The following is a 58,531-nucleotide window of genomic DNA, read 5'->3' as shown; positions in this document are numbered from 1 at the left end:
ATAAGTAAAGTAAGGAACCAATTAGCTAAGAAAGCCACCAAAAATTTGGAGCAAAAAGCTCTCTCCAAATGACCATGAATTAAAGCTTTCTTCGTAATAAAAATCCTCAGACAGAAAAATGTGCAGTTTTGTTCTATGCAGCATTGACCTTGGCAGTTGTTCCCAGCTCTTAAAAGGCTTCAAACTCCTCTATAACTCTCACATATGAAGATAGCACCTTGGTTGATGATGGCTAAGAAACCATCTGGCAGAGCCACACTGACAAGGAGTGGTCTGTTCTTGGAAAGAAGAGGAAGCTCTGTTCTTGGCTAAGGGCCAGTCCTCAGATACCATGATGATAAATGGAAAGCTTGTCAGTAAGCTTTGCCTGTGCCTTACATTTTTAAGCTGTTTGGTAAATTAGCTCCAAATTGGGAAATTAACTGGCAATCAGAGAATTAGAGCAGGAAAACCCATTACAGTTCTTCTACCTCTTTGAAAGAAAAGGTTATAGAGCAGGATTAGAATAACTGGTTTGGGAAAGGGAGGATCAGAAGAATTGACTCCTGGGTGGAAACATGCTATGCTAGAGGCTATTGTCTGGCTTGTGGGTGTAGGAGCCTCAAAAGGCACCTACCCACTTAGAACCTTTGTGTTATTTTTAATGATCTCTGCTCCCTAAATAGCCCCACTGCTCCCTAAACACCAGTGGGATAGCTCAATGGTGACACCCCATAGGTCCAAGAATAGAAACAACACAGTTCAGTTAACTAAGAAAAAAAAATGTCACTTACTATCTCGCTTAGATGCTGAAGAATATTCTCCCTTTCTCCAGCTTTCCCGTATTTCCTTAGGGCATCTCTTCTGTTACGTTAAATTGTCAACACACCTCACAGTCATTTTCACATATGCCGTCTCCCTGAACAACTTCCAGGTGCTGTGTGGCAGGAACCATGGCCTTGTATTTACTCCGCCACAGTGCCTAGCAGAATGTCTTGTACATAGTAGGTGTTCACTTACTGCTAATTGGATACACTCTAGGAAGCAGGCCAAGGGACTACAACTGTAGCTTAAGCCACACCTAAGAGTGTCCCATCTCTAGGACAAAGGATAGCCAATCTCCGGCCATTGCTTTTTTTTTTTTTTTTTAATTGGAGTATAGTTGATTTACAATGTTGTGTTAGTTTCAGGTGTACAGCAAAGTAAATCAGTTATACATATATCCACTGGGTTTTTTTTTTTTTTTTTTTTTTTTTCCGTATGCGGGCCTCTCACTGTTGTGGCCTCTCCCGTTGCGGAGCACAGGCTCCGGACGCGCAGGCTCAGCGGCCGTGGCTCATGGGCCTAACCACTCCGCGGCACGTGGGATCTTCCCAGACCGGGGCACGAACCCGTGTCCCCTGCATCGGCAGGCGGACTCTCAACCACTGCTCCACCAGAGAAGCCCCACTCTTTTTTTTTTTAAGATTCTTTTCCCGTATAGGCCATCATAGAGTATTGAGTAAAGTGCCCTGTGCTATACAGCAGGTTCTTATTAGTTATCTATTTTATATCTATATAGTAGTGTGTATATGTCAGTCCCAATCTCCCAATTTATCTCTCCCCCTGCTTATCACCTGGTGACCATAAGTTTGTTTTCTACATCCATGGCTCTACTTATGTTTTGTAAATAAGTTCATTATGTACCACCCCTTTTTTTTTAAGATTCCACATATAAGCAATATCATATTTGTCTTTCTGTGTCTTTCTTCACTCAGTATGACAATCTCTAGGTCCAACCATGTTGCTGCAAATGGCATTATGTTGTTCTTTTTATGTCTGTAATATTCCATTGTGCATATGTACAACATCTTTATCCATTCCTCTGTTGATGGACATTTAGTTTGCTTCCATGTCCTGGTTATTGTAAATAGTGCTGCAATGAACACTGGGGTGCATTTATCTTTTTGAATTATGGTTTTCTTCGGGTATATGCCCAGTAGTGGGATTGCTGGGTCATATGGTAGTTCTATTTTTAGTTTTTTAAGGAACCTCCATACTGTTCTCCATAGTCGCTGTACCAGTTTACATTCCCACCAACAGTGTAGGAGGGTTCCTTTTCTCCACACCTTCTCCAGCATTTATTGTTTGTAGATTTTTTGATGATGGCCATTCTAACTGGTGTGAGGTGATACCTCATTGTAGTTTTGATTTTCATTTCTCTAATAATTAGTGATGTTGAGCATCTTTTTATGTGCTTTTTGGAATCTCGGGCCATTCTGAAATAAGTGGTCATCCTCCTAAGTATCATTGATTTCAGCTGGCATTCTCAGTGAAGATGTAGGTGTTTTATTTATCTCTGGAAATTTCCTTTGAAAGAATATTCAAGTTTCCTCATGGATAAAGTTGTTTAAAAACATCAGGCCAAGGACTTCCCTGGCGGTCCAGTGGTTAAGATTCCGCCTTTCCAATTCAGGGAATGCGGGTTCGATCCCTGGAACTAAGATCCCACATGCCGTGTGGTAAGGCCGAAAAAGGAGGAAAAAAAAATCAGGCCAGAATGCATCATGTACTTAAAATGGTGATTTTTTTTTTTTTTTCCTGTTTCATTTTCACTGTAGTTGAAGCTATCACTGATTAATGTTGTTTTGAATATGGTTTTCCACAAGTCTTTATTTTGAATGAATGTTGCAATATAAATAGAGACTTACTGTTGTAAAGTTTTTAGAGAGGAATGTTCTTATCAAGCGTTTAGGGCTAAGCTTATCCTAGATCTGAAATCCTCACTTTCCAACCAAGTCCCCTTTCAAATTGGGCGTTTCTGAAAGCCGGTTTGAATTTATATTAATTGATCCTGACAGCTTCAGCTGACTTTGAGGTTCCAGGTTAATCTACTAGATCATATTTACAGACAACTTGGGGAACCCTTGTTAAACAGTGTGGAAATTCTAAATGGTTTCTGTGAAAAGGCTGTCCGAAAAGGGAAACTTGTTAATGAAAAGGAGAATGATATAGTCTGAGGGTCTCCTTACTGTAGAGCAAGGAAAAGGACAGGAACTGGAGTAAAATGAGGTCACAGCTGGCCATGAACAGATGTGGTGGCATAGCTATTGAGGCCAGGCTGTCCACAGAGATTTACTGAGAGCCAACTGTATGCCAGGCTCTGGGAATACAAAAGTGAATAGGATACCACTTGCATCAAAATATTCTTTTGCTTAAAAACTTTCATGGATTTCCCATTTCCCGCTTTATGTCTAGTTCCACCGTCTCATCCAAACATTTCCCACCTCTCCTAAGCCTTCCAGCCTTGCCAGCCTCCAAAGCTCTGTGTGCCAGGGCCTGGAATACCCTCTTTTCTCTCCTCTGAGTCTGTTCAGACTCTACTCAAGCCTCCCATCCTGGGGTTGGATATCCCTCCAGTGAATCTTCTCCTTTCATTCTGACTCCCAGTGAGGCAGCCCTGCTTGCGGAAGAGGCTCAGATGTTAAGCGACTTGCCCAGAGTTACCTGCTAGCAAGTGATGGATTAGGGACTAGATGTCACCCTCTAACCTCTCCTCAGATGACAGCTCCCCTTCTCTTATACATTCTGCAGGCGGCCTCCTGCCCCATCCACACAGCCTGGCCCTTCACTAGGCTATCCCTGTCCTCCTCCTCTTGCGTACTGATGGGCCCTGGAAGGTGGGGTTCCATCTTTACCTTTCATCTTACCCTGTGACCAGGGCTGGTCTCACCTTAGAGGAAAAGAGGAGGCACTCAACAGAGGCTTCAAAAATAATTCTTAGCCAAGATATAGAAGCAACCCAAGTGTCCATCAACAGACGAATGGATAAAGGAGATATGGGGTGTGTGTGTGTGTGTGTATATACACACAATGGAATATTACTCATCCATAAAATAGAATGAAATTCTGCCATTTGCAGCAACGTGGATGGACCTACAGAATATTATGTTTAGTGAAATAAGGCAGAGAGAAAGACAAATACTGTATGATATCACTTATATGTGGAATCTAAAAAATAATGCAAACGACTGTATGTAGCAAAACAGAAACAGATTCATGAAAACAAACTAGCGGTTACCAGAGGGGAGGGGAAAATTAAAGGTGTGGGATTAAGAGATACAAACTACTATGTAAAAAATAGATAAGCAACAAGGTTATACTGTATGGCACAGGGACTTATAGCCATTATCTTGTAATAACTTTTTTTTTTTTCCCAGCACGCGGGCCTCTCACTGTTGTGGCCTCTCCCGTTGCGGAGCACAGGCTCCGGATGTGCAGGCTCAGCGGCCATGGCTCACGGGCCCAGCCGCTCCGCGGCATGTGGGATCTTCCCAGACCGGGCACGAACCCGTGTCCCCTGCATCGGCAGGCCGACTCTCAACCACTGCGCCACCACGGAAGCCCTTGTAATAACTTTTAATGGGGTATAATCTGTAAAAATACTGAATCACTATGCTGTACACCTGAAACTAATATAAGATTGTAAATCAGCTATACTGTACTTCAATTTTTTAAAAAGGCAAAAAAAATTCTTCAGTTCTAATCACAAGAGAAAGCCAAGCCCAAATGCTCAATGAAGCAACGTGGAAACACGACCCCAAGTCGCCTCAACCTCCCGCCGCCCCCCCAGCGTCCACCCCATCACCCCACCACCCAGAAAAGACAAGGTCCTAGAGGGGGAGGGTGGTTTTAGACCTGCCAAAGGCCCCAGCCGTCTGCTTCCAGGGGCATCTAAACGTAACTCCCATACCTGCCCCCACCCCGCCCCACTTCTGCTGCAGGGAGCACCCTCTCCCCCCACTTGGGGGCTGGAGACTCCGAAGGAAGACGAGGAGAGAAGAGAATGGAGAATCAGACACCAGAAAAACTTTGGGGGATCCAGGGCGGGGAGGAGTGCGGAGAGAAGCGGGGACGAAGCAGGGGGTGGAGTGGGGCAGGGGCGGGAGAGCCTCTGCGGAGTGGCCACGCCCTCCCCGCCCCTCCAGTCTCGCTCCGGGCCCTCCCTCTCCGCCCCCTGTCCTCCCTCTCCTCGTCCTACAGCTTCTCCTCCCCGGGTGGATGGCGGCGGCCAGAGTCGGAGCCCCAGCCGCGCTGCCCGTGAGTGACCGCCCCCAGGGGACAGACGGGGAGGCGTGGGAGCCCCCTCTCCGGGGTGGGTTACCCCCGGTTTGCTGGGAAAGTTTGAGAAGGGGGGCCGCAGCCGACGTCGCGGGACGCAGGCATCTCCCGGGCAGGCTGGGTGCGCCGCGCGGTGCCCGTTCTCCCCCTCGCCGCCCTTGCAGCCCCCAGAGGGCAGCGCCCGCACGGGGTGAGCCCCACCCGGCTTCCCGTCTACACCACAGCTCTGGGGCTGCTGCTGTGACCTGGGTCCCGCTCTCAAGAGAAAGAAAACTCAAGCAGGAAAGAAAAGAATCTAGACTCAGCTCCAAGGGGGGGCGGGGGGCGGGGACTCGTTCCAGCCCGTGCGGCCCTGGCCTCCCGGCCCAGGGTCACCAGCCCCGGTCCTCCATCCCTCCCCCGGGAGGCTCAGCATCCCCCCACCCCCAGGACTCTCACTTTCCTTGTGTTTTCCTGGCTCCTGTTACTCATGCTGCTACCTTCTCCACCCCCGTCCCCCCCATCTTTCTCCGGGAGGCTCCTGTCCCACTGGCTGATATCTCCAGCTTGGTGCCCCCTCCAGCCCTAGAAGGCGATGACCCAGGCCAGGGAGCCATAGCCACAGGGGTCTTCACACTTGCCCAAAGATTTCCTGCAGGAAGGAATTTAAGTAGGAGTTGATGTTCGATCCCCTGGCCGCACAAATCATGCCTTGTGTGTCCAAGGGGAAATGAAAATATATTCCTCCTTGGGATTTTACTATTTCTGTTGGACATCTTTTTTTTTTTAACCTCTCTGTGCTTTCTTCCAATAATAATGATACGTCATTTAATTAGCCTTTCTAATTCTGAAAGAAACAGGAAAAAATAATAAAGAAAAAAATAGAGAAAAAGAGTGCTTGCTAAAATACTGTGCAGAACCTGATCTTTGGGAAGTAAAGACTTCATTCCATACTTAACTGTTTTAGTGGGAGATGAGAGTTCACTGTAGCTTATTTTCGGACTACCCCAAACAGATTATTGCAGCCTCTCCCAGGCTAGAAGTTTTCATTTGCCTGACATAAACCGCAGTGTTTGTTGGCATTCTCCAGCCTGGCTACTCACCCTGCATTTCTCTTCCCTCCTACTAGCCCTCCTCTCCATCCCTCTCCCAACTCCCCGACTCCCACTTTCTCATAAACAGGAGTTGTGAAAACAAGGCAGTGGAAGAGTCAAAACTGAGCAGGATCGCAAAGAAAAAAACAGCCTCACTTATTTTAATCCTGAGGCTGTTGCTTCAACTTGACTCCGTTTGGGTAGAGGAATGTTTAGTTCACTTGTGTGGTTTTTATGTCTGTTCTCATTAGGGTTGAATCAGTGTTTCCATGACAGCCTTAGTTCTCTGGGTGCTGAGAAGGAGCTTGTTAATTCTCAGATGGGTCTGCTCAAGCCTGGAATCTGGAGGTTTTTGGATTTTTTCTTTTAAGGGGTTGATCGGGCTTGATATTACAAACTTCTGCCCACTCACTCAGAACTGGAGCAGCCGGGGGCAGCCTGAACTGGGGTTTGCTTCCACGTGACCAAGGAGGAAAAAGCTTTCCTAAGGAGTGAGCTGTCTGAACAGGACTGTGGGGAGTGTTGAACTTTTATTGTTTTTAGGGAGAATGCCCTTCTCAAGAACGTAAGCCATTCCTGTTTCTATATAAACAATAAATGTTGTTGTCACATATGTCTTAGATCAGCTTCAGAAGAACCCGTCAAAACAGGTCAAGGTGTTGAACTATTCAGAAATAAAGATTTTTTAAAAAATGAATTTCATTGGAAAGAAACTTCTTTATTTTAAAAAGGATATAATTCATTTTTCTCTGCTGATTGAGTGGGGTAGTTCCCCATTAGTATGAATTAGTAAGGTTTTACTGTGGTTTCAAAATGTCATTGGTAAGAAAGTGTTGTGACTTCCATTCAAAAAGAAAGCCCTTAAAAGTTTTGAACTTGTTTGGCCCTGGTGCTTAGAAAAACAATGCACTCAGATAAAAATCTTCAGTCGCTTCCTCTTCCTGAGAATTTTAAATAGTGTATTTAATGTCCCAGAAGTCAGCCTCATACTATTTGCAAAGAAATTGCCTTTCTGCCGTGTTCAGCTTTTGTACCACCTCATGGAATCTTGTTAAACTGGGTGGTTTGCCATCATGCACGAGGGTTTGCTGTGCAGCCCCAAATGGCTGCTCTGGATTCTGGGGATGTAATGAAGGCTGGCTGATGGAGCAGGTGGTCTGGACGGTGAGATGAAGGCTGCATCCCCAGTTAGCCAATAGAAAGCAGCCAGCTATCATCTGACGGGTCAGATGAGTTGGAAACAGACGAACAGTGGAACCTGCAGAGGAGAAAGGAGGGAAGGGGTTATTTTTACTTCTTATTTGTTTTAAGAAGTAAACCTAAAGGAATATGATGTGGCCTTTTAAAATCATGTTGTACAAGGATACCAAATTATATAGACATGCTTAGGGTATTTTGTTAATTTTTTTTTTTTTTTTTTTTTTTTGCGGTACATGGGCCTCTCACTGTTGTGGCCTCTCCCGTTGCGGAGCACAGGCTCCGGACGCGCAGGCTCAGTGGCCATGGCTCACGGGCCCAGCCGCTCTGCGGCATGTGGGATCTTCCTGGACCGGGGCACGAACCCGTGTCCCCTGCATTGGCAGGCGGACTCTCAACCACTGCGCCACCAGGGAAGCCCTGTTTTGTTAAAATTTAAAAGCAGGTTATGAAATAGAAAGCATTGTATCTCACTCTTTGAAAATACACCCCCAAAATACTGGAATTGTATGCCTGAAAATGGATGGTGGGATTACAGGTACTTTTGATTTTCTCTGTGCTTGCCTGTATTTCTCAACATTTTTACAATAGTAATAGCTAACATTTATTGAGTATAAAGCACATACATATAGTATTTCATTTTAAAACTCTTTGAGGTAAGTACTAATATTATTCTCATGCTATAAGATTCAGAAACTAGAATCAGAGGGTTGCATAGCTACTATGTGCTAGAATCAAATCTTGAAATCAGGTCAGTGGCCAAAGTCTATTCATATCAATCACTGCTGTCTACCATCTCCATGCACATGTATTATTATTATTATTTTTTAAATTTAATTTATTAATTTATTTATTAATTTATTGGGTCTTGGTTGCTGTGCACGGGCTTTCTCTAGTTGCGGCGAGCGGGGGCTACTCTTTGTTGCGGTGCGTGGGTTTCTCATTGCGGTGGCTTCTCTTGTTGGGAGCACGGGCTCTAGGCGCGCGGGCTTCAGTAGTTGTGGCATGTGGGCTCAGTAGTTGTGGCTCATGGGCTCTAGAGTGCAAGCTTAATAGTTGTGGCACACGGGCTTAGTTGCTCTGCGGCATGTGGGATCTTCCCGGACCAGGGCTTGAACCCGTGGCCCTGCATTCGCAGGCAGATTCTTAACCACTGTGCCACCAGGGAAGTCCAACATGTATTATTATCGTTATTTTAATTATAAGAAAAAATAGAAAAGGAAGGGAAAGTAATTTGTGGTTCAGTAAGAACTGATATTTTGATTAATTGTAAAATACCTCTATCTCCCATCTTTTCCATCTCCCACTGTCACTTCTCTTTGGAAGTCCTTGGGAATTGCTCCAGACTTAGCCAGAGGTAGCTCACCTTCCCTTGGGAGCCAGCTATACCCATGAGAAATAATCCAGAATTCCTCAGACGCTTCCTGGACAGCCTGGAATTCCAGGAACCCCATGGGATTCTGGAACAGTCCTGGTAAAAGGCAGGATTTTTAAAGACCAGCAAATTATGTCTTCAGAGCCCTACCAGTATGGGTGTTCATTTTTCTTGGCATTGTCAGGGGAGTGAGATGGGTAGGAAGGCCCAGGGAAAGCTGCCAGGCTCCCATTTATCTTATCTACGTGTTATATGGAATGTCAGGATAGGTAGGTCAAGGATTTACCATGGAACAGGAAAGGAAGAGAAAAGTGTATTGCTTCTCGATGTTTATTACTGTGAAAACACAATAATAAACTATTTTTTGGAAGCCTGGCTATGTGGGTGATCCCACGCATTGGCAAGATGAACCAGAGATGGAGATGTTCTGGGGATAGCTCTGGGGAAGAAGCCCACATCCTGTACCACCATGTATCCTCACAGGCAACCAGGCCCCTAGAGGTCACCTTATCCATCCTCTTCCTGGAATATACCTAAAGATGGGCTTTTCTAAAACACTTGGTCATTCAAATAACACACCTTAAGTAGGAGGCTTTATCTCTTTTATTCTTCAAGGAAAAGTTTTCTGAAAGGCTGATGCTTCTAAACCACCTTCTTGTTGAAAAAAAATTGTTAAGAGTCAAGGATCTCTTTCCCACATTATCACACTTGGAACAAAATCCCAGATCTTGTATCTGTTTGACCATATGAGAAATGTCTTTGTGATCTCAGTGCCAGGAATAGTTCTTGTGAACAACTTGTCTGTTTTGTCTTGTGGGTGCTGTGAATCCTTTAATTGACGTTTCCCATTTCCTATTTGGCCAAAAGGAAGACAGGGCCAACTTAGTGGCCTACTTCTAGCATATGCATAGGACTTTATGGCCTGTACTTCGAATAACTAATAACATTATTATATACCTTCTATTTCCTATGTATACTTGGTTCCACCTTTCTCACCTACTTTACCTTGTTTTGTTTTATTTATCCAATGCATTTTGGAGGCTGCTACTTCTGATACCCCACTCCTTCCTTCTGAGTTCATATCAATGGAAATTTAGAAGTTCTTTCATAGAAGGAAGGCCTTTGGTAAACTTTAAAATATTTATATTGCTGAAAATGTCTTTATTTTGCTCTTATAAATGAGAGTTTGACTGAGTGTGGAATTCTGGACTCATAATTATTTTCCTTCAGTATTTGGAACATATTACATAATTGTCTTCTTTTCATCTATTGCTACTCGTAAGAATACCAAATAACCTTGGGCAAGTTTCCTAATTTCTCTTAGTCTCCTTGTCTATAAAATAGATAATAGTATCCACTTTAAGGATAATGTATGCAGAATGTTAGAATAGTGCCTGCCATATAAGGAAGCACACAATAATTGTTAGCTATTACAATTACTTTTATATTTTTTCAGAATTTCTTGGCTTTCTTGGATTTTACTAATTCATATAAATGTTAGTTTGTCTAGTTGCACACACAGGCAAAAAATCATGTTGGTATTTTTATTGATTTCATTCAATTTATATTCCAGAGAACCGACACCTTTACAATATCAGGTCTTCCCATCTTTTCCTTTTATTCAGGTGAAAGATGACTGGTGATTTCCTCCATAACTGTTTTACACAGCTCTTGCTATATTTATTTTGTATAGGTTTTGTTGATGTTATAAATGTCTTTTTTTCTTATTATAATTTCAAATTGATTATTTGCTGGCCCATAGAAACGTTCCTGATTTTTGAATTTTGATCTTGTATCAAGCATCCCAGTTGACTTCTCTTATTAGTTCTAAGAGTCTGTATGTAGATATTCTCGAAATCTCTAGGTAGACAATCACAAAATAATATTTGTCTTTTCTTTTTAATTCCTTATGACCATATCTTTTTCTTATCTTATTGCATTGGGTAGACCCTCAGTACAGTATTTAATAGTAACAGTGATGGCGAACATCCTTGTCTTCGTACTGTCTTGTAACAAGTGCTTTTAAAATTTCTCCATTAATCGTGAAGTTTGCTTAAGTTTCCAGTAGATATTCTTTATTAAATTAAGGATGTTCCCTCTATTAATATTTTTTAATAACTTAAACATTTTATCATGACTGAGTATTGATTTTATGTAATGCCTTAATGTTTTTATGTAAATTATATGAGGTGATATAATTTTCTTTCTTAATATTATAAAGTGATAATATGAGTATATGTAATTACTTTGAGTCATACTCACATATATATATATACACATATACAGATGTGTTCTTTTATTCTATGGGATATCATTTGCTAGTATTTTGTTTAGGATTTTTGCAAATGTTCATAAGTGAAACAATTGGTCTATAATTTTCTTTTTTTAAAAAATATTGTTTGGTATCAAGTTTATATTAGTTCCATGAAATAAGTTGGGAAACTTTTTCTCTTTCATATGTATTTTTCTTAAGCAGTTTGTGAGAGATAAAGACTATTTCTTAGAAGTTTGGTAAAATTCATTGTAAAATCCTCTGCACTGCTTAGTCAGGGTATGTGTGTCAAGTTTTTGACAATGCAATTTCATAAATGATTATTGATAGATTTGATCTATTTCTTTTTGATCCAGTTTTGATAATTTGTTTGTTTAGATGATCCATTTCATGTGTTCTCAAATTTATTAGCATAAATTTATTCATAATTTTCTTTTATGGTTTTTATAAATATTGACTATGTTTTAAGATATGTTCCCTTTTTAGTTCTTAATATATTTTTTTTTGTTGTTTTAATTTATTTATTTTATTTTTTGGCTGTGTTGGGTCTTCGTTGCTGCGTGTGGGCTTTCTCTAGTTGTGGCGAGTGGGGGGGGCTACTCTTTGTTGCGGTGCGTGGGCTTATCATTGCAGTGGCTTCTCTTGTTGCTGAGCATGGGTTCTAGGCGCACAACCTTCAGTAGTTGCAGCACGCGGGCTCAGTAGTGGTGGTGCACGGGCTTAGTTGCTCAGCGGCATGTGGGACCTTCCTGGACCAGGGCTCGAACCCGTGTCCCCTGCATTGGCAGGAGGATTCTTAACCATTGCGCCACCAGGGAAGCCCCTTAATATTGTTTATTTGTGCCATCTCTTTTTAAAAATTAATATAGAAGTCTACTTAGTCTTTTGATAGAAGCAGCTTCTTTCTTATCTATACTTTTTGCTTTTCATTTCTTTTTTTTCCTGTTATTTTTATTATTTTTTCTTTCCATTTCTAGCTACTTGAGTTAACTTCTAGCTCATTTATTTTTTGTTTTTCAATAAATGCAGTTTAGAGAATTCCCTGGCGGGCCAATGGTTAGGACTTGGCACTTTCACTGCCATGGCCCGGGTTCAATCCCTGGTCAGGGAACTAAGATCCCGCAAGATGTGTGGCACGGCCAAAAAAATAAATGCATTTTAAAGCTATAAAGTTAGCTCTACATGTTGCTTTAGCCACATCATACAAGTTTTGATATGTGTACTTTCATTACCACTTGGCTCTAGACTTTTTTTTTCTATTATAACTTTTTTTTTAATTGGGGTATAGTTGTTTTGCAATGTTATGTTAGTTTCTACTGTACAGTGAAGTGGAGTTCCCTGTGCTATACAGCAGGTTCTCATTAGTTATCTATTTTATACATATTAGCGTATGTATGTCAATCCCATTTTCATATTTCTTTTATTTTCTTTTTAACCCATGGATTTAATTTTCCATTTTCAACTTTTAAAAAAGCTTTTTCTTAACTTTATTTAAATTATTGTTGATTTCTAATTTAGTTGCATTATGAAAAGACAGCATGGTTTGTATAATAGCAATCCTCTGTGTCCGATTACATAAACAATTTTTCCAAATATTTCATGTGTGGTTTAAAAGAAAAATATATTCCCTGCTTGGTGGCTGTAGCATTCTATATCAATCTAACAGGTCAAACCTATTAACTGTGTTTTTCAAATTTCTCATGTTCTTTCTGATTTTCTTTTGCCTGCTTTCCGAGTTCTCTTCAGTTTCTTGAGAAAGGAATGTTAAAATCTTCCACTCTGTGGATTTGTCAATTTCTCCTTGTAATCCATCAATGTTTATGCAAGTTCACGATTGTTATTTCTCTGGGGTGAATTTATTATGTTATGTACTGTCCTCTGTTGATGCTTTTGGCATAAATTCTATTTTGCCTGAAATTAATGTTGGTATACCTACTTCCTCTTGGTTATTACTTTTTGTATGTCTTTTTATATCCTTTTATATTAACTTCTCTCTATAATTTTGCCTTAATTGTTAATCTTAGGAACAGTTTTTATGTGTAGCTTCATTTTCATTTTTATTATAACCTGAAAATGTGTCTTTTTAATAATTGAGTTTAAACTTTTACATTCTTTGTAATTTATATGCATTTGACCTCTTTCTGCCGTCTTAAGTTTTTGTTTTTCCTATTTAGCATTTTTTGTTTGCTTCTTTTATACTTCTTTGCATAGTTTTCTTTGGATTGATCATGTTTTATATATTCCTACTTCTGTCAACTGTTTTGAAAGACAAAATTCTATTTGTATTACCTTTTAGTATTCATAAATTTTTAACATGTGCATCCATTGAATCTAAAGTTAATCAATTTCTCTATTTCCTGTCAACAATGCAGTGGCCTTAGATGGCTTTAAACCTAACCTGCCTCTCTTCCGATCTTCCTGGTTATTGTGGTCTAGTGGTTTAATCCCACATTGTGTATAGTCCTCTCCCCACCCCTGCAACTAGTCATCATTGTTATTTCCACTTTTTTTTTTCTTTTTTACAGTCAAAATTTATTTAACTTTACCAATTTCTTATCTCAACATTGCCTCTTGCATACCATTCTATACTTCTGTGTTCATTTTCTTCATACTAATAATTTTTTCACTGAAGGTCTAGAGTTGTAATACTCCAATCTTGTGGGTAGTTTTGGTTTTGTTTTGAAATTGTCTTTATTCATGTCCCACTTGAGAGAGAATTTATCAAGGTATAGAATTCTAAGTCGATATTTTCCCCTCAGCGTTTTGTAAATTATTACTCCACTGTCTTTTCATCTCAGTTGTTCCTTATGGGAAATCTCTTTTCGGTCTGCCATTCCTTTGCAGGCAATTTATTTTCTCTCTTGGAGACTTTCAGTCTGATCTTTTTGTCTTTCATGTTGTGCCTTTTCATTATAATGTGTCCAGGGATAGTCTGTTTTTATATATCCTACTTGGAATTCAGTGTGCTCGTTAATCTGAAGACTCATCTCTGTTTTCATATCTAAAGGTTTCTCAGTTGTTTTCTCCACAAATCTATTTTAAAGTAATTATTGAGCACTTATTGTGTATCAGGAATGCTTCCAGGTGCTAGAGATATAGAAATGAGCATAAGAGACAAACGCCCCTACCCTGATATTGAGTCCCTCATACTCTGTGTTCTCTCCTTTTGAAATACCCATTAGGCAAATGTTGAACCTTCTCATTTTATCTTCTATGCCTTCTTCGTCTAAGATTTCTCTTTCATACTACAATGGACGCTTGAACAATGCACGAGTTAGGAGTGATGACCCTCTGTGCAACTGAAAATCTGTTTATAACTTATAGTTGGCCCTTCATATATGCAGTTCTTTTGTATCTGCAGTTCCTCCAAGTCCGTGGTTCCACATCTCCCAGATTCAACCGTGGACCGTGTAGTACTGTAGTATTTACTGTTGAAAAAAATCTGCGTATAAGTGGACCCTCATGGTTCAAACCCATATTGTTCAAGGGTCAACTATATATATCTCTTTATCTCTCAGCTGTATTCTGAGTGATTTTTTTAGTTCTATTTTCCAGTTTATTAATTTTTTTCAACTGCATTTGGTCTACTGTTCAACCCATCCATTGTTTTTTTTTTAATTTAATGTCTATATATTTTTATTTCTAGAATTTCTATTTGGTACTTGATATCTACCTGTTCTTTTTTTTTAATATTATCTCTTTGCCTTTTAATTTCTAGTCCTTTTTATGTCTTACAGTATTTTAAACATGTTGTAGTTTTAGATTTTTTGTTATTTCTGCTTTTGAATTTTTTAATTACGATTCATTTTCTCTTGTGTCTTGCATCTTCATTAGGAGTTGTGTTCCATAGAAATCCTATGTACCTCAGGATTGCTAGCATAGCACTATAAAGTGATTTCACATTTGTTCCTGCTGATCCTCTCTGGGTTTTACCCATTCCAAATTAGCCTTTTTGTTAATGTCTTGGCATACAGGCCCTGTATAACCTGAAAGTATGCATTTAAACCTTGTTCCTGCATTGTGCTGTAAGCCTGGATTTCAAATTTTTTTAGGTCACTCGTTTTCTACTCTTTGCCCAAGCAGATGACAAGCTTTTTTACGGTTTTCCTCAGATTGGCAAGTGATGTTCCTCTCGAACTCTTTCACTTATGAAGTAGGCCTTTATGACCTCCAGCCTTATGTAATTGCTTCACTGACAGCTCCTGGCATCAGGTGGCCATCAGGTGGACTCCCCCCACTGCATGCATGTCATTAAAGTCTCAGCCGCCAGCCATTTAGGCCTCTAACTGGTCTGGATGGTTCCATGAGGCCCTTAGCTTCAGCTTCCACTGACTGATCTGCTTTGACTTCCCTCCTTATTTCTGGTATCTGGAGATTTCTGTTTTATCTATGTTTTATGTGGTAATATTTGTTGTTACAGCTTTGTTCAGTGTTTTGAAGTGTTTGGATTGGAAGGCGTAATTTCTTATGTCAACTCAACCTGTCATATTGACTGAAGTTTTTAACTACTGATTTTAAAGTTTTTGTGTAAAGTAGAATACAAGTAAGTAAATGCATCTACGTTAGCCCCTGGATGTGAAATCCGCTGCTACTGAGTGAATGCAGCAGAGAAGAGGCCCTAACAGTACAGTGTGCTAACACCAGCATCACAGGGGGACTCTGCACTGTGGGATGGTGTCTCACTCAACATCTGGCCACATGTTCTTAGTCCAGAAGGGATCTGAATTTCCTCAGCACCGTTCCAGTCCCCAAATGCTGTCCTTTAGATTCTTTATAGTAGATTAAAACCTTCTCACAATCAACCAGCATCCTAACTCATACCGATGTTGAGAAGAAAAGCCTTTATGGAGAGGTTCCTGTTCCCTTTGGTCATGGAGATGATGTTCTCTCTCCCCTGACATGTGTGTTTACTTGTGTCTCTAACAGTGCAGAGAGGTTTACATTGAAAAATTGATTCTTTACTTGTGGCTGATAGCATCTCTGGGAATGTTGATCGAGATCAGCAGAGCTTGTTTATAATGTTTAAAGAAATCTATATAGACATATCTTTCCCATAGCTCCCAACAAATTCTGTTATTTTAAGGAAACCAAAGCAGCAGTCATCTTTGGCCTTCTTCTCTGGCCCTCACATCTATGTGGTAATGGAAAAGAAATGGACTTAGGAGTCAAGCAGATCTGGGGTTGAATCCAAGCTTTGCCACTAACTTAGATGTGTGGCTCACTGGGTTCAGGCTGCTATGACAAAATACCGCAGACCAGGTGGCTTATTAACAATAGAGATTTATTTCTCACAGTTCTAGAGACTAGAAGTCCAAGATCAGGGTGCTGGCATGGTTCTGGTGAGAACCCTCTTCCAGGCTGCAGATGGCCAACTTCTGTCTGTGTGACTGCATGGTAGGAGGGGTGAGCTAGCTCTCTGAGGCTTCATTTATAAGAATCCCCATCATGAGGGCTCCACTTCCATGACCTAACCACCTTCCAAAGGCCCCACCTCCTAATACCATCACCTTGGAGGTTAGGATTTTGACATGTGAATTTTGGGGAGACACAAACATTCAGACCATAGCAGTGGCTTTGGGCAAGTTACTTAACATCTCTGGGGCCAAGTTTCCTTTTCCATAAAACAGTGATAATAAAACCTACCTCAAAAGGTTGTTCTGAAGATTAAGTGAGATAACAGGGAATAACATGGGCCACGTGCTTGGCATATGTTAATGCTCACAAATGTTAGTTTCCTCCCATCATCTCCCTTCCCCTGCATTGGTTCTTCTGAACCAGGATTGTGCTTCAGAAGTTCTAATCAAAGAGACCTCTGGGGAGAGGCCATGGGTACGTCTCCCATATATTATATTTTCTTGGAAATCAGTTTAGATTTCTCTTGGACGAATTTCCACCATTTTTATTTTGCATCTGTACCACTTCTTCATAGCCCTCCCAGCCTATGGATCAACCTTTCTATAGAATAACTATGTTATTACTTAAGAACCATGCCTCTCTTAACCAGGAATATCTCTTTGCTTTATTTGTTGGTGCTTCTGTTCTTTAAGGAGATAAAAACCTTCCATTTCATTTTAGAATATAACCTTTTAAATGCAAAGACCTCAGAGAGCGTACATAAATAACAGAACTACTTCTGGGACTAGGTTTTCCCAAGAGACATCATGAAGGCCCTGAGTGATTGAGGGGTAGGTGGGGTTAGGGAATTGACAAAGAAGAGGCAGCCATAGTGGATAGAAGAACCGAAGGTATTTCTTAAGGATTTCACAAGATGTAAAATCGGCCTATTTTACAACAATCATTTATCCAGGCCTGTGGAATCTGTACTTGGCCCAGAGCTTTTTTATGTGTCTTATCAGAAATAATAATAATGATAGTTATGACTGTTCTTAAGTAGAGGAAAAGGACATCATGAAAACAGAACATAATTGGAATTATGGATATGCTTCCATATAAATGTCTGTGGCTCAGAGCACAAAAATAACTTTTCTTGCAGAGCTAAGCCAGGAGTTTCATGGAAGCGGCATTGAGAATCTAATTTAAAACAGCCGTGGCCCAGAACTTCAGAGTTGGGGCTGGCACATTGGCCTCTGTTCATCACTTTGAATGTTTTTTGGTTTTTTTTCCCCCTAGCTCATGATAACTCATATTCAGGCCAATTTGGAGGCCCTAGAAAATGGTAATTGATGCCATCAACCTTGCTTTTGTTGGCCTCAGTTTACCATTAATACAAACATAGAGAAATGTTTTAATCTCAGATTTTTACAACTGAGAACCCCGCCCCCCTCCTCCCGCTGTGCAGCTCCAGGCCTGTTGCTAGTTTGTGGCTTGAAGCAGAACCTTGTAAACTTTGTGAAAGTCCCTGGCCAGTCGTGACTGCAGTGGAAGGTGCCTAGTTGGGGTCATTCTAGGTAGCACACGGGTGGTCAGGTGTTCCTGATTCTCAGAAAAATTATCGTGGGAGAGGGTGGGGAATAGCAGTCAGGCTTTCCTAGGAACTGGGTGATAATCTGAGAGTCTTCCAATTCCAAGAAGGCTCAGACCTTCCTAGATGAACATTTTTCCCTCATAAGGAAGGAAATTATTTTAGGGTTTCCACCTCATCCTCCCTTCATTCGTCTTTGACTCCAAACTCCCAGTGAGGATGGCCCTGTACCGCACCTGATGGGGTACCCGGCTTGAGACAGCCCCCTGCTTGTTGAGATGTGCCTCATCCCCACCCACACGTTCCCCTCTCCAGCCAGATGCTCCTACTTACCCACTCACACGTGCCCATCCGCATGCTCACATAGGCTCTCACTGGCTCTGGGTGGAACCCGGCTGCAAAGTCCCCCACTTGTGGCATGCTTGCTGTTGGTCTGGCCGGAGGGGACGCCTTTCCCAGATCCTCACAAGGGCGCAGTGTGGGCCCCGCAACTGCATCGTGCCTACAGAGACCTGCAGAATCTCACCACCTGAGAGAGGTGCTGGCTCCTTCATTGGTTTCCTAGTCTGTCTGTGCTCTTCATCCTCTGTTCCTGTGGAGAACTGGATCCTTTAATCCCATCCCTCCTGGAACTTTTCTGTTTGTCCTATTTCTGACTTGCTGCCTTGCTCTGACCTGACTTTTTCATGCTTCTGGGACCCGACCTTACTTTGTTTAGGGCTTGTCCATCCCCATCCCCTTTTGGTAGATGTGGCTCGTGCAAGCAGCCATCACTTATGGAACAGCTGCTCTGTCTGAGGCTCCTGCACACCACGACTTGTGGTGACGCTACAGCCAACATCACTTTTCTGGTGCCACCACGTCACTGTGGAGAATGATGAAGGTGATGTGGTTCTGCACAGTTTTGCGGAAATTGCCCCAGGCCACGAGAGAGGTACGGGAGAACAATCTCTTCTCTTTTCTAATATTTCAGCCTTTAAAACTACGTGTGTGTAGGCAGGAACCATCAGGTTCAACCCTGGTTTCTTTCTTGGATTCCTGCCAGAGCTTCCTGTCTGGTTTCCCTGCCTCTGGCCTCACCCCTTGCACTCCATCCTCCACTGTCAGAACTTTCTAAAATTCTTATCTGATCCTGTTTATTCTTTCTCTAAATTCTTTCACTGAATCCTATTGCCTTTAGGATAAAATCAAACTACTCAGCATGCTACAGCAGGGCTTCTGCACCTTACTCACCTATCTGCCTCTTTTGCTGTGTCACCCTCACGAACTCCTGGCCTCAGCCACGCCCGTCTACCTGCAGCAGCAGCCCCTCCCTGGGTTTACACACACACTCGCCTCTCTCCACTCTGTTCTGCCTGATCAACTTATATCATCCTTCAGGATTCATCTCAGAAGCCCACTCTTCCTGAGGCCTTTTCAAACCACCAGAACCAGCAGCTTTATTCCTATCAAAATTATGGACATTACCACCATCTCTGGCACCAATCTTAATGAAGCATGTGGCTTAATTAAGTACTGCAATACCCTGCATTGGGCTTTATCACATTAACATAACATTTGAGAATTGTCCCTGCTAGACGGAGACTGCCCTGGGGTCACAGACTGTGACTTTTTCACTTGTACCAGTGCACAGCATAGTGCTCAGGGTGCTCAGTTATCATATTGTTGAGTGAATGTGAGCATGCATGAAAGAATTAACTAATTCACACACACACACACACTGCGTGTGCGCACACACACACACACTGCGTGTGCACACACACAGCAGGATGTAGATCTGTATGGAAACTTACTTCAACTCTTACTGGGATATTTACAAAGCACATAGTAGGTGCTCAGTGAATATCTGTTGAGTCAAAGAAAGAATGAATGCACATACACACAGACTATGGAAAATTTACCCCAAAATGTACCCTGAGCTGCAGTGTAGCCTCGCTTCCTCTAAATGCAGTAGAGAGAATGTGGGACTGGAAAACCAGAGATTAGAGTTCACGTTCATCTTCCTGACTACGTTAGCTGTGTGCCTCACTTTACCTAGTTGGACCTCTGTTTCCTCATCTGTCAAATGAGTTGTTAGAAAAGATATTTAATGCTTATTGAACATTCTAGATTCAATATTTATCAGAAGGCTTAAAGTCAAATGACCAGCTGCTTTCCATTAAGTGGCATGAATTTGGGCCTCATCACGGAGCATGTTCATGACAAGCCCTGGGAACCGAGCAGAACAGCAAAACCGAGCCCACGAGATGGACCAGAGTTTGCCCAAACTATGGCAGAAGGCCAAGACCTAGTTATAAAGCAAATGCAGAGCTAGGGCTTGTGGCCGGGATGGGATGCCCTGAGCACGGCAGGGGCAGCCGTCAGCGTCTGATGGCAGTCTGAGGTCAGAGGTGGCGGGAGATAACCAGGAAAGAAGCACTGACAGGGAATGGATAGCGTGCTTTCAGGGGTGTGCTGAAAATGTGCCCCTCGCTGGAGAGTCAGGAAAACCCAGTATAAGTCATCAAGACCAGCTGTCTTAAGTTGTCTGAAGAATGAGTAGGTGAAAAAGTGTTTAGGCTTAGTCTGTGTCCCTGCCAGAGCATGGATGGAAGCCAGGAGGAGGTTAATTGGGGGTTAATAGGAGGGAGAAAAGTTTAATTCTGTCCAAGTGGTAATGAGATGAACTCACTTATAAAGTAATGAGGTCTCCATCACTGCAAGAGTTTCCACAGCAGCTGCGTAATTCCTCAGCCGAGATGTGGTGGTGAAGATTCCCCGTTTGTGAAGATCGGACTGGAGGATGTTTAAAGTTTTTCTTTTTCTGATTCTAAGAGAGGCTTTGCTTCGCATGTCTTCCCCAAATCTTGTTTAGGGAAACACTTCCGGATTTCATAGCCCTTCCTTTTGTGACGTGATCCCAGCACACCCCACTGTGATCAGCTTGTGACCAGCCTTTTTTGGGAACTCTTTGGTGTTCGAATGTCCCCCTTAAAGTGGAGCACCCTGGACGGGACCTCCTGTTTCAGGACGTGGCTTGGTCAGGGCCTCTCCAGGGACATTCCACAATTATGACAGGTAGTGGACCTCTTAATTTCTCATCTACCTCCTCGCTCTGTGCTGAGCTGTAAGAGGGAACAGCAGTGAGCCTCGGCTTCTGGTGTGTCCTGCGCCACCTCAGGTGATGCACAGACTTCACTTCCTTCCACCTCAGAGGTGGATTTCAGATGTCTCTGTGGTAAATCTGCTCATCTGGACGCTGACTCTTAGGCTTGGGGGAAACTTTCTGTACTGGGATCTTCCATGGCGTTCCATTCCTACCTCCTCAAGAGCCTCACATCTCACCCCAAATGCTTTCTCTCTCTGGTGTTTTGTTTCTTTTCCCCTTTCTTTTTTCTTCTGCATTTCTTCTTTCCTGCTGAGTACTATGACATTTCCACTTGCGCAATGTTTTTCTTTTCAAATTCTTTGCCCTCCTTGTATCCTGGTGAATAAGAATGCGGGTGGCTTGTCCGCTCCATTGTGCATATGAAGAAAAATGCCCAGACAAGTTAAGTGATGTGCTTAATTTACTGGCAGAGCCAAAGAGGCTGGAACCGGGTTTCCTGACTTCCGTCCCAGCCGCTGTCCTGTCCCAGAGATCACACTGCATTTGCTAATAGCACTGTAGTCAGAAAGAGCATCAAGTATTTCTCTGTGTGTGTGCTCACTGTACCAAAAGAATTTACCCAGGGACCAATCCCAGGCTTTAGAGACTCAGTCTGTGAGCACACTGAAATAAACTAACAAGAATGACAAGAGCTAAAGAACTTACGGAGGGCTTCATATTTTTCAAAGAAACTTGCAGTGCTGTCACCTTATGTGATGCTCCCCAAAGCCCCTCGAGGTGGAAGACCCCAGGTGAGCCTCATTTGGCAGGCCAAGGTCACAGGTAGAGTCCAGGCGTGAGCTGTTGGGGAGGAGCACCTGAGCAGACACCCTGGCTCCTGGTCCACAAATCTTCCATGTGTTTGTGCTTCTGGAAAATCAGGGAAAGGGGAAGAGTTGTTTCCATCTGGTACCAAAGGCAGTGGAGACCCTGGGGGCAACCTAGGGTTCTAGGTTTGGCAGTTGGCCCAGGAAGTGGCCTCATGCTATGTTTGGAGGTGGGACCTGGGCCAGGGGGCTGGGGCGGGGGTAGGGGGTCCAGCTGTGGCCCTGGAGGTCAGGCCGACTCCATCCGAGTGGGTTGGGAGAATATAAGGCCAGGTGGGAGGAAGCGTGCAGGCTGGGGTGTCGGTAGTTAAGATGTGGGGAAAGGCGTGGCTTTCTAGGATCTGGTAGGTATGCTAGCTGGGGGTTCCAGAGTGTGAAGAGCGACCCGCTTGCACCCAATGTGGGTCTTGTTGCAATCTTGTGTTATTCGGCCACTTATTCAGCAGTGTCAGCAAGCACCTACTGAACGTAAGTAGATCTCTCACATAGTTACGGCTTTTCTCATGAAGACCTCATACATGTGTGCGTTTGTATCTGTATCTACCTATAGCTATCTACATATCTCTCTAGATCTCACATATATTTATTCTTATTAATGCACATAAACAAACCATGGGGATACGTAGTGTTTTCCTCCATTCATGGGTTAGGAAACTAAGGCCCAGACAGGGTAATTGGTTTGTCCAAATTCCCATAGTTACTTAGAAACTGAGCCAAGTCCCAAATCCATGTTTTCTGAGTTCTTTTGCTGGTACTTGTAACTGCTTTCCACATGGTAAGCAGTTCCTAACCTTCAAGGTGTAAGTATGCTTTGAAGAGAAATAGAGAAAAACACCTTCGTGGTTATTACCCAGGGTTTCACTTTATCTTTAGAGGCTGGAAAACCTAAATGCAGAGTTGGAATGCAATCTGAGCCCTTTTTACTAAACCCTCAAATGGGCATTTGTAGAGGTGGCATTCACTCTTTAAGTCAACCAGGTACAAGTCCTCTTCTTCGATTTGGAGTTAATGTCTGTGCTCTGGCGCCTCCTGACCTGTGTCGGGCTCCCTAGTTGAATGGCCAAATGGAGCAGTGCAGCAGGAAGAAAGGACTGGTTTCCTTGGTGAAGTGGTTACGGGTGAGAGGGCTGGGGTCATCGTGCCACCAGTCTGGGTCCTTCTGCAGTGAAGCAAGTTCCTTATCCCAAAGCTCCCAGGGCTGGAATATGCAACTCAGCTCACAGCTCAGGTCTCCTTCCCTACCGCCATGGCCTGCTCCATGACCATGGGCTGAGCCCCTCTAAGCCCTGCGCCTGCCCCTGTAAAGGGCACATGGAGTTCTACTGCCCTGAGCCCTGGGATTTGGTCCCAACAAACTGAGCAAGGCTGACTCCTGACGGTGAAGCCCCTGCGAAGGCTGCCTAGGTCAGGTGGGTGCTTCGCTGGAGACTGAGCTTCCTGGGAAGCCTGGGCCTGGCCATGAATTTTCTTTCTCCTGTCAGAATGTTCTTCTGCCCCACCTCCCCACCCCTTTTCCTTTCCAGCCAGAAGCAGCTGTTCTCCTGTGCTTTCATTGGCACAGTTCTTGCCCTACAGGTAGCCTGTAAGAAACTCTGGGATGAGTCGGAACCTGGCTGCAGCATCAGGTACCTTCTTCACTCGTTCACCACACATTGGGCCTGTCAGTCTGTGCCAGGGCAAGGCACCCAGCCCTGAATAAGATCCTGCCAGTCCCTGCCCTGGGGTTGCTCCAGCCTAGAATGGAGACCCCAGGAGATACCCAGCCCCCTGTGACAAGTGCTATTGCGAACTCCTGGCCAGTCACCTACTCTGGGGGGTTAGTGTCCTGGTGCTCTTGTTTCTGTCACACTCTCCGGACCCCGACATCTACCTTGGGAGCCTTGCTCTGCTGCCCTAGAGCCGCATCGTCCTTGCTCCAGTTGTCTGTAGCTGCAGAAAATCACTCCAAAGCGTAGAGGTTTTCATCGATGGATGAATGGATAAACAGAATTTGGAATACACATACAATGGAATGTCTTTCAGCCCGAAAAAGGAAGGAAGTTCTGGCACATGCTTCAACATGGATAAACCTTGAAGGCATAATGCTAAGTGAAATAAGCCTTTTGTGACAAGAGGACAAATGTTGTATGATTCCACTCATATGAGGTACTTAGAGTCATCAGATCCATAGAGGCAGAAAGTAGAATGGTGGTTGCCCGGGGCTGGGGTGGGGGGCATGGGAAGGCAGTGTTTAATGGGCACAGAGTTTCAGTTTGGGAAGATGAAAACGTTCTGGACATGGATGGTGGTTGCTCAACGATGTCAGTGTACTTAGTGTCACAGAACTGTACACTTAGAAATGGTTCAAAGGGTAAATTTTATGTTTATGTGTATTTTACCACAAGAAATGTAGAGGCTTAAAACCACAATTTAGTATTCTCTCTCCTGGTTTGTGGGTTCCCTGGGCTCAGCTGGGTGGTTTTTGGTTAGGGTCTGTCATGTTGTGGTCAGATGGTGATGGGGGCTGGAATCACTGAAAGCCCAAGGGGCTGGATGTCCAAGACGGCGCCTCAGCGTGGCTCCTGCATGGCCTGGGCTTCTCATGTGGTGGCTCAGGGCTCCAACAAGCAGGAAATGGCAGCTTCTGGGTCAGCTCAGGCCCAGAGTTGTCACAATGTCACTTTTGCCACATTGTATTGGTCAGAGGAGCAAAAGGCCCACCCAGATTCAAGGGGAGGGGAAAGAGAGCGCCCTCTCAGTGGGGGAGGGACAAGGTGACCTTTCAGAAGGGCATTAGATGGGCGATATTGCTGCGGCCATCTTTGGAAAACTTGCAGCCTGGGCATGGTTGCAGGAGTCCTAAGGTATTTAGGTAGGAAGGGGTCTTCAGGGAGGCACATACTTCTCTGCAGACTCCTTTTTAGGAGAATTCATCTTCATAACTTGTTAGAGTTTGAAGGGCCCTTGAAACCACTTGCTAGCAGGGACTTGTTTTAAATTACAGAGCAGAGGGAAGCAGAGCTGGAACCAAACCTCCCAAACTCTGGCCTCCTGGCTCCCAGGCTGGGCAAGCAGCTGTGGAGACTGTTAGCAGTAGTACAAAGATCTGGTGGAGAGATGGGTGTGGCGGGAGAGCAGAGCCCTGGGTGGTGTCCACTGGAGACCCAACATCTTAGAGGCTGGGTGAGCCCCTTGCTGTGCTGGCTGGTTCTCGCAGGAGCACATGGGCCTCGCTGGGCAGGGCTATGCAGAGGCACCTGGGGCGCTTGGTGAGGATGTTGGAAGTTACTCATTTACATGAAGACTCTGAGTCAGGATGAAGGATGTCACTCTGCTATAGGCTCAAGTGCCCAGGTTGAGACTTAGAGACCCCTAAGTTTCAATATAAGCCAACACCCATGGCTGAGAGTGTCATATGACAATTCCATTCATTCATATCCACTCACACATTTCTGATCAGACTTTGCTCTAAGTGCAAACTTCCTTGTAAAGCCTTTAATGGCCTTCGAAATGTGATAAAATTAACAAATATTTTGCACACGCTCCCTTTGGACTTAGAGACACAAGTATTAGTTTTGTGCATGATATCTGCATTTGAGACTCAGAGCCCAATAAATGTTGATCTATACTTGGTTTGTAAATAGGACCTTACTAAAGGATTTTTAAAGATCTTGCCCTATTCTTGGAATTGCTCAAGTTTTGCATATTTGTACACACGTACATTCACGGCATTCCTGACAGTGGTGAGAATCGAAACAAACGTGCTGTGCCCTCTGTACGTCAGTGCTTCCCGCCTCTGCATTCCCACTGATGTGGACATCGCCAGGTGAGCTTGGTGGTCAGCAGGAGCCTCGGACTAGCCACGGATAAACCAAAATGCATTTGATTTGGAGAACGCAAACAGCCCTGATCACCTCTGAGGTCATGTCCGTGGCTCGTGGCCCAGTTTGGGCAGCCGGAGAGGAGACCTGCCACAGCGATGTTCAGGGTGTGTGTGACTGGATTTTGTGTCTGCGTAGTGGAGTGAATGCAGTCAGTTGGGAGAAATTCCCTTATGCTGGTGTCAGCTGGCATGTGATGCAAATGCACAGACACATGGGCAGAGGGTATGATCACTGTTGCCTGATCTGCTGCCCCTTGTCTCTGCCCAAGCTGATGCCCCCTCCCCAGGAAGCCTCTTGCCCTTGAGCCGGGACTTTCCTCTCCAAACCTCCCAGTGCACATTAGTGCAGGAGAGTGGGCACATTCTGCCTGTCATTTGTGGCTTTCTCTGGTCTTTCCTTCCAGGTTGTAAGTACCTTAGTGTTGTTGAACACAGGTTCATGTGCCCAACACACAGTGAAGCCAAACAAAAGAAAACATTGGAGTTTGGAGGGGAGAAAGGTTTATTGCAAGGGCCATACAAGGAGGACGGGGCGTCTCATGCTCAGAAGACCTGAACTCCCCGACGGGTTTCAGGGAAACATTTTTAAAGGCGAGGTGAGGGAAGGGAGTCACAGGGTGTGTGATCAGCTCCTGCACAGTTCTCTCTTTGGTTGTTGGTGAAGTAACAGAACAGTGTCATAGGGGTTAACACTATCAATCCTCAAGCTCTAGTAGGTCTGGGGACCATGTGCTCATGGTCATTAAGTAGTTAACTTCTTCCATTTGGTGGGGGTTTTAGCAACTGTAAAACAACTCAGGAAATGTGCATTAGATACAGTTATCTAGGTACTTCAGGGAGGAACTAGAGATTCTGTGACTGCCATATGACTGACTTACTGTTTAAATTGTTACCAGTTCTTCTGGCCCAACTGCTACTTTTGTCACTACCTGTTCACATCCTTTCAATCATTAATTCTTGAACCAGGCTTCTGTGACCCTGGGGAGGCCTGGGAGACTACAGCTTTTATACAAACAAGAGGCAGGCAGAGGACATGGCAGGAGGGGTCGGTTGCAGGAAGGCCCCATAGGTTGCATTAGGAGCAGGAATCCATAGTAATAACAGCCTCTACTTAGGATCTCCCCCGCCACCTACCGTTTTATAGATGCACGTACTTAGTTTGTTCTGGCTGCCATAACAGGACACTACACTACACACTGGGTGGCTTCAACAACAGAAGTGTGTTTCTTACAGTTCTGGAGGCTGGAAGTCCAAGATCAAGGTGTCGGCAGGTTGGGTTTCCTCTGAGGCCTTTCTCCTTGGCTTGGGGACAGCTGCCTCTCTCTGTGTCCTCATATGGCTTTTTCTTTGTGTGTTCGAATCTCTGATGTCTGTGTGTCCAGATCACTTCCTGTAAGGACACCATTCAGATTGCCTCAGGGCTTACCCCAATGGCCTCACTTTAACTTAATTACCTCTGTAAAAACCGTTTCTCTAAATACAGTCACATTGGGAGGTACTGGGGGTTAGGAATGACTTTGGGGGGGGATATAGTTCAGCCCCAAACAAATCCTAAAAGTTAACAATTATCATCCCTGTTTCAAGGCTGGGGAAACTGAGACTCAGGGAATTAAAGTAACTTGCCCCAGGTCACACAGGTAGTCAGTGGCAGGACTGGGATTCACAGTCTAAACCCTTCTTTCCCCACCAGACGACCAGTGACTCAGGTCTTAATCTGTGGTCTGCAGTGTGCTCCACCCAGGATCCAACACTCAGAAGACATAGTAACTTATTCACTGAATGAATGAGCAGGGTATGTGGGACAAGAATTTGTACCAGAATGTTTGGCAGACGTTCCGCAAAGTCCAGCACCCAAGGGTCGAGATCCTGCATCTCTTTTGGCACATGATGGTCCTTAACTTCTCGTACAAGCTATTCCGATCTGAACGCAGTATGATTAGTGTGTCAGAAGGAATCACATTTTAAAGTGTTAATTAGCCTTTCTGGGCCATTTAGCTACTGCCTCCTCTCAAAATACCAAAAGCAATTACATGGTAATTAAGAAAAATGACCAATTTTCATAGCAAAGTGGTTGCCTTTGGTTTCCCCCCCACTAAATATTGAAGTCCAGAGAGAGACTCTCTTTATAGTTCTTTAAAATACCAGGACTTTCTGCTTATCTTCAGGAGGTCCCGTGGGCCTGGGGGGTGGGGGGGAAGAGAAAAAGGAGGAGATTTGCATATTTAAGATGTGTGATCTGAGCCAACACCCCTGCAGCTACAGCTAACTATATCCCACATCTTCTTCATGGATTCCTTTGAGAACTCAGAATCCAAATCCAGGAGCTGCCATCTAATAATAACCACAGGGCCCCCCACCCAGCCCTGCCCTGGGGGCCCCTATGGAGATAATGCCCTCGCTCCTGAGCAACCCGCGGGACATAAATACCAACAGGCAGTCCTGAAAGCCGGCCTTATTTGCGCAGGCCCTTGCCTGCACGCTGTCCCTGGCCCCGGGTGGGCTGGATTTTTCAGAGAGTGGGAGGCCCTGGGGCCCTTTTGTGCTCCAGAGACCAGGAGGTAGGTAAGGTATGAAGAGGCGGGCAGTTATAAGGCTGCCAGAAATCAGTCCACCCAGGAAACAACACAGCCCCAGAGCTGCAGAAACCCAGGAACTGGAGCGGCGGGGCAGGGGAGGTGGCCAAGATATAGCCCAGACTCTGCCCATGGACCCCCAGGACCCGTGCTCCCTTTGCTTCCAGACTGGCCTCACTCCCACCCCTGTCACCGTTGACCTAATCACCAAACCTGAAGGTCGTCTGTCCGTCTCTATTTTCCTGCCCCTTGCAGCTCTTCAAGGTCCCATGAAGACCCGCTTTCTGCCTTTTGGGTCCCTGCGCCTCCTGCTTTTACCTTGGCCTCTTGGGCGTGTCTTCCTTTCTCCTTTTCTTTTCCTCCTGTAAAGCCACCCAGTCCTCAGCTTTGGGCACCCTGTGGCCTCTCCCTTTCTCTCCTGCGTTCAACTCTCACTTACCCAAAAAAGACCCCCAATTCTACATGTACTGCCGCCTGTTTTCTCTCCAGGTACCATCCCGTGTTTCAGGCTCCTTGCTGGGTGTTTCCACTTGGATGTACTTCAGACTTGACCGACGTGTGTAAACGCGGCTCCTCTTCCTGCCTGTACTATGTCTCTCCTTTTCCAAGTGCCAGACTTCCCCTTTCCCATGTTTTCTAGATCACATTTGGTGTCCGAGTCCTGTCAAGTCTTCTTTTAAAATATCCCCCCCCCAAAAAATAAAATAAAATATTCCCTTATTGCCCTTTCTACTATTCTTTTTTTTTTTTTTTTGAGTTAGATCTGTATTTATCAAACTGGAGGGATATCCATAATATATTATTAAGCAGATATTTTAAAAAGCAAGCATCTGCCCCGGTCTGGGAAGATCCCACATGCCGTGGAGCGGCTGGGCCCGTGAGCCATGGCTGATGAGTCTGCGCGTCCGGAGCCTGTGCTCCGCAACGGGAGAGGCCACAACAGTGAGAGGCCCACGTACCGCAAAAAAAAAAAAAAAAAGCAAGCATCATGTATAGCATGATCCTAGAGCAAAACTTCCATATGTGTACATATATTTGTTTGTATTTATATGAACATGGAAACAGTGTGGAAAAATGCATACTGTGCTTTTAACAGAATTACCATAGTGGGATGAAAATAAATGGAAAAGGATTAACTTTTCTTTATGCATTTTTGGATTGTTTCATTTGTTGAAATGAAACAAATGTATAACTTCTGTTTATATTTTTTCTTTTCCATTATAGTTTATTACAAGGTATTGAATGCAGTTCCCTGTGCTATACAGTACAACCTTGTTGTTTATCTATTTTATAATAGTAGTTTGTATCTGCTAATCCCAAACTCCGAATTTATCCCTTTCCCTCTGCCCTCTCCCCTTTGGTAAACGTAAGTTTGTTTTCTATGCCTGTACATCTGTTTCTGTTTTGTAAATAAGTTCATTTGTATCATTTTTTTAGATTCCACATATAAGTGATAACATTGGATATTTGTCTGACTTACTTCACTTAGTATGATAATCTCTAGGTCCATCCATGTTGCTGCAAATGGCATTATTTCATTCGTTTTTATGGCTGAGTAGTATTCCACTGTGTATGTATACCACATCTTCTTTATCCATTCATCTGTTGATGGACACTTAGGTTGCTTCCATGTCTTGACAGTTGTGAATCCCTCTCTCTTATTCTGATTCCTGCTCTGGTAGACCATGTGATGTAGTGGAAAGAGCAGGAGATTTGCAGACCGACACAGGGTTCAATTCTGACCATTTTCTGGTTGTGCAACTTCAGGCAAATCGCCAAATTGAAGCTTCCTATTCACTGTCCACAAAGTAGACACATGCAGGGGGGTGGACACCCGCTCACCACACTCAGCTCACTGACCTCAGTATAGGGCAGGATTTCTCAGCCTTGGCACTACTGATACGTTGGGCTGGATAATTCTTTGCTGTGGGGCCATCCTGTGCCATATAGGATCCGTTCAGCAGCATCTACTCACTAGATGACAGTAGCCCCTGCCCACCGCTAGCTGTAATGACCCAAAATGTCTCCAGACTCTGCCACACGTACACTGGGAAATCAAATCACTTGAGAACCGCTCATATGGAGTGATGCTGAGTCTTGGGTTGTGGGTCCCAGGTGTTGAGGTTTTAAGTTTACAGCCACCAAGCCACATGGAGGAAGGGAACCAGCAAGGATAATATTGGAAGGCATGGATAGGTTTTGCTGTGGTTTAATATTTTACAAATGGTATTTCCTGTCACAGAGCTGAACTAAATGCCACATGTGTTTGTGATGAAATATTATGGGCTGCAGACGTATGTGTTAATAGTACATGCAGTACATGCAGTGGGCACCTCTCCTACGACTTAGGTTGAGAGTGTGCTCTGCAAGGGTTTTCCCTCCACTTAGGGTTTTGTGTTGTCTGTTTCAAACTTTCAGTTTCCCCTTTAAAGGGAAAAATTCTAGAGGAATATTTTAAACGCTTTCATTGCAAACCTTTAAGAAAATTCTTCATGGATGCATTTTGCACACTGGGCTATCCCTGACTTTGGCTTTGTTTCTGGGATATCTCAATATATCCCCGAATGCAAAGAGGGTACTACAGACTCCCAACCACACAAAATGAGGGGGAGGTTGTTTTTTTCAAATGCAGCTCCAGCCTGGTTCCACTATTGCAGTTGAGGAGTCAGGCATTGGGGAGAGTCAGAGAATTCCTTCTTTGAGGGGCAGTCAATGAAACCACACAGAAACTGACATGAAGACATTCTTTCTCTAGATTATGCAGCGTTGCTGTAGAGCAATAAAGTCACAGGCATAAAGGACTAAATTCAGCCCTCTGTAGAGGCGAGGGCGTTGCTCAGGGTCCAGATGTGTTCGTGGAGCTTGAGTAGGAGTCAGCCCGACAGTGACAGTTTGGGCGGGGCTGAGAGCAAGAAGCTGCTGCTAGGTATCGGTGGCGCCTCCCTGAGCGCTGCCGGATACCTCTTCAGCATCAGTCCTCCCCCAGCACCTGGCAGAGACAGAGAAGCAAGAGCCTAGAGATCATCCTAGAGGGTGGGGGTCTCCACAGATGACTCGCTGAAGTGGGGACAGAGTCTGCGGCTGCAGACCACCTGGAATGCTGATTTAACAACCAGATGCCTCTAATCTGATTTTGTTTGACGATCTACGGAGAAAGGTAGAACTTCATAGCTACACTTTATTTGCATGGTGTCTCCAGAGAAGCAAAGGAAAACTGCCAAGAACAGCAGAAGTAGACCCTGGAGAATAGAGGCGGGAGGGGGATGGTAGGGGAGGAGGGACGGTTGCAGGGAGTTACGCAGAGTTTGGGGACTTAGACAGTGCACCAAGATGGTCTCGAGAAGAGAGGGTGGACCTAAATGTGTGTGTTGGGCAGCAAGTCTGAATAATTGTTCATCACTAAGGGTGGGATGACCAGTTGATGCAGTCGAAAAGGGATGGGAAGTAGGGCAGGCTGAGATGTGAAAGCTACTCTCAGAATTGACCCAAATTGCTCCTGAGTTGTTCTTGAGAACAGCTGTCTCAGAGTTTGTCTTACCCACAGCCTGATGTCCCAAGGCAGACACTTGGTCTGGGCTTTGTGGAGAAACAGGCTCTTCTCAGGTGAGAACAGCATCCTTCAGTTTAGAGAGTTCCTGGCTCTAGGAAGTGGTGGTTCCTGCCCTGGAGCTTTCCCCTTAGTGAAAGGTGGCATGTGACACCGGCAAGTCCTTGGATCTGTCAGTACCTCTCGGGTGGTGGATGCTGTCAATCATAGACTTTGGGATCAGACAGACCAGGTCATAGTCCAGGTCTGCCTCTTACTGGCTGGGTGACTTTAGGCAAGTAGATAAACCTCTCTGAGCCTTATTTTCCTTTTCTAAAAAAATGATAACATATAATTTTATATTAGATCATATTATTATATCAACCCCTCATAGGGTTGTGAGGATTAAATGAGATTATGCACATACAGTCCTCAGCAGACCGTGAGCACCTGGTACTTGATACATGTTTGTTGTTGTGTTCGGTTAACACAACAATAAACTCTAAATTCAGTGATTCTTTGAACTGGGGAGGGCAGTATAGAGATTTACTTTATGGAAAACTGAAAAGACCGTTTAAAATTATTCAATCAAAAATTTATTGAGGTGCATATTTATGTCAGACATTTGCAGGCAATGTGGAAAATGCCCTAATGGATGAGACATGACCCCTCCTTCTGACTCTCAAAGAATATATGAATTTTTCCTACAATAACTTGAAAACTTGTATCCCAGAATCCTTTTTGGTGAGGTCATTTTTCCATACCAGTGCTCGTTATTCATAAGGCTTATTGTAAATAATTTGCAATATTATTAATAATATTTAAGGTATTTCTATTGGTGAAAGCTTTACTTTTTAAAATAATTTGAATAAATTTATGACAATCTCCATACTACTTTTATAAGAATTCCAGTATGATTTATTTTTTTAATTGAAGTATAGTTGATTTACAATATTGTGGTAGTTCCAGGTATATAGCAAAGTAATTCGTTTTTACATACATACGTATATATCTATATATATTTTGTCGACTCTTTTCCATTGTGGTTTATTACAAACTATTGAATATAGTTCCCTGTGCTATTCAGTAAATCCTTGTTGTTTATGTATTCTTATGTGTTAGTGTCCATCTGTTAATCCCATACTCCCAATTTATGCTTCCCCCACCCCTCCCCTTTGGTAACCATAAGTTTGTTTTCTTTGTCTGTGAGTCTGTGAGTCTGTTTTGCACATAAGTTCATTTGTACTACTTTTTTAGATATGTGGTATCATATAATATTTGTCTTTCTCCTGGTATGATTTCTTCAGTGGAAGAAGGGGGTCAGGTTCAGGAATTGTGTGTAAGTACAGCCTTTCTCACGTTTGTCGTGACCTGGGGCCCTCCTTTGCTGACCCAACACTTAGAATGGTGGTTGTAATTAATTATTTTAGGGCTTCCCTAAATATTTTGAGAGGTTGTTAAATGCTTCTGAATGCCACTGTCGCAGGTGTTGAGGTAAAAGGTTGAAAATCCACTGTCTACCTACAACCTTGTTATTCCCAGTGTAAGCATGTGCAATGACTTTTAATGCGTTCTTAAGTTTACTGGACCCTGATGCTGCTTTGAAAATAGGCAGCTGAAAAGAATGTCTAATAGTCTTAAGGGGAAGCAAACACGCTCCCCTAGAAACCTTCAAACCTCAGAGATTGACTTCTAGAAATTTCCACCATAATACATTTTACTTTTCTCTCTGTGCCTCATTTGGAGTCTTGGTGTCTTGCCCTGTCTGTGAAGTTTGTCTGGAATTGTCTTCTAGGAGTTTCAGGATAATCCAGATGGACTGAAAACAGACCTCTGAAAGGATTAGGGTATGTAAGATAGGATGGAATCCACAGCTGAGGAGAAAGCCAGGGAGCCGAACCAGGGGAATCTTTGCTTCAGAGGAAGGCAGCTGGGGACGTGGTCCCAGGAGTCCTGGGTTCCCAGCTCTCCACTAACCGGATCCTGACTTTGGAGACGGCATTCCAATGCTCTCGTCACCTCTGGATTGTTGTAAAGTTTCAATGACATGTTGCCTTGAAAGGGCTCTGGAATGGTAGAATTCAGGGCCCTCTGGGAGGCATAGATATAAATCCTATTCCATTTGCAACGCAGAAAAAAAAATACTGAGGTTAAATAGGTGTTATTGCTTGAATACTTTTGGATTCCAATGTCCTGAAGTAGATGGTGTGAAGTTGCAGATGATTAAAAGAAGACACATTCTAGATCCCTTGCCTCTGAGCTTTCTCATCCCTCCCCGAGACCCAGTGGGCCTTGGACAGACCAATGCTCTGGATAGGATGTGGCCCCCACTTTCCCTGCTTGGGGTGGGGATGGGTCAGGAGGGAAGGAAAGTGCTGGTTGGAATTGACTCTAGTTGTTGACTTCGGGAGAACTGCTTGGGGTTGGGGGTGCTTTGAGACTAAAATAGAAAGATGAGATCATATAGAGAGGGAAGGGGCAAAAGAGGTAAGAGAGAAATGGAAATACGTATATAAAGGATTGATAAGGGCACAAGAGGGGTACAGAGAGGAGAAAGAGGAGCACAGTGGGAAGCAAACCTGTCCCTGACCACAGAGCGCTGGAGTCTTAGCCGCTCACCTCAGAGCAACATCTAAGTGCTGCCTTTTCAACAAGGACAAAGGTTTGGGTTCCTACTGGGCACAATTCTGTTTGGTTGGATTAAACTCGCGTTATATTTGCTGAGTGCCTCCCTGTGGAAGAGTCTTACACAGGGCAAAGAGTGCGCTTTGCATAGATTTTGCCTTCAAGGTAGGAGACTTTTTTGCAAGGTGTGCTTTTAAAAAGTTCAAGGGTCACTTAAAATGTAGTGGGATTGATTTCTTTATTTGGCTTATGGAAGTCACTTTTTTTCTCATAATAAGCAAAAACTCTGAAGAAACCAGTATCACTTCCAAATTGTGAAGCTCCCAATGGAAAATGGATGAAGTGAAATGTTTGGTGTAGATCAGAACAGAGTTCAGTCTGAAGCTGAATTATTTCTTCTCTTGTTCTTTCTTTCTTATAAACCCAACTAAAGCAAATATTTACACAATCTCTCACCCTATATGAAGAATTATTTTGGCTGGATTCCTTCTGAAGATGGTGGGATGGGATGGATCAAGAAATATTGTTGCAGATTTCCTGCCTCTGAGCCTCCTGGCTGTGTCCCATGGAAACACTGCTCTTCCTGCTTCAAAGGGAAAGTGCTTTATGGCAACTCTAGCCCAAGGGCAGTGACAGTGAAATGCCCTCCAGAGAGAGCCAGCTGGCCTGGGCTGCTGCTCCACCGTGTGTTTTTGTGCCCTCAGGAATGTGTGGATTTAGCAAATGACAACACTGAGCGTGCCCGGTCCCCAGTGGAGCCCCAGGCCCTCTCTCTCTTTGTGTTGGCTCTTTTCCAAGCTTGAATGACTGCACTGGTTGAGCCTTCATTATCCACAAGGAGAGGTGAGCAAGCGGGTCAGAGGGAGAAAAACTTGCCTTTCTCATGGGCTTTATTCCAACAGAGTTTGAATTTTCACATCAGTAGATCTCATGGAGTTTTACTTTCTGTCAGTTTGGAAGTTTGGTTAAAAATCCCAGTGGTAACACAATTTCTGCTTTGGAAAAAAAATTCAGTTGGATGTCAACCACAATAGAATTATTTTAGAGTTGGAAATGACCTTAGAGATTATTCTACTCTAATCAGTGAATGTCCGGAGGGGCTTAGCACACAGCTTGTAAGTGGCAGAACAGTGACCAGCATTCGGGTATCCAGCCCCTAGGTCAGTGCTGGGGCCTGTACAGCTCATTGCCTCTGATATCATTAGAATACTTCCAATAATATACATTGTACTAGATCAGGATGAAGTGACCTGTGTTCAAAATCTGGTTCTTTCCTAGCTTAGGTATATACCCAAGAGAAATGATCACACTGAGACTTCTACACAAATGCTCATAGCAGGAGTATTCATAATGGCCCCAAATTAGAAGCACACCAAATGTCCCGCAACCGGTGAGTGGGTAAACAAAATGTGAGATACTCTCACGATGAAATGTTACTCAGCCACAAAGAGGAATGAAGTTCTGATACATGCCACAACATGGATGAACTTTGAAAACATCATGCGAAGTGAAGGAAGCCAGGCACAAAAGGCCATATGTTGTAGATTCTATTTAAATGAAATGTCCAGACTAGGCAAATTCACAGGAAAAGAAAGGAGATTGTCACGGCCTGGGGGAGGAGGAAAACCGGAAGTGACTGCTCATAGGTACAAAGTTTATTTTTAAATTGATAAGAATGTTCTGGAATTAGATAGTGATGGTTGCACAACTCTGAATATCACTGAATGAAACATCGGTGAATTGTCATTTTATATATGTGAATTTTTCAAATTATTTATTTATTTAGGCTGCACTGGGTCTTAGTTGCAGCATTCGGGATCTTCATTGTGGCATGCAGGATCTTTAGTTGCGGCATGCGAACTCTTAGTTGCGGCATGCATGCAGGATCTAGTTCCCCGACCAGGGATTGAACCCGAGGCCCCTGCATTGGGAGCGTGGAGTCTTACCCATTGGACCACTAGGGAAGTCCCTATATATGTGAATTGTATATCAATAAACCTATTATAAAAAAAAAATCCTAGTTCTGCCTCTTACCAGTTGGGTGACTTTAGGTAATGACTCTAAATCCAAGTCATCTCAGCCATGAAATGGAAATAATGATATATACCTCCCAGAGTTGTTTTGATAAGTGGGATCATGAACTTGAAAATGCTTCTAAACTGTAAACCTTTGGGGCTGTCAATGGGTTATAAGTTCATTATGAATTGGGTTTTTATCTTCTCCTGTATTTTCTATAGCACTAACAAGGTCTAACTACATAATAGTCATTCAAATAAAGACTTTTTGAATTGATTCAAAAGCACTGCAATTTAAAAAAAAATTTATAAATTGGGGTATAGTTGTTTTACAATGTCGCGTTAGTTTCTACTGTAGAGCGAAGTGGAGTTCCCTGTGCTATACAGCGAAGTGGAGTTCCCTGTGCTATACAGCAGGCTTTCATTAGTTATCTATTTTATACATATTAGTGTATATATATCAATCCCAATCTCCCAATTCATCCCACTCCTCCTTCCCTCCTTTGTGTCCCTACATTTGTTCTCTACATCTGTGTCTCAATTTCTGCCTTGCAAACCAGTTCATCTGTACCATTTTTCTAGGTTCCACATATATGCGTTAATATACGGTATTTGTTTTTCTCTTTCTGACTTACTTCACTCTGTATGACAGTCCCTAGATCCATCCATGTCTCTACAAATGACCCAATTTCGTTCCTTTTTATGTCTGAGTAATATTCCATTGTATATATGTACCACACCTTCTTTATCCATTCGTCTGACGATGGGCATTTTGGTTGCTTCCATGACTTGGCTATTGTAAATAGTGCTGCAATGAACATTGGGGTGCATGTGTCTTTTTGAATTATGGTTTTCTCTGGGTATATGCCCAGTAGTGGGATTGCTGGGTCATATGGTAATGCTATTTTTAGTTTTTTAAGGAACCTCCATATTGTTCTCCATAGTGGCTGTATCAATTTACATAACCACCAGCAGTGCAAGAGGGTTCCCTTTTCTCCACACCCTCTCCAGCATTTGTTTTTTGTAGATTTTCTGATGATGCCCGTTCTAACCGGTGTGAGGTGATACCTCACTGTAGTTTTGATTTGCATTTCTCTAATGATTAGTGATATTGAGCAGCTTTTCATGTGCTTCTTGGCTGTCTGTATGTCTTTTTTTTTTTTTTTTTTGCGGTACGCGGGCCTCTCACTGCTGTGGCCTCTCAGGCTCAGCGGCCATGGCTCACGGGCCCAGCCGCTCCACAGCATGTGGGATCTTCCCAGACCGGGGCACGAACCCGTGTCCCCTGCATCGGCAGGCCGACTCAACCGCTGCGCCACCAGGGAGAAATGTCTATTTAGGTCTTCTGCCCATTTTTTGATTGCATTGTTTTTGTAATATTGACTTGCATGAGCTGTTTATATATTTTGTAGAGTAATCCTTTGTCCATTGACTCGTTTGCAAACATTTTCTCCCATTCTGAGGGTTGTCTTTTTGTCTTGTTTATAGTTTCCTTTGATGTGCAAAAGCTTTGAAGTTTCATTAGGTCCCATTTGTTTATTCTTGTTTTTATTTCCATTACTCTAGGAGGTGGGTCATAAAAAGATCTTGCTGTGATTTATGTCAAAGAGTGTTCTTCCTATGTTTCCCTCTAAGAGTTTTATAGTGTCTGGTCTTACATTTAGGTCTCTAATCCATTTTGAGTTTATTTTTGTGTATGGTGTTCGGGAGTGTTCTAATTTCATTTTTTCTCATGTAGCTGTCCAGTTTTCCCAGCACCACTTATTGAAGAGACTGTCTTTTCTCCATTGTACATCCTTGCCTCCTTTGTCATAGATTAGTTGACCATAGGTGTGTGGATTGATCTCTGGGCTTTCTATCCTGTTCCATTGATCTCTATTTCTGTTTTTGTGCCAGTACCATATTGTCTTGATTACTGTAGCTTTTTAGTATAGTGTGACGTAAGGCAGTCTGATTCTTCCAGCTCCGTTCTTTTCCTTCAAGATTGCATTGGCTATTCAGGGTCTTTTGTGTTTCCATACAAATTTGGAAATTTTTTGTTCTAGTTCTGTGAAAAATGCCATTGGTAATTTGATAGGGATTGCATTGAATCTGTAGACTGCTTTAGGTAGTAGAGTCATTTTCACAATGTTGATTCTTCCAATCCAAGAACATGGATTGTTGGTATCTCTCCATCTGTTGGTATCATCTTTAATTTCTTTCAACAGTGTCTTATAGTTTTCTGCATACAGGTCTTTTGTCTCTCTAGGTAGGTTTATTCCTAGGTATTTTATTCTTTTTGTTGCAGTGGTAAATGGGAGTGTTTCCTTACTTTCTCTTTCAGATTTTTCATCACTAGTGTATAGGAATGCAAGAGATTTCTGTGCATTAATTTTGTATCCTGCTACTTTACCAAATTCATTGATTAGCTCTAGTAGTTTTCTGGTAGCATCTTTAGGTTTCTCGATGTGTAGTATCATGTCATCTGCAAACAGTGACAGTTTTACTTCTTCTTTTCCGATTTGGATTCTTTTTATTTATTTTTCTTCTCTGATTGCTGTGGCTAAAACTTGGAAAACTATGTTGAATAATAGTGGTGAGAGTGGGCAACCTTGTCTTGTTCCTGATCTTTGAGGAAATGGTTTCAGTTTTTCACCATTGAGAATGAGGTTTGCTTTGGGTTTGTCATATATGGGCTTTATTATGTTGAGGTAAGTTCCCTCTATGCCTACTTTCTGGAGGGTTTTTATCATAAATGGGTGTTGAACTTCCTCGAAAGCTTTTTCTGCATCTATTGAGATGATCATATGGTTTTTCTCCTTCAGTTTGTTAATATGGTGTATCACATTGATTGATTTGCGTATATTGAAGAATCCTTGCATTCCTGGGATAAACCCCACTTGATCATGGTGTATGATCCTTTTAATGTGCTGTTGGATTCTGTTTGCTAGTATTTTGTTGAGGATTTTTGCATCTATGTTCATCAGTGATATTGGCCTGTAGTTTTCTTTTTTTGTGACATCTGTGTCTGGTTTTGGTATCAGGGTGATGGTGGCCTCGTAGAATGACTTTGGGAGTGTTCCCCCATCTGCTATATTTTGGAAGACTTTGAGAAGGATAGGTGTTAGCTCTTCTCTAAATGTTTGGTAGAATTTGCCTGTGAAGCCATTTGGTTCTGGGCTTTTGTTTGTTGGAAGATTTTTAATCACAGTCTCAATTTCAGTTCTTGTGATTGGTCTGTTCATATTTTCTGTTTCTTCCTGGTTCAGTCTTGGAAGGTTATACCTTTCTAAGAATTTGTCCATTTCTTCCACGTTGTCCATTTGATTGGCATAGAGTTGCTTGTAGTAGTCTCTAAGGATGCTTTGTATTTCTGCGGTGTCTGTTTTAACTTCTCCTTTTTCATTTCTAATTTTTTGATTTGAGTCCTCTCCCTCTTTTTCTTGATGAGGCTAGCTAAAGGTTTATCAACTTTGTTTATCTACTCAAAGAACCTGCTTTTAGTTTTATTGATCTTTGCTACTGTTTTCTTTGTTTCTATTTCATTTATTTCTGCTCTGATCTTGATGATTTCTTTCCTTCTACTAACTTTGGGTTTTGTTTGTTCTTCTTTCTCTAGTTCCTTTAGGTGTAAGGTTAGATTGTTTATTTGAGATTTTTCTAGTGTCTTGAGGTAGGATTTATTGCTATAAACTTCCCTCTTAGAATTGCTTTTGCTGCATCCCATAGGTTTTGGATCATTCTGTTTTCATTGCCCTTTGTCTCTAGGTATTTTTTGATTTTCTCTTTGATTTCTTCAGTGATCTCTTGGTTATTTAGTAACGTATTGTTTAGCCTCCATATGTTTGTGTTTTTTTACGTTTTTTTCCCTGTAATTGATTTCTAATCTCATAGCATTGTGGTCAGAAAAGATGCTTGATATGATTTCAATTTTCTTAAATTTACTGAGGCTTGATTTGTGACCCAAGATGTGATCTATCCTGGAGAATGTTCTTTGTGCACTTGAGAAGAAAGTGTAATCTACTGTTTTCGGATGGAATGTCCTGTAAATATCAATTAAATCTGTCTGGTCTATTGTATCTTTTAAATCAATTAAATATCAATTAAATCTATCTGGTCTATTGTGTTTCCTTATTAATTTTATATCTGGATGATCTGTCCATTGGTGTAAGTGAGGTGTTAAAGTCCCCCACTATTATTATAAAAGATTTCCTCTTTTATAGCTGTTAGCATTTGCCTCATGTATTGAGGTGCTCCTATGTTTGGTACACATATATTTATAATTGTTATGTCTTCTTCTTGGATTGATCCCTTGATCATTATATAGTGTCCTTCCTTGTCTCTTGCAAAATTCTTTATTTTAAAGTCTATTTCATCTGACATGAATATTGCTATTCCATCTTTCGATTTTCATTTGCATGGAAAATCTTTTTACATCCCCTCACTTTCAGTCTGTATGTGTCTCTAGGTTTGAAGTGAGCCTCTTGTAGACAGCATATATATGGGTCTTGTTTTTGTATCCCTTCAGCAAGACTGTGTCTTTTGTTTGGAGCATTTAATGCATTCACATTTACAGTAATTATCAATATGTATGTTCCAATTACCATTGTCTTAATTGTTTTGGATTTGTTTTTGTAGGTCCTTTTCTTCTCTTGTGTTTCCCACTTAGAGAAGTTCCTTTAGCATTTGTTGTAGAGCTGGTTTGGTGGTGCTGAATTCTCTTAGCTTTTGCTTGTCTGTAAAACTTTTGATTTTTCCATCAAGTCTGAATGAGATCCTTTCTGGGTAGAGTAATCTTATTGTAAGTTCTTCCCTTTCATCACTTTAAATATATCGTGCCACTCCATTCTGGCTTGTAGAGTTTCTGCTGGGAAATCAGCTGTTAACCTTTTGGGAGTTCCCTTTTATGTTATTTGTCATTTTTCCCTTGTTGCTTTTAATAAATTTTCTTTGTCTTTAATTTTTGTCACTTTGATTACTATGTGTCTCAGCATGTTTCTCCTTGGGTTTATCCTGCCTGGGATTGTCCACGCTTCCTGGACTTGGGTGACTACTTCCTTTCTCATGTTAGGGAAGTTTTTGACTATAATATCTTCAAATATTTTCTTGGGCCCTTTCTCTGTCTCTTCTCCTTTTGGGACCCCTATAATGTGAATGTTGGTGCATTTACTGTTGTCCCAGAAGTCTCTTAGGCTATCTTCATTTCTTTTCATTGTTTTTTCTTTATTCTGTTCCACGTCAGTGAATTCCACCATTCTGTCTTCCGGGTCACTTATCCGTTCTTCTGCCTCAGTTATTATGCTACTGATTGCTTCTAGTGTATTTTTTATTTCAGTTATTGTATTGTTCATCTCTGTGTGTTTGTTCTTTAATTCTTCTAGGTGTTTGTTCTTTAATTCTTGTAGGTCTTTGTTAAACATTTCTTGCATCTTCTTGATCTTTGCCTCCATTCTTTTTCTGAGGTCCTGGATCATCTTCACTATCATTATTCTGAATTCTTTTTCTGGAAGGTTGCCTATCTCCACTTCATTTAATTGCTTTTCTCGGGTTTTATCTTGTTCCTTCATTTGGTACATAGTCCTCTGCCTTTTCATTTTGTCTGTCTTTCTGTGAATGTGGTTTTTGTTCCACAGGCTGCAGTATTGTAGTTCTTCTTGCTTCTGCTATCTGCCCTTTCTGTCTTAAGATATTTTCTAATTTCCTTTTCTATTTCTTCTTTGACCCATTGGTTATTGAAGAGTGTAGTGCTTAATTTCCACATGCTTGTAAATTTTTCAGTTTTTTTCTGCTGTTGATTTTCAGTTTCATTCTATTGTGGTTGGAAAAGATACTTGATATGATTTCAGTCTTCTTAAATTTTTGAGACTTTTTTTGTAAACTAACATGTGATCTATCCTGAAGAATGTTATGCATGTGCTTGAGAAGAATGTATTCTGATGCTGTTGTGTGGAATATTTTGTATATGTCTGGTAGGTTCATTTGATCTATACTCTTGTTCAAGTCCTCTGTTTCCTTATTGATCTTCTATCTGGATGTCCTGTCCATTATTGAATTTGCTGTGTTGAAATCTCCTACTACTATTGTGTTGGTATCTTTTTCTCCCTTCAGTTTTTTAATGTTTGCTTCATATATTTGGGTGCTCTGATTCTCATAATTGTTATATCTTCCTGGTGAGTTGACCCTTTTTCCATTATATAATGCCCTTTTTTGTCTCTTATGACAGTTTTTGACTTAAAGTCTATTTTGTTCTGTATTAGCATGGCTACCCCTCCTCTCTTTTGGTTTCTATTTGTATAGAATATCTTTTTCCATCTTTTCACTTTCAGTCTATGTGTGTCCTTAAATCTAAAATGGGTCTCTTATAAACAGCGTATGGTTAGATCTTGTTTTTTTAATTCATTCAGCCATCAAAAGTGTTACAGTTGTTTTTTTTTTGTTTTTTCTTTTGCGGTACACGGGCCTCTCACTGCTGCGGCCTCTCCCGCCGCTCTGGATGCGTAGGCCCAGCGGCCATGGCCCACGGGCCCAGCTGCCCCGCGGCATGTGGGATTCTCCCGGACCGGGGCACGAACCCGCACCCCCTGCATCGGCAGGAGGACCCCCAACCACTGCGCCACCAGGGAAGCCCTAAAAGTGTTACAGTTCTTAAGCATTTCTTTAAACTCAGTTAATTTATAAATCTGGATACTTTTAAATCCAAGTGTTTCTCAGAACAAATGACCTCTAGTAACTTGAATTTTTCCCCCTCATTTTATGTTCTTATTTTCTCTTTCTCCTTTAACAGAGACAACATATCTGATTCATTGGCAAGACCACAATCTGATCCCAAAGATGTGCTCCACAAACCCAGGCAATTGGGTCACATTTGATGATGACCCTGCTTTTCAGTCTTCTCAAAAGTCAAAGAATTTCCCTCTGGAGAATCAAGGCATTTGTAGGCCAAATGGACTTAAACTGAACCTTTCTGGTACTAAGGAATTTCCCAGTGGATATTCCTCCACCAGCAGTACTCCTCTCTCCTCTCCCATCATAGACTTTTATTTCAGTCCAGGACCTCCAAGTAACTCTCCTCTTTCTACACCTACCAAAGACTTCCCAGGTTTTCCTGGCATCCCCAAAGCAGGGACTCATGTGCTTTATCCTATTCCAGAATCATCTTCAAACAGTGCACTTATACCTGGAGCAGGTTCTTCCATATTGCCTACTAAACCAACCTGTTTATCCCATGCTTCCTTACTCAGTGACCACTCATGTATACATCCAGCTCCCAAAGTGGGTCTTCCAGATGAAATGAGCCCTCACCAGGCTGAAAGCCTAGGGTTCCAAAGTGATACTCCCCAGTTTCAGTATTTTCAGGAGGACTGTGCCTTTTCAAGTCCATTTTGGAAAGATGAAGGCAGTGCTTCCCAGCTCACCTTTGACCCTCCAGGAAGCAGAAAGATGGTCCCATCAAGAGACAAAGAGATGCCTATTGATCAAAAAGGCTTAAATCAATGTTCACTCAACTACATCTGTGAGAAACTTGAACATCTCCAATCAGCTGAGAACCAAGACTCATTTGGAAATTTGTCTACGCAGTATCTGTATGCTGAAGATGCTGCCTCTTCCTTTGTGCCCCACATGCTCTTCAGGAGTCAGCCAAAAGCCGGATGGTCTTTCATGTTGAGAATTCCTGAGAAGAAGAACGTGATGTCTTCCCGTCAGTGGGGGCCAATTTTTCTAAAAGTCTTACCTGGAGGAATTTTGCAAATGTATTATGAGAAGGGGTTAGAAAAACCATTTAAAGAGTTACAGCTCAATCCATACTGCAGGCTTTCTGAACCCAAAGTTGAGAACTTTAGTGTGACAGGAAAAATCCATACTGTGAAGATCGAACATGTGTCTTACACAGAAAAAAGGAAATACCATTCTAAGACAGAAGTAGTTCACGAACCAGACATAGAACAAATGCTGAAGTTGGGATCCACAGAGTACCATGACTTCCTTGACTTTCTGACCAGTGTGGAGGAGGAGCTGATGAAGCTGCCAGCTGTTTCAAAACCAAAGAAGAACTATGAGGAACAAGAAGTTTTCCTTGAAATTGTGGACAACTTTTGGGGTAAAATCACTAAAGAAGAAGGAAAATTAGTTGAAAGTGCTGTGATAACTCAAATCTGGTGCCTCTGCTTTGTGAATGGGAACACAGAATGCTTTTTAACCTTGAATGACCTTGAGCTGCAGAAGCGAAATGAATGCTATTTTGAAAAAGACCCAGAAAAGAAGGGGATTGATATTCTTGACTATCATTTCCATAAGTGTGTGAACGCACAAGAATTTGAGCAATCAAGAATCATTAAGTTCGTACCTCTGGATGCCTGCCGGTTTGAGCTGATGCGTTTCAAGACTTTGTATAGCGGCGAAGACCTTCCCTTTTCCCTGAAGTCTGTAGTGGTTGTCCAGGGGGCGTATGTGGAGCTTCAGGCCTTTGTCAACATGGCCCCGTTGGTCCAGAGACCATCCTTGAGGTCCTGTGACAACATAATGATACACTTTCCTGTGCCATCGCAGTGGATCAAGGCCCTCTGGACCATGAACCTCCAGAGGCAGAAGTCCCTGAAAGCCAAAATGAACCGCCGGGCGTGTCTGGGGAGTTTACACGAACCTGAATCTGAACCTGTCATACAGGTCACTGTGGGGTCAGCAAAATATGAGAGTGCCTACCGGGCCGTCGTGTGGAAGATAGACCGGCTTCCTGATAAAAATTCAAGTAAATATTCAACACTCCAAGCTGATTTTCATGTGAAATCACTTAAATGTTTTCCCCCTCCTCCTTGGGTTGAAACCAGGCTGAGGCAGTTGGGGTAACGTCATTCAGCTGAGGCCATGCTTACATCGCTGGGTGGGAGATGGAACATTTAGTCAAACAGCTGGTTTATTTTGTCCCCTTATGCCTATTTCTACCAGATAAGTTTAGCCTAACATTTTTTTAAGGTATCATAAGAAATACCATCCGAGGCTAGGATTTTATTTTGGATGGTGGTACCGAGGGAAAATTTCTAGTTGGACTTCTTGACATCAACCGTCAGCCTCAGATATTAAAATTATTGTTCATATAGCTTAGATTCCCTAACTGACCTTTTAAGATCTGTCATCCTTGAACATACCTGAACTTTTTTGTATTCTCAGCCAGTACCACTTCCTCCTTAGGTTTTGTTCCCTGCTTCTTGAAATAAGACTACCTTTCATTTTTACCCAAGTTAATTTCTTTTGCTGAATTGACCAATTTGACCATCTCGACAAGTTGTTTTAATTTTGATTAAGCATTAAAATTCAGTTACTTTTTTTTATTTTGTAAGGCAAACAATGAATCTAGAAGCTTAGAACTTTGAAGAGACAGCCCTAGTACTGCATTTATTTTAAAGTAGTAAGTTAGTAGTGGGTGTAACATAGTAAAGCAAAAAAGCAAAATTTGAAATTAGGGCTGCTTTCTGTTTTAGTTCAGTTACTTCTGGCAGAACACTGGGCTATGGAGCTAAGTTGGGGGCAGATTTGGGGCATCTGAGTTGATGCATTCATCATTTAGGCAAACCTTTATTGAGCACTTATTGTAGTCCAAGTGCCACATCAGGTGCTGGGGCTAAAGAGAAGTAAGATTGATCCCTGTTTCCAAATAGCTCACATCTGGTCTAATCCTTCAGGGGAATTTAATTACATCCTAGGGCCCTCCACGCTGTGGACTGCGGAGGAAGCATTTTTATTCAGGGTGGACCTACAGCAGTGTTTCTCAAAACTGGCCGTCAGAATAGCCTGAGAGCTTTTAAATAACCTTGATGTTTAAGCTCTACTCTATGCCAATTGAATCAGAACCTCTGGGGGAGGGCCCCAGGCACCCATATGTTTTGAGAGCTCCCCAGGTGAACCTAATGTATGACCCAGGTTGAGGGAAACTGCTCTGCAGGTCTCGTGTTGTTTTAGGGCCGGAAGAGCTAGCCCCAGACTACAGTGGACCTAAGGGGCAGCATGCCACCTTTTCTGTGCCCTGCAGTTTTCTGGCTTAACATCTGTCAACTGATTGTATCTTGAGCTACAGACAGGGCCCAGCAGGTGAGAGACACAGCTGGCAGCTGAGGAACCCTAGGCCCCTGTGCTGAAGGGAAGCCCCCATTCAGTAGCCTTTCCTGACACTCCCTGCTTTTCTCCATTCATGCCAAATTCCCCTCCACGGTGTCCTCCTGACTCACAGTAGTTGGTGGTTACCTTCTAGTCCCAAGGAACAGCCAGGAGAGCCCAGGCCCAGGGCGGGGAGAGGCAGTGATAGGATAGCGTGGTCACAGGCGTGGCCTCTAACGGTACCTCTTGGTCAACTCCAGCATGATGGGAATATCTTCCAGGATATCATCCACAGCGGTAATGCTTCCTGCCTTCTTGATAACGTTGCTGGAGGAGCAAGTTCAAACCATTCTCAGATTATCTTCCCCCCAGGGAAACAGATTTTGAGGTTTTGAGTGTGTGGTTCCAAGGGATCTGTTCTCAAAGTTATGTGTGCTACCTTTTAGGTGAGAGACGTTCTAAAAATCAGAATATCGTTGCCTTTTATTTTGCTGAACACAGAGGGAAAGGGGGAGGTAGGCTGGAACGTGAACTGTAACCTCCTTGGTCCACAGATGTCCTCTGAGGTCTGGGTGATAACCTGACTCCTGTTCTCCTTTGGTCCTAGGGATGGTCACTGGGCCCAGAACAAAAGGTCAGGTGCACCTTTTGCATGGATTTGCAGCAATGCTTATGCCTCTGAGAGAGGAGCACAGAGGGCTCAGCCTGCTGGCTTGTCCAGCTGGGGTCAGCGGGCCAGGGGGACAGGTTCGCAATGAGCCCACTCCAGCTGCTCTACCTCGGAGCAGGCACTCCAGCTAGACCCTCCGGGGCAACCACGCCTTTTTTTCAAACTGAGAACCTGTACCAATCATTCTTTTCTAATTTTGGAAGGAGAACAACATACAAAGCTTCTTGTGAAAATGTTCCTGTTCAGAACAGTGCATTTTCTCAGAATTAATGGTAGAGTTAATTGATTCAGTCAACAAGAATTTAGTAAGAGGGCTCACTCATTCACACGTCCATTCCACAAACACCCACTGAATTTCCTCTAGGTACAGGCTCCGTGCTGGGTGCTTGGGGGATACAGATGCAAACATGATCCCTGCTGTCTGGAAACATAAGTCTAGTAGGCGAGGCAGACGCGGAAGCAGCTATCCAAATGAGCTGTGGAAATCTGCTCTCTTCTCTTCTGGAACAGGTACAGACGTTATCTAATAGGGATCCCAGAGGAAGGAGTCATCAACTGCAGGGGGCAGTAGGGAAGGCTCTGCTTCAGCTTGGCCTGTGAGAATCAGTGAAGCCATCAAGGATAGAAACAGCAGAAACACAGGCGTGTCGGTGGGGGATCTTACCTGAGTCATGGGGCCGAGGGGGTAGTTGGAGAAGAAACCAGCCTGCCAGGAGGGTCGTGAGCCAGGCTGTGGGGTGTGGAGTTTGTCAGCAGGGCCTCAGGAATGTTTTCAGGCATGACTGTGACAGAATCCTACCTTGTTTTAGAAAGTCAGGCGTACGTTGCAGAGGAAAGATTCAGGAGTAGATTATAGTACAGGGAGGCTGGTAGGAGGAGAGAGAGGTTGACCAAGGTGGAGGACAGTGGGAGCACTGAGACGGAGGTGAGCGGTGGGTGAGCGAATTCAGAAGAGGTGACCTCGAGACAGTGACAATGGTCTGTGGGCCTGGGGGAAAGGGAGGGGCTGGGAGGAGGTCCGGGTGGGCGATGGTGCCATTAGCTGAGATAGCCTCTCCTCACTCCTTTTAAAATCTGTTTCCCAGCCCTGGCTGCATGTTAAGAGTCCTTAAAATCATTAGAGCTTTAATATTTAAAATACCCATGTTTAGGCCTCATCCCTACCAATCAGACTCCCAGGGTGAGGCCCAGCTATTGGTGCTTGTAAGAGGCTCTCCCATGCAGCTGGCCTCGTACCTCTCCTGGGAGGCCTGTCATGGCCTCCTAGGCATCACTCCTCCTTGCTGTGTATCCCTGTGTCTTCTAGAGCCCTGTTATTGCCCTCCCATCCATATTTACCAGCAGTTGAGCTCACTGAGAACAATTCGAAGAGTGTGCATTCCCAGAGAGGCTGGCTGGACTTGGTCTTGGCCTTTGGGAATATTTGTGGAAGACTGTCATAGCACCAGGCTCACACAGAATGTGAGCATTCCAGACAATTACGTGGTGAGAATTCACTGACCAGATTCTTTGGGATAAAGCTGCTTTGTTCAAATCAGGTCTGTGCACCAAGAGGAGGCCCGGGAAAAGGCAGTGAGGCTGTGTCTGGTGGAGTCTGGGGGAGGGGGAGGGGGCGGGGGGCAGCTCTGAGCCAGGCTGGGGCCCAGACACTTCTGGGATCCCGTGGCCCTGTCGCCGAGGCTTCTCCATGATAGGGGTTGGGGGAGGATAATGCAAAGAGTAAGAGGCTGCCTGGCATTTTGCTTCTTAAGAAGCATAGAAAGAGTAAGGTTGGGGCAGAGAGGAAATCTTTATCCTAAGGCAGTGCTTCTCAAACTTTTGTGTGCATATGAGTCACCTTGTTAAAATGTGGACTCTGAATCAGCAGGTGGGGCTCCCCAATACCGTGCCACCCACACGTGCTCCAGTGATGCCAGCGCGGCTGGCCATGGACCTCACGTAGAGGAGCAAGGACTTAGAGTATCTCGATGTTTCTATATGATTTTAAAATCACTTGGGCATTTAGAGAACAGAGGATTTTAAAAGAGGGTCTTTAAAACGTTACCCTTTCAAGCTAGTTTCTGAAAAACCTGTTAGAAAAAAAATTTTTTTAGAAAGGAAACTAAAAAAATATATGAAGTATATGTACTAATTAAAAAAAAAATTTATGTCCCTTTCCTGGGGATTTTTGAGATCGGAATTGAATTTTCCTATTGGTGAAATAACTTACATGTGATATCAGGGGAGGTGGGAAGGAATGCTGGCTCCTTAAATGTCTCTTCTACCAGCACATCAATGCTTAGTATTCCTTTAACAGTGGGTGGGCCTTTCGTTTTACAACAAAGGTTGGCCCCAGATAGTTCATTCAGGCTAAGGTGTGAATGACAACAGAGGACAGTTTCTTGTGCACAGATTTTGCTGGGGGTGGGAGAGAGGAGGAGGAGGGGGGAGAAGGAGGAAGAGAAGGTGGTGGAAAAGGAGGGGGAGGGAGAGAGAGGAAAAGGAAGGAAGGAGAGGGAGAAGAGAATGAGGACATTTGAAAACACCGATTAGTCATAGAGGGTACATATGGTAGCGTAGAATTAGAAAGAGAAGTGAGCATGGTGGAGGGTCAGTTAACAAATGTATCTATCTCCACTTTCCCAGTTTTAACCAATTTTTAAATATGACTCGCCTTTACTTTTTTCTTTGCTTTCTCTTCAGCACATCGGTTGTTCTCTCCTCCTCCACTACTTGTGTCATCCTTCTACCATTCATTCCCTCCAGCTCTCACCAATTCAGTTTCACGTGTGAAATATTTTGGTTCAAGAGGGACCCGGTATCTACTAGACCTAAATAGATTTCATGATTTGCATTCCTGGTCCTTAGAAAGTGATGAGGGACTCATTACCGAAGCCCGAGAGTGCCCCCTGGTGGTCAGTACTGAGATAAAGAACATGATTTTCCTCTATCTTTTGTTCATTCACTTGTAAATTCCACAAATATCCTTTGAGCCCCTAATGTGCCAGGCTTGTGCTAAGGACGGACATGATACTTCTCTTCATGGATATCAAAGTCCAAAGGGAGTGTGAGTTATTAAACATTGTAGAGTATTTAGAGTTTTAAAAGCCAGGAAAAATATGCCAGAAAACTTGAAAGGAAAAACGTTCTCCTTTTACCAGTTTTTTAGAAAAGGGGGTAGAAAGGTTTTGTTTCTAAACCTATTTCTGGAGTACTAGGTCTTCAGCTTGGGCGATTTTCATTGCAAAAGTTCCAAAAGAGTGTCTCTTTAAAATGTGAATATCAATATTCACATCTAATATCAATTAGATCATCTCCAATATCATTTTCAGCTCTACAGGGTAGAATTCATGGTGCTTTCATTAGCAAAATTATGGTAATTAAATAACAATACTGAATTTGTAATAGAATAGCACTGTGCACTTCTATCTATACCACTATAGTATACCACGTCCCTAGAGCTCTTATGTGTGCCAACTAGCTTGTTTAATCCTCACAGCAGTCCCATAAGGTTTGTGTTATTATCATCATCATCACCCCCATTTTCAGATGGGGAAACTGAGGCTCAGAGAGATCAAATAACTTGCCAAGGGTCACCCACCTTTTAAGTAGCAGAGCTGGGATCTGACCCTGGGCCATCTGAGTCCAGTGTTTATGTGCTTAACCACTATGCCATAAAGGACTGAAGACTGCCTGAATTAAGTTTAAATAAACTTATGTATCCCGCAGACAGAAGGCCAGAAAGGCTAATGGATTGTGGACTCTCCCCTGGCTTTGTGTGTGTGTGAATAAAGTTATCACTTGCCTGCAGTGATCTGGGTAGCTTAGAGCACCTCTGAGGCCGCTGTTGTCCTCCCCTACAAGTGAGAGGAAATGCTAATGAGCATCTGTTGGTTAATTGATGGATGAGTTCTCAAGGCCTTTTACAGCCTTAGAATTCTATTAGTCTCTCTACAAGAAACAGGTTGTAAGGAATGAAAGGCAATTTATCTTTTAAGAATTAAGTGAAATCCTTTAAACTCTTGTTTTTGTGCCTAAAGCTATATTCTGATGGAAATGTTCTTTCTTGAGTCGTGTCAGTGGTATAGTAATTTAATCTGGCTTTTGAAATTATTGTCATCTCATACATTTAGTTTAAGTAAAGATAGCTGCATGGGATATGTAGCTGCTGTGGACTAAAGCAACAGAATCATGGAACATTTATAGAGTTACTATAGTGATTACGTTGAAAATATTTTTTACTCCATTGTAACACACACACGTAAACACACACACACAGTACCTGACCCCTCTTAAAGCTTTTGTGTATATCTGATATCCCTAGGTCTGGCACAGGGCCTGGCTTGGCATAGAGTAGATGCTCAATATATGGCAAAGTGAAGTGAAAAGAGATATTGCATTGAAACACTGAAAGTCAGTATGCCCATATTTACACGGTACATTTGTTCCAGTCAAAGCTTTAAGGAGGGTGAGTGGGAATTAGTGTACTAAAAAATAATCCATTCTACTAAAAAAAGAATTCTTGGCCTAGAATATTTTCTGAAATGTAAAAAAATTCATTAAGTTTAACTTTTTAAAAAATCATAATTCTTTATAATGTGACCTAATTTAGGCTGAAATTTACCTTTGCATTATCTATCAATAAATAGAGTGGTAAGAAAATGAATAAATTAAGAATTACTGTAAGATCTTATTCAGTCTACTGAAAGAAAGTTTTCTCTCTTTACAGATCTTATGCACATTATAGCCAAATAATGATGCTTAATATAAATGTTACTCACCTTTTAATTTAAAAAACTTAGCATACTTTTATTATTCTGAATTAGAATCACCCAATATAAGGCACTCACATATGAACTTGATATAATTCTAAATTTTTCTGATCGCTGTATTGTTGGTCATTGTTTTATTTGAATAATTAAATGAAATATTAAACTTTCTTTTTTAAAAAAGAAACAGCATACTTCTCATTGAAAACATTTTGGGAGTTAACATATATAACTATATAATGATAAAGTTGTACTTACTTCAAAGCTAGTACTTAAAAAATGCAGGTAGACTTCCCTCCAGTTAGTGCAAAGTTGTGAATTTTGATGGTATGTCGTTTAATGGAATTCACACAACCATAGTGCTAATGGAAATGCTTATTAAAGAGAGGGTTACACGCCTCTTATGCTCAAGAGAAATGTTCAATGGCCGTTGAAATACTTTGACTAACCATTTGATTTTTTTCTTCAAGGTCCTGATCATCCCCATTGTTTGTCATACAAACTAGAACTCGGATCAGACCAAGAAATTCCCTCTGATTGGTATCCATTTGCTACTGTTCAGTTTGGGATTCTTGACACCTGTGCCTCAAGGACAGAGGTCAGGTCTCTGGGGGTGGAGAGTGATGTCCAGCCACAGAAACATGTTCATCAGCGAGCCTGCTACAACATCCAGGTACATCCCGAAGCCCTTGAGTTCAGGTTGGGGCTTCCGAAGCTTTGACCTGATTTGGCTTTAGATATTTGCTTTGCCCTGTTAAGTGACTGTGTGTGTGTATGTGTGTATTTGACCTAGAAAAGAGTGATGGTCACCAGTGAGCCTAGTTCTTCCCCTCAGTTCTAGAGAATAGTGGAAGCCTGAGGACACAGTGCTGTGTACTTAACTCAGCTCTCAATGAAAAATAGGGCATTAAAAATAAGTTCACATTTCAGAAGCATATTTATAATAAAGATTTTGTTAGAACAGCATTTCCCAAGGTGTGTTCTATGGAACATATGTCCCATATAATGATCCAGGAAAAAAATAAGTTGGGGAACATCGTACACTAAATTAATGCTGAACAAAGGCTCTGAGAAGTTCTGCAATAAGGAAACTTGTTAAACTTAACTCAGTTTCTCCCAACTCATCAATTATGGAATCTTGTCTCCTGTAAAACACCTATCAGTATCTTCTGGAATAGTATTCTGTGGAGCACTCTTTGGGAAATACTGAGTTACTCTATCACCACAATTTTAAATGTTCACCATCAGCTCATCTGCATTCTTGCGCCAGATGAATTAAAGAGTGACATACACTTGCACAAGTTTGTTCCTAAACTTGCTTTTCCTTCTCATCTTCAGACTTAGATATAGAGATAACCTCTGCCACACATTTCCAATAGTGTCTTTTTTTTTAATTAATTAATTTATTTTTGGCTGTGTTGGGTCTTCGTTGCTGTGCGCTGGCTTTCTCGAGTTGCGTTGAGCAGGGGCTACTCTTCGTTGCAGTGTGCAGGCTTCTCACTGTGGTGGCTTCTCTTGTTGCGGAGCACAGCCTCTAGGCCCGCGGGCTCAGTAGTTATGGCTCGCGGGCTCTAGAGCGCAGGCTCAGTAGTTGTGGCGCACGGGCTTAGTTGCTCCGTGGCATGTGGGATCTTCCCGGACCAGGGCTCAAACCCATGTCCCCTGCATGGGCAGGCAGATTCTTAACTACTGTGCCGCAAGGGAAGTCCCCCATAGTATCTTGAAATGGTGTGATTATATAAGTCATCATTAGCACCAACTGGTGGTTCTATAATATAGTAACCAAGTCTGGATTTTTCTTTATTTTGGACTATCTGTTCAGAAGCCTGTAAGTTTGGGTCTGGTGATTTTTATTCTATTGGTAAAATGAATGATGAATGGGCGCTGTTCTGTGCAGCCCCTTCAGGACTGAAGGACTTATTCCCTCGGCAGCTGGGAATTGCCCTGGATGAAGAAGGATGCCATGCTCCAGGTCATGCCCCCTTCCTGGGGCAGCCTGTGTCCAGTAACTGGTGGATTAGGGGTCTAAAGACCCTTTTACCTCAAGTTGGAATAACCCTGCAGGGCCTTCGTAGCTTCAGCCCTCCCTGGGGATCGGCTGAAGCCTTTACTGGGACTGCTTTGCGGCCTGACTTCTCCCTCTTCCTGTTCTGCTCCCTTCCCTCCCCTCCTTGTCAGGTGTCCTCCCCGGCAGCCCTCCCCAGTAAACTTTCTGCACATCAGTCTCCACCTCAGCATCTGCTTCTTGGGGAACCTGACCTGTAACACTAGGCATCTAAGTATTGTGTGTGACTGAAATGTGTGTCAGGTGCTCATGGAGATGTCATTTATACTGTTTGCTGTTCGTGGGATGTACCAGTTTCACATAGTTGTAGAGGACCGCTCACAATTATATACCAAAGTCTCTTTAGCTTTAATAGCATGGGTGGCAGTCAGTTTCAAAATGTTATCTTCCATTTAATAAGTATTTATTGAGCAGTTTCAAAGCGCCAGCTGCTGCCGTAGATGCTGGGAACACAAAGGTGAACAAAAGACCACCCCCTGTTCTCATAAAGCCTACCTTCTAGTGGTGGAACAAAAAATAATTAGTAAACAAGCAAATAACATAATTTTAAGTAGTGACAAATTCTAAGAGAGTAAAAGAGGGTCACAGGATAGAGATGGATGGAGGGCTTCCTTATCTAGAGTGGTCCTGGAGGGCCTCTGTGAGGAGGTGCCGTTTGAGGTGAGATGAAGAAGAAGAGGGGCAGGCAGATGGTTTGGCCCAGCTGTTTACTGTTGTAAACTAGTTTTAGTTAGAGAGATGATTTTGGGTGTGCTCTAAATCTCAGGTGGGCCAGAGGCTGGATATATGATACTTGGGGGCATCTTTGATCGCATGTCTAGCCAGATTTGTAAATGTCTTATCGGTGTATGTAGTCTGTATACATTTTATAAAACCTGTGTCTGACTTGGAAGAAAGTTTGTCCTCTTCCAGATCTGACCCTAGAAGGGAAGGATTTGGGAGACTCTGCTGTCCCAAAAGAGAGCAGTGTGCTTCACTTGGGAATGGGCACGACAGGGTAGAGGGGCTGTGTTTGTGTCCAAAGGATGAGGTGGCTAGAGTCCTTGCCTCATTTACAAACGAGGACTGAAGAGATGTTGTGCTGTGTTGCATTTGTTAATGCTGCCCCTGTTTTGCTTTTGCATGACAGGTTGAAATAGAAAAGAAGTGGATTAAAATCGATGGAGAAGACCCAGATAAAGCTGGCGACTGCGTAACTCAGTAGCAGTGATGACGACCCACTTTCCAAATATGTAATTCACAGAAACCACACAAAATTCTGCTACTGTAGAGTGGAAATGACAGGTCCAGTGGTTACGTTTAGAGAAGTTTAGACCTGCAACCGAACCGTCTGTACTTTATGCTTTTGATACGTTTGTGCCCTGGGGGTGTGATCTAAAATGTGTCTATAATTTTCATGATGTTTTTGTTTCCTAGTGAAACTCAAAGGCGCTCTTATTGTGACCTGACAGCCACTTGGCCAAAGCATTTTTGATTTTTGATTACTTGGTGGCTGATAGTTTTGCCCTCTGGGTTACCTAGGGCCATAGTTATTATCCTCCAGTCCCTACCTCTTCTTATTGCGCTAGCACTAGTACTAGAGGACGAGGCAATCAAAGGAGACGTAAATCGAAGTACTTAATTTTCCCTCTTGCTCTTGTCTGAAACGTGGTTAGTTGTAGGATGATGTTGAAACCACAGGCTAACATGGAGATGTGGGACTATCTCTGACTCTGAATTATTTCTCTTCCTGTCCTATTACCACACTGGTGAGTAACCATCAGCTGTATTTGGTACCTGTCTTTCACCCACGGTATCATTATTTTCAAAATACATTTGTATTCTGATGTGTGCTGCAAAGAAGCTAGTTCTGTTGATATACATATTTCAGTACAAATCACTAAGACATATTGCCCTTTGCTTGGAGAGATTCCTTTCAAAATGGAATCCCAGTATTGGACACTAGTTAAAATATTTATGTATGTTAAAAATGAATTTTTAAAGTTCATGAATATTGTTTCCCAGAAGTGCAGACTCTAAGAATGTATTTTGATAAAGTATTTTTTTTGTAATTAACACAAGCTTTTCTTGAGTAGAAGTCTAAATCATATTATGATTATTTTATGTTAGCTCTGCTATCATGCTATTTATGCTAATTCTGCTTAATTTAGAGTAATTTTCTTTAAAAGATGAGCGAAGTGAAAGACACTAGATTATTTTATCTACATTTCTAAGAAGTGATATTTCTATTCAAAGCCAGGTAAATGTTTGTTTTTTAATGAAAAGCCAATGGCATTAGCAGTTATAATTCTGTTTATAATTTCCTGTCAGTGTTTATAGTGAAAGGTCAGACTTTTAAATTTAGGAAATCTATATTCTAGGTATTTTTTTAGTCAGAAAAACATGTGGAAAAAACATGTGGTATTAATGTACCTTCAATTTATGTTGATCCTTAAATATGATTAGTGGGTATTTTTCTTTATTTACTAGATTTGTTTTGAGTCAAAACTGATACAATAACGTTCTTCCAAACAACATTATTTGTTGGCCCACAGAGTTTGTCTCATACATTTTATTTAATGTTACATTACATTCATTTTAATCTGTTAAAAAATGGAGATTTTATAAAACAAACATTTATGATCTGTATCAATCAGCAGATTTAATGCTTTTCATTATTTTACTGTAAAGGCAAAGAATGCAAAAGTTGACTGTTAAAATGAATTGTTATTGCTCTTTTTAACTTCAGCTGATGTATTGCTCATAATATCATATGCTTGAGACTCACTGTTGATGTATAGGAGGGCAAATCTATGTGCGCGTCATTTAAAAAAAATTCCACCATCCGGCCTCATCATCTGGTGTGGCACATTCTGGAGTGACTTCAATCTGCTCAGAACAAATATGGAGGCGGGCCGAACCTGATGCTGCTCCACGATACCAGGCACGGTAGCTGGGTTAATTACTGCTGGTCCTTGCAGATCTGTTTTATGGCGCCCTGCCCATAAAGAACTCAGAGTCTGATTCAGATGAACTTGATGAATATTTACACCTCAAAGTAATTTCAGCACAGGGTTCAATTAATCACTCCTTAGGCTTCACAGGTTGCCAGTATGTGTGGGTACCTCACTGCTGGGGTCATTTATTCACCAGCCCTTCAGCCTTCAGGAACGTCTCAAGATTCAGTGCTGGAAATGTAACAAAAGGCTGACTGAAGCCCAAGTGAGTTTCTGCAGCAATGCAAAGGTTGATGGCAGGAACAGCGGGGTGCTGCAGCATAATCGTTCATTTGCACATCTATTAGGATCCTTAAATATTCATTACTTAACGTTAAATTAACATTCTGTGTCAGGTGGAGAGGCTTTTTAATACAATTCTTCTGACCTCAGAAATGGCAGAAGGTCAAATGTGATCCTGATGCTCTAAGTGAAAACTCAGGTAGGGTCCACTTAGACTTACCAATTAAGAAGTAGAATCTCCTTTGCCGGAAAGTAAATGATGATCTTCAAAACAACAACAATAAAAACTCCTGCTTTTAAGGTAGGGAATGGAGGAAGGAAGTGAATGAAGGAGGAACTACTCCTTTCTAGCATTTTAATTTAGGTAATTTAGATCAATGCTTTATGAGTTTGACCCCCTTGGGGTCATTTGTTTAATTGACACAATGGCAGACTTCCAAGGAGTGGGCCAGTTTGGGATGAATTGTTCTGCTCTAATTGGTTTGGTCTGGTTGCCTTACCGGTCAAAGGATCGTATTAGCTGCGTAAATGCATTCATGGCTTGATGGTTACCTGATCAATTTACAGATCTGAATTTAAGGACATTTCCTTTTTTTATGGGGATAGAAATAGTTTATCCATTAAAAAAAGTATGGAAAAAAACCCTTCCTAGCATAAATAAAGACTGGCATTTTTTGACCTTATTTATATATTAAACAGTTCTAGGGTTTTAGTTCCCTTCATTCTGGGTCTGTGCTTTCGATATAGCCCTTCTTCTCTTATAAATTATGTCAGAAGGCCTTCCTTAATAATGACTAAGTATTATTATATCTTATTCAAAATATGATTTTATGTCATCAATACAGATATAAAACAGATTGAGCCTTAATAATCATGTAACGAAGTATTTTGTAGATTGCATATAGATTTTTTAAAATTAAAGATGTATTTCAAATGATTCTTGCTGTGCAATGGACTTATATCTTCTTTTACAAGGTCTGGAGCAATTTTTTTTAAGGTATGAAATCAATTTCAATAACCTTAACCAATTGACTCTGTCAGGCAAATGTATACCTGCTTCACTATTAAGGACTCAGCGTACATGGCGTCTTGGCACATCCTGGAAAAATAACACAATCAAACTACAATTTGTGATGTTAAAGGATGATTTTTAAAAGAGGATATAATCATTACTCTCATAAATGATATGAGTAGATGCCCAAGATCTTACTTAACTCATTAACTAACAGGGGAACTGGTAAGATGTTACAAGTGGTTCTAAGGAGAATTCAAAGAGCAGAGACATGTAC

At 42.6% G+C, this 58,531-nt stretch overlaps 1 protein-coding gene across 1 annotated transcript; it reads left to right on the top strand.

The window, feature by feature from the left end:
* The first annotated feature begins 4,946 nt into the window (after nt 1-4,946).
* STON1 (stonin 1) lies at nt 4,947-58,179 on the top strand. Its single transcript, XM_004264965.3, has 4 exons — nt 4,947-5,058; nt 43,237-45,198; nt 52,430-52,632; nt 55,154-58,179. Exons 2-4 carry the CDS (start codon nt 43,284-43,286, stop codon nt 55,226-55,228), a joined length of 2,193 nt encoding a protein of 730 aa, XP_004265013.1. The 5' UTR covers nt 4,947-5,058; nt 43,237-43,283; the 3' UTR covers nt 55,229-58,179.
* The last annotated feature ends 352 nt before the right edge of the window (nt 58,180-58,531 follow it).

The sequence above is a fragment of the Orcinus orca genome, chromosome 13 (assembly GCF_937001465.1).
Source record: "Orcinus orca chromosome 13, mOrcOrc1.1, whole genome shotgun sequence".
Taxonomy (NCBI): Eukaryota; Metazoa; Chordata; class Mammalia; order Artiodactyla; family Delphinidae; genus Orcinus; species Orcinus orca.
This window is presented reverse-complemented; position numbering and strand designations above follow the sequence as displayed.

Bases quoted from the DNA above. Each gene is read 5' to 3' on its own strand.
- STON1 (XM_004264965.3), top strand. From the start codon at position 43,284: ATGTGCTCCACAAACCCAGGCAATTGGGTCACATTTGATGATGACCCT. The intron at 45,199-52,429 runs GTAAATATTCAA...TTTTTCTTCAAG, and splicing joins GCTTCCTGATAAAAATTCAA to GTCCTGATCATCCCCATTGT. The intron at 52,633-55,153 runs GTACATCCCGAA...TTTGCATGACAG, and splicing joins GAGCCTGCTACAACATCCAG to GTTGAAATAGAAAAGAAGTG.